General features: G+C 37.9%; 5 protein-coding genes and 2 pseudogenes across 6 annotated transcripts; 4 read left to right on the plus strand and 3 right to left on the minus strand.

Annotated features, from left to right (window-relative positions):
* Positions 1-946: 946 nt before the first annotated feature.
* LOC106398111 lies at positions 947-8,925 on the minus strand (annotated as a pseudogene).
* Positions 8,926-13,663: 4,738 nt separating this feature from the next.
* LOC106401651 (sugar transporter ERD6-like 7) lies at positions 13,664-16,932 on the minus strand. Of its 2 annotated transcripts, none has more exons than XM_048762478.1 (17): positions 16,420-16,932; positions 16,216-16,278; positions 16,048-16,137; positions 15,899-15,958; positions 15,728-15,793; positions 15,578-15,643; positions 15,430-15,505; positions 15,279-15,343; positions 15,105-15,197; positions 14,997-15,035; positions 14,781-14,865; positions 14,655-14,698; positions 14,506-14,568; positions 14,310-14,423; positions 14,167-14,226; positions 13,972-14,086; positions 13,664-13,900 (listed from the first exon to the last, which is right to left on the minus strand). In XM_048762478.1, exons 1-17 carry the CDS (start codon positions 16,567-16,569, stop codon positions 13,785-13,787), a joined length of 1,365 nt encoding a protein of 454 aa, XP_048618435.1. In that variant the 5' UTR covers positions 16,570-16,932; the 3' UTR covers positions 13,664-13,784. The 2 variants fall into 2 exon arrangements, with proteins under 2 accessions (XP_048618435.1, XP_013697651.2); XM_013842197.3 differs by having other exon boundaries at positions 14,955-15,035; positions 16,420-16,929.
* Positions 16,933-19,375: 2,443 nt separating this feature from the next.
* On the plus strand, positions 19,376-24,596 carry LOC106401248 (protein TRANSPARENT TESTA 9). The gene is made up of 21 exons (XM_048762479.1): positions 19,376-19,797; positions 19,987-20,038; positions 20,117-20,193; positions 20,273-20,406; positions 20,520-20,616; positions 20,685-20,742; positions 20,814-20,922; positions 21,022-21,145; positions 21,229-21,415; positions 21,574-21,887; positions 22,013-22,101; positions 22,184-22,254; positions 22,405-22,515; positions 22,606-22,671; positions 22,782-22,919; positions 23,001-23,106; positions 23,191-23,262; positions 23,370-23,428; positions 23,536-23,695; positions 23,772-23,944; positions 24,038-24,596. Exons 1-21 carry the CDS (start codon positions 19,745-19,747, stop codon positions 24,350-24,352), a joined length of 2,565 nt encoding a protein of 854 aa, XP_048618436.1. The 5' UTR covers positions 19,376-19,744; the 3' UTR covers positions 24,353-24,596.
* A 142-nt stretch (positions 24,597-24,738) lies between these two features.
* Positions 24,739-26,961, minus strand: LOC106400456 (microfibrillar-associated protein 1A). Its single transcript, XM_013840815.3, has one exon. The coding sequence runs from the start codon at positions 26,755-26,757 to the stop codon at positions 25,459-25,461; it is 1,299 nt and encodes a 432-aa protein (XP_013696269.2). The 5' UTR covers positions 26,758-26,961; the 3' UTR covers positions 24,739-25,458.
* Positions 26,962-27,483: 522 nt separating this feature from the next.
* LOC106398112 (helicase-like transcription factor CHR28) lies at positions 27,484-31,547 on the plus strand. The gene has a single exon (XM_022701134.2). It carries the CDS (start codon positions 27,764-27,766, stop codon positions 29,465-29,467), a length of 1,704 nt encoding a protein of 567 aa, XP_022556855.2. The 5' UTR covers positions 27,484-27,763; the 3' UTR covers positions 29,468-31,547.
* A 6,533-nt stretch (positions 31,548-38,080) lies between these two features.
* On the plus strand, positions 38,081-46,535 carry LOC106398113 (putative leucine-rich repeat receptor-like protein kinase At2g19210). The gene is made up of 13 exons (XM_048764130.1): positions 38,081-38,134; positions 38,201-38,784; positions 40,044-40,522; positions 40,613-40,751; positions 40,832-40,903; positions 40,985-41,056; positions 44,217-44,297; positions 44,439-44,605; positions 44,692-44,903; positions 44,987-45,113; positions 45,211-45,273; positions 45,369-45,558; positions 45,637-46,535. The coding sequence occupies exons 1-13, from the start codon at positions 38,081-38,083 to the stop codon at positions 46,043-46,045; spliced, it is 2,649 nt and encodes an 882-aa protein (XP_048620087.1). The 3' UTR covers positions 46,046-46,535.
* Positions 46,536-68,102: 21,567 nt separating this feature from the next.
* Positions 68,103-71,529, plus strand: part of LOC111207978 — a 4,612-nt pseudogene continuing 1,185 nt past the window's right edge.

Below are 71,529 nucleotides of genomic sequence, written 5' to 3' on the forward strand. Positions count from 1 at the left end.
TTTTAAAAATTCAAAATATAATATATAAGTAAAAAATCTAATTTTTTTTATTTTATTTTATGCTTAATGTAATTGTTTAATTTCTTTTAATAATATATAATAAATAAATAAATAAAGAGAGAGGGTACGGAAATTGTTATCAAATATGTATTATTCATAATCATTAATTGTCATATATATGTTAATCATATTAGGTAATTTCGTAGCTTTTATATAAGGAAATAAAAAATATTCTTTTGTACACTACTAATTAATGTGATAGATAGTTTAATAAAAATCATAGTACACTAGAACCTCTATAAATTAATAATGTGGGAACTTTGAAACTTTATTAATTTAAAGTGATATTAATTTACAAAATTTTCCTTATTTAGATTTTTTTATTTAAATATATATTTATTCTAAGATAAGAAAAATATTTTATTTAAGTGTATAGAAATTAATTGCTATTTTATTTTTGAAATTTGACATTTATAATAATTTTATTATGTTATTTGGTGTATATAATATATTGCATAGAATTTAAATGTGGTTTTAGATATAATATTACTAAATTTCATCAAAGATATATTAAATGTTAAGAAAATATAAAGATAATTTCATTATGAATATGAAACAAATAATATAATAATATAGGTTCTTACTTATATAAAATATATATACATATAAATTATTAATTTATAGTTTTAATGGGACCATATATCTACATAGAATATTTTAAATTGTTATTATCTTATTATCTTATTATTTTATCGATTTGTTTGTGTTAAAATTTAACCGGTCCAAGCTGGGGCCAGTAAAATTTATTAATTAATAGAGATTATTAATTTATCGAATATTAATTTATAGAGGTTCTACTGTATATGTGTATATGGACCAACTTATTTTTCTAAAAATTTTAAAAATCATTTTTATGATGACACGTAGCTACGAAAACATGTAGTAATGCTCCAGGATTAATATATATATATATATGAAATCATTTACACATAGCATTTTGACCGGGACCACCATAATAAAAGGAAGCCCCCAATTGAGGATGGAAAGGATTTCGGATTACATTGTAACAATTCTGATTCGTCACAAAGGGAGTAAGACTTTCAGGAGGTTTCGTAAAGCCGTCTTCTTCTATCTCAAGATTCATGAAATAACTAGCCTTTTTATACCCCTCATATGCGAAACGACCACTCCCCATATTCGTTGATGTGTGTTGTGAATCCTCCTTGTAGTTTGTTATTTCACCTCCCCAGTGAATTTCTGAAGCACCATTCTTTAAATTACTGAATAATGAGGAAGGCCAGTACCCGAGAATCTGATAGTAACCCAATCTCAACCACCAGTTCCCTGTGCGGGGATCCTATAGTAATATAACACAACCATAATCAATTTGTAAATATCATAAGAATGTATGTTTTTATAAAGCTATATGTTGAATATTAGCGTGGTGGTTATATTATCCTTCCATATAGTTGTGAGAAATGATGCTTGTCGACCACCCATGACGGAAACTGTTGAGGCATAGGTGCACCTATAGCAAAATCTCTGTTGACATGCACAAAACCTGGACATCTAAGATCGTAGCAGCCTGTCTTTTTGTATTCATCAGCCTGATTCACAAGAACCAAATTATATGTACTTACAAATCTCAACCAAAAATAAAAAGTTGAATCCAAAAGCAAGAACAGAAAAGAAAAAGCATAACAACTTTATAGAAATTAACTCACAGTCCAATAAATAAAAAATCGAGGCTTGTCATCACCATAAAATCGCGGGAACACCTAATTAATAATAATAGAAGAGCGAAAAATAAATATATATATGGGTTTTGATATTGTATTTTTGGCGCGTCCACCTAACGCGCCCCCAAATTCTCTCCCAAGCTCTAACTTCTTTCGTTCTCACCTCAGCCTCCGCCTTGCCTCTCCGGCGCCTCTAGGCGTTGCGAGAGGGCTCACGATGCTCCCGTCAAGTCCACCTTCCTCTCCGTCGTGGTCCGTTGGTGATGTGTCTCAATCTCTGGTGCTGTCGTACACGTTTTGTGGCTCTGTCCACAGTGATGTTACGAGTCCGGGGGTTCGTGCCTAGGCTCTCTGCGACTGGGTCAAGAACACGAATCTTCTTTCCACTGGTGAAGGTGACTCCTCTCCCAACATCAAAATCACCTCGACGGCGAGGTTCCTAAACGTCGCCTCTTGCCATCATCGATTCAAAGGTAAATTGGGGTTTGCTGCGTCTGAGATGAGGTCTCGGGACCTCAGATCTCGATTGATGAGATGATTCTCCTTTCGGGTTGATCTAGACGTTCTGGCTATTGAGTCGATGCTCTTGTTAGCTCCTCTCTCCCCCCCCCCTTTGCAGTTGATTGGCGTTTCTTGGGAGAATGGGTTTGATCTGCAGGTCTAAACGAGCATGGGAGTGGTGTTTTTGAGCTCTTCGAGATCAGGGTAAGCACCTTGCGGCTGGAGGAGGGAGTAAGACCCAGGAAGTGGTGATGTTGCCCCTTCCATTAACCGGTTAGAGGACGAGCGGTTAGGTTAGTTGAGTGCTATTAAGCTCCTGTGGTTTTGAGTTGTCCTGTCTGTACCAGATTTTGGGTTCAGTGTTTGCCCAGCCCGGACTTAGAGGGCGGTGTAGAAACCCGTTAAAAAAAAAAAAAAAAAAAAAAAAAAAAAAAAAAAGAGAATGGTCGAGTATGTTTGTGGTGGTCGAGTCGCGGGTGATAAGGATCGATCGAGAAGCTTTAAAGTACGAGGTGGGAGAAGAAGTGATCGTGGGTGAACTATGAGTCGAATAAGTTGCTCGACCATAGTTAGAAGATGTCTTAGATTGATCAGACGGACGTTTTGGAAGCATAACAATTTTGGAAGCACGACGGTTTAGAAGCTCGACGTTTTTGAAGATTGACGTTTCTTCATCGCGAAGTTTTCTCGGAATATCTTCGTATCAGTAAAATATTATTCTGAAGACATTATAAGTCGGAAGCAGGACGGGAATTAAGCAGGACGGGAAGCAAGCACGACGGGATTGAAGCACGACGGGAAAACCCGAAGTTGGGCAAAAACCCTAATTTCGGTATTATGTAATTCTTCGAGGAAGCCGGAGGCTCGGGAAATATTTTTACAGGATATCAGAATTCATCTGGAGTCTATTAAAAATATTTAGAGCATCAGAATGGGAGTGGAAAAATATTTGGGGTTAATCGCGGATCAGAAATTTACCGGAAGGACCGAAATCAGATGAATGGACCGAGAAGCTCGAGGTGGGTCGTTGCATGGGTTCAGAATGTGGTGTCAAGCATCTAACCAGCTGAGTGTCTCCAGAAGCTCGAGGTGTCGCCGTGCATGGAAGCTGTACATGCAGCCTGACATGTAGAAGCACGAGGTGGATCGACCAAGCACGAGGTGTCTCCGCGCATGCAACCGAAGCATGCTGATCGACATGTGTGTACTGGTGTGGCTTCTTGCATGCACTCCAGGCATGCATCCTGACATGTGGGAGGAGTGGTGGCGTCCTGCATGTGTCCTGAACATGCAGCCTGACATGTGGAGCACGAGGTGCCGCCGCGCATGCGTCCGGAGCCATGCGAAGCGACACACGGGCTGCCACCAACCTGAAGCTGATTGGCTGGTGTCTACTATAAATACCCCACGACCCCAGCTCATTTCTTCACATCCAGACCTGTCCAAACCAAGTTAAAAACGTGAGAGAGAAGTAGAAAAAGAAAGGAAGTGATTCCGAGCTATTTCGAGAATTTTAGAGAGTTTTCGAGGTCAGTTCTCTACTGATTTCGAGTCAGCGCCTAGGGACGGTTCTGTCCAACTGAATTCGTCCAGTGCACTCAGTTCCTTTTATGATCAAGTGGAGATGCTGTCCGGAGTTAGTTCAGTTCTACGGGTTCATATCAGTCGAAGTTCTGCTCGATACTCCGCCGGGAAGTCCGAAGAACTGTCCAGAAGCTAAAGGAGGTTCTGTCCGAGTCAAGATCAGTTTGTCGAGGCCTGTCAGTTTCTTCATGGTGAAGCCGAGGTTCTTTCCAAGTCAAGATCAGTCCAAGTCGAGATCAGTCCAGTCCACTCCATTCAAGTCGTCCCTTGGGTTTTGGCCAAGTCCTCTCCGATCAACCAGCTACTTCTCGCCTAGAACACTGTGAGTTGGTTTTGTGTGAATTCCATTTGGAATTTAGGGTAGATCGAGTAGCATATAGATTGGAATGATCACTCTATTGAATGGTAGAGTCCTTAGGGTTATTTATTTATGGAACTAGACTCAGTTTAGCAAGGGCTAAGCTGAGATGAATGGAATTAAGACTGAGTTGATAACCTGACTAGGACTAGGGCTAGGATGCATCATGTTTTCTATTCTTGCGTGTTGATATGATTGAGTGCAGGTTCCCGTTATCTTTAAAGATAGTGTCGTAGCAGGAGGCCGAACTATCTGGGTAACGGTTTGATTGAGTATATTTAATTAAATGCTTGCTCGTTTAATTAATCTTGTTGATTGAGGTTAGTCATCTCTTGGTAAGGGAGTGACTAACTGGTTGAGTTGTTTAGTTTTGGGTTGGAGTCTTGTCCCTTAGGTCTTTCCTAGGGATAATTGTGTCGAGTGTGTGTTATGCCGACAGCAGGTGCGAAACTCGCCCATGCTAGGCCTGTTTTGGGGTGGACTAGTGTTTCCTCGCCCTCGTATTCAGCGGGTTCAAGGAAACCCCTTATTCGCTGGATCGGGAAGACTCAGATAGACGGGTCATGGCCTATGGCTGAGTGATTACACGACGGTGTAATGTGGCAGTGACCCGAAGGACTGTGGGCTGTCGCGCGGTGACCCGAAGGACTGTGGGCCGCGGTCGGTTGAAAGTTCCTTCTTTTGGCCTTTGTGGTAGGGAGATAGGATATTGCCGATAGAGAGGAGGAACACGAAGTCACCAGGGCCCAGGTTAGAGTATTGTGTGTTGTAGAGGGTTATGGAACCCTCGAGTTAATGTAGCACCGATATACGGTGTTACGAGTAAGATCGAGTCATTGGTAGTTACTATCTTATTATTGTTGTGGTTGTGGTTGTTGATTGCTTTGTTTGCAGGTTCTGACATTAAGTCCTAAGTCTGGTTTAGGTACCGGATTAGGCTTGATGTGTATTTTGTTAGTGTAGGCCTGACGTTGGCCTGTATGTGTTTGAGGGATTGCTTGTGAAGGGTGGTGGATATTGAAGCTATGCGGTATCATTGGTTGGCCGATCATGTTCTTGTTTGATTGTTGGTCGACCGGCTCATGATACTTGTATAGTCTAAGTGTCTAACACTACATGAGTACTGAACTCATGCGTATATATGGTTAACTAAGGATTTGTTGTTGACTTGTTTTAAATGCAGGTTCCCGTTACTTGAAGCTAGATCATGGCAGGAGGCCAAGTCTAACTTAGTAACGGTTTGCTTAGCCTTAGCTTATATTGCATGCTAGGGCTAGATTGATTGTTATTTTGGGTTGTTTGGGTTAGAGTCTAGTTTGCGGGTAGAGGCCGCCAGCTCACTGAGTAATACTAGATTACTCATCCAACTCCGTTGTCCTTTTTGCAGGTCGCTTTAGGTAAGGATGATTGGATAGCATGGAGCTGGATGTTAGGACCGCCGGAGTAGATTTCATGCCTTTTGTAAACGGTATTGTGAATTGTGTTATGTTGACTCGATCTGGCATTAGGCCGGGCCCAGTCTTGAATTATTCAATGTATGAATATTTCTTAAATCAATAAAAGTAATTGTTTTATATGCGCTTCATGAGTACTCTGATATTTGACTAGTCCGGTCTAACACAACGTTAGGTCGTGGTACGGGTTGAAAAGTCTTAGGCCTCGATCTAACGGAAAATGCTAACTCCAGGTACGGGTTGCCAAGCCTTGTGCCTTGACGCAGCGGGACGTGTTAGTGGACGAACTGGTCGAGGTCGTGGAGTAAATTTTGTGACTCTGGCCGGATCGTCCCTAACCCGTCACGTAGCGCTTCCGGACCATGGTGTTGGGTTGGACGGTCAGTCATGTTCTTGTTTGATTGTTGGCTGGCCGGTTGGCCTTTCATCTCCAACCCTTGGTGTGGGTCGTCCGTCGGTCATGTTCTTTGGTTGATTGTTGGCCGGTGGGTTGACCTATGCCTAGGACGGTTCGGGGGTGTTACAGGCGGTCCTTGAGCGGGCTTGTCTCTGTGTCTCAGAGGAAGGTATTGGTTCAGGCAATCAGATGAAACAATTTCCAGCCAGCAGTGTGTCCCTTGATCTCTGGTTTTCGGTCTCCCCATCTGCCTACATTGTTTATGTCCTTTTCACCCGACTCTTAAGTTTCTATCGATCCTTGTTATCCTGTTCGCTCCAAGGCAGAACGGTTCAGGCTCGATTGTCTTCTTGATTACATGTTTTTAATTTTTTTGCCGTGTAATCAAGCATAGAGGTCTACAGTTTGTTTTAACATCTTGTAAACTTCAAAGTTCATTTTGTAATGATATTTACCTTTTAGCAAAAAAAAAAAGAAAAATAAATATATATGTGCGTGAATGTATAAATATGTAATTGTAGAAACAAACAAAAACCTGCCAACCAGCTTCAATGGTGTCGCGGCTAGGATAAGTGCCACCCATAACCCATATTTGTGCTAGGCTAAATTCTCTTCTCGTTTGTACATGGGGCTTCCACACATTTATATCCGCTTGGGCTCCATGAAATTTGCCTTGTGGAGAATTTACGGTCACTATGGCATACTATATGTACATAAACATATATATATATATATAATTACAAAAGCATATATAATATGTATAAGAAAAAAGGATGAATTTTTTTGTGACAAAAAAAAGAGAAAATTATGGATTTTTAAGAGTATATATCTATATGTATATATCCATTGCACACACACCTCATTTGTAGTATTACTTGGTGGATTGGTTGGCTTCGGTTGAGGGAGGCTATTGGAATCTTTTCTCCCGTATCTTTCTACTGATTCAGCTTGTAAAATGTTTTCTCTTCTCGTTCTTATGATCGGAATACTATTTTTTGGACACTTTCCGTTGATTGTCCAGAGGTGCATCACCATACTGTGGTTTTGGTTCTTTGAAGCTTCTTTGTTCCATCCTTTTGGGTAAGAACTTGGTCTCATCTACAAACATAAAGAGATGACAAACACAAAATGTGATTTAAGTTACAACTATTTTGGACAGGTTTATTTAGCGTTACTGATCCAAGTTTGAGTCTAGTTTTATTTATAAAAATATTGCATGAATGTGTAGTTTTATACACATACCTGTTGGAGAACTACTGGCAATCAGGAACATTGATGTTGACACTCGTTGCAAGCGCTGTCTCTCCTGAATCTATAAATCATCTCTTCATTCACTGTCCATACGCAAAAAAGGTGTGGGAAGCCTTACCTGTGTCACCGGAAGTGGATTTGAGCGGAACTCTAGATTTGTCGGAGGTTTGGCTGACTTTATGTGGAAAGAAGTGTCTCCCCCCTACAAGACTTGCAGCGGGACCGCTGGCTCCATGGGTCATGTGGCAACTTTGGATCTCAAGAAACAGTCTCTGTTTTTCGGACAAGCACATAACAGAGGAGGAAACCATTATCAGAGCTCTGAAAATGGCGAAGGAATGGACAGATGCCCAAGAAAAGAAAGCTACGCCGCAACAAAAGAAGTACCTTAGAGAACCATTCCCACAGAACTGTTCTGTGTTGAGAGCAGACGCTGCTTGGAGAGCTTCATCTCAACAAGCGGGATTTGGATGGACCATCAAAAGACAAGATGTTGATGTTGCTAGTTTTTCTACAGGTAGCTCGGTGGGATCAGCTCTTACAGCAGAAGCTATGGCAATGAGACAAGCAATTCAAGAGGCTCGAATCTTGGGACACAAGCGACTGGTATGTGAGGCGGATTCGCTGCAACTCGTCAAAGCCCTCAGTGGAGGGGAGGTCCCCCTATAAATTTATGGCATTGTGGCCGATATCTTCGATTCCTTTGTTTACTTTGATGTAATCGCCTTTGGTTGGATTCCTAGAGACCTAAATGCTGATGCAGATGCTCTAGCAAAGCAAGGCCTTGTAGAGGGTGAAGCCTTAATGGCCATCACCTAACTCTACTTATAATATTAATTAAGCTATGTTTCAAAAAAAAAAAAGAATGTGTAGTTTTATATTAAATATGATAAAGTATATAAATGAATCTAAAAATGTATATTGAAATAAAAATAAATAGTATTAAATAAAACTTTTAAACCTGAATGGTGTGTTTTTTGAATAAAGGATTATCATAAATTGGATGATTCTTCATATGAACACAATCTATGATATCTCCGTCTGGGCTCTATACAAAAATTACAAGTCATATATAATTATTATAAAATGTAAGAAAAAGTAGTTGCCTATAAGTTGTGTAAATTCACAAATTGTATTTACCTTGATAGATTTAAGAGCAGGTTTATTTAGTTTTTTCAAAAGTTCGTCTATTTCAGCATCGCGAGTATCATCATACTCTCTTCCGGTGACCATTACAGCTATGATTAAAATGCTGAACACAGTTAAACCTGCCATCATTCGACTGATCATGATTAGAATTTCCAAAATGTTTTGATATTTTTGAAGTGTTCTCAATGGCTCATTGGGGTTATGCACAAGGAAAACGAACAAGTCTTTGAAACTATATTTATTCTATTTACGAAAGAAAAGCTATTAATTTAAAGCATAATAATAATAATAATAATCAGATCGATTTTGTTATGATTTATTTCACTGCAGACATACAAATGCAATTAATATAGCAGTATAAATTTTCCCAGATTTTTTTTTTAAACACAAGTTTTTTTTCCCAGATATTGAAGAAGAAAAATGTTAGCTTATTTATGAAATTTAGTAAAGATGGAAAAGATATCCTATAATAATATTTTCTTTTAAGAAGTAAATAATTTTCGAATACAAATGAATTTAATTGTCGTTTTAGCTTTTAAAATATGTTTTATTATAAGTATCATTTTACATCTTTAAGACAAATATTACATATTTTCCAGTTTTTATCTTTACTTTTAGCTCACTAATTAACAAAATACAATGTATTAAATAGAGGTAAAAAGGAAAATTTAATTATATTATTAATTCGTGTAAAAAATCTTAAATGCCACTTATAATAAAACAGAGGAAGTATGTTAGAATGACACATACAAATGAAATTAATGCATCAATATATACTTTTCCGTAGTCTCCTTAGGAAAATCCAAATAAAAATCAAAATTTTGGGATCTACACTATTAAAATAGAAGTCATGACTTCTTTCATGTCTGATTTTTTTATTTGGACCATCCCTATAAAGTTTATTAAATTTTACGTAACTTCATTATAATATCTTTTAATATCGTTTTTTTCTTTGAAATACTAATAAATATCTTAAAGAAATGTCTAACAAAATCTTTCAAATATCTTTTAGAATCTTTTTAAAATGTATTGTCAAAATTAGTTTGTTAAAATTTTAATTATCACAAAGTATAATTAGAAACTAAATTTTAGTTTAGTTTTGATTGTAAGCAAAAATTAATAATTATGTAAAATGCTTCAATAATATTTTAATAATAATAATAATAATAATAATAAAATTAAATTGATTTTATTTTCAAAATTAAATTTAAGACATATTTTAAAAGATGCTTTTTCAAAATTAAATTTAAGACATATTTTAAAAGATGCTTTAAAAAAATATTCATTTCTATTTCTAATTTAAAAATAAAAATATCTTATCTATTTTGCACCGAAATTATTACTTATTTCATATGTGATTTTGTTTTTAATTTAGACCACTTAGAAGTCATACCTTTAAATATTTTTACCATTTAATACAATTAATTTACACTTTCTTTCATAGATAAAACTTTTGATCTTTATACATATTGTATATATAAGACTGTAGTCTACTCTAATTAACGTCTGTATATTCCTCTCAGTTAAAAACTAATTCGGTTTATTATTTAAACAACTATGCTAAATTGGTTTAATTAATCACCATATACCAAATTATCTATTATGTAGGTTCAATTTAATTTAATTTCCACATATATTTCGAATTTAAAAATAGAACAAAAATATGTAAATCAGTATTGTTACATAATAATGTTTTCAAAGTAAATTTTGTTACAAAAATACAAAATTTATAAACTCTAGAGTAATAATATTATAAGCCACACAAATATTATTATTAAATTAGATAGTATATAGCACCAAATTTTATTAATTTATTGATATCTTTTATTGCATAATCTAAAATATTTTAGTATTAAAGAAAACGTGTACGGTCGTGCGGGTTAAGATATAGTAGTTTTTTTTTTCTAATTGCTTTCATATATTAAATTAAGGAAGAAATACAAATACGTGAAAGCAAATAAGTTACAGGAAAACCAAGAAAACAAAATACAATATAAGGAATGTAAAGGGGAGGGGGGACAGATAATTAAAAGAAACAAACCATAGATACTAAATGGAGGACCAGAACAAAAGAAGTTACCCATTTAAAAAAGTTACCCATTTTTTTACCACATTTATTTAGCCCTATAGTCTTGTGTCTAACCATTTTGAGCACCTTTCTGATGATGGTGTCATGTTGAGTGAATAACTCCAAAATGGAAGCAATTATTCCGTTTTTTTCTACACTTTATCAATGGTATCTTACCAAAGCTGCGGAATAGCAACAGTGCCTGCCCTTGGAGTGGGCCCAAGGTGCACATGCACAGGATCATTTTTTTTTGAAAAAAAATTCTTTTATATGTTGTTGGCTTGCAAGTCACATGGTCTAAACCCCGAGAATTTATGTTTCTCCTCACAACTTCTTAATCATGCTAAGCCTTTCTCCAGAAAAAAAAAACTTCTTAATTATGCTACCAAATTTTTGTTACTGCAAATCTATATTATTATGATTGAGTTTTTGCTCTCTCCTCAGCGCATTACGTCAGCGTTTTGTGGGTTCCACTTTTAAAAAGAGTAAAAAAAGTGTCAAACACATGGTTCGAATCCGGGTTATTGAGATATAAACACCATCATTTATACCATCAAACTAAATGATACTTTGTACATTGATGGCCGAAACTAATATATATTTATCAAGGTCGGAAATCCTTGCTTCTTTGGTTTTTTCTGTGGGCCGGGCTACAAGTGTATTATGAGTTTCATTTTTAAATGAGATTCATCACGTTATATGAAAAAAAACAATTATAGTTTTCCCATATTGTAAACTGTCTTTGTTTAACATGAGTTAGAGTTCTTTTCATCATTGTCTTAGACAAGTCTGAGTTACAAAGTTGCGGCGTGTGTCTGTTCGTAATCTATTTTTTCACCGGTGAACTCTTCATCTCCCCATCTTAAATCGCTTGATCATAAATGTTCCTGATTTATAGTCCTTCTCGAAACCCTATATATATGATTCTCATCTTTGATGAACCCAATTTTCATCCCCACAAAACTCTTTGATTCCTATTAGCTTTAACCAGCTTCTAGAAAATGTCTATTTCTGCCTCTCCAGTTCCTCAAATCGGCATCCCCGGCGTCCGTCACTCAACCTTCGAGTCTCTCCGTCTTGGTCGTAGTAGTCAGAGCATAGCCTCTAACCTCCTCGCTTCTGGGATTCCCTGAATTTCAAGAAAGACAGTGAGTTTATGGGAATCACGGTTCTCTTCCTTGATGAAAAGGTAAGTTAATATTCGATTTATCACACTTATTTAATATAATTGTTTTTAATTGATTTCCTGATTCTTTATTGAATAATATTATTTGCAGATTCCGTGATTCATGGGTTTATTCCCGCCGGACGTGCTAATCATTACATGTCATCTTTGAAAGCCGATTGTGAAAATCGATTGTTTTGAGGTTGTTAGGTGCTCAAGCATGTACAAGATAACTGATCATCCATTCCTCATTCGTTTCATCTCACCAACTATTAATGATGAAGTCATCACGGGTGCTCCTGAGATCAATTTCCAGTCATCACTAGATTGTTCGACAATTTCCAAGTGATTGCGAACACAAACCTAGAACTCCTAGGTATATTATCATATTGCATCTGAGTTTATATTATGTTTCGATATCATAACTGATATTTAAACTCGCAGATGTGGTTGGGCAAATCCGTTATGTCCAGGGCTCTCACCTTACCAAAGAAACAACTCGAGTCCTTATCCGTCTCCTCGTTGATCCGTAAGAAACAATCAACACACAATTATCTTTATATTATTATTTATATTGTGCTAACATTAATAATCAAAAATATTTCATATTCTGTGGTCGTCTATTTATCTCCCTTACTTATCAAACTAATTTGACGCAAACCTTTATTTTACACCTTAAAAGAAACCACAACAACCCAAACAATAAAAATACCAAAAATTAGAATTCCAAAAAAGACGAATCGTTAATGATTACCTCTCTTTTTTTGTCTAATCTTAGAAGTAAACTTCAAAACAAATATACCAATCCAATCATTTCAACTAAAACTCAACGACACATACATCGAGTCAGCTAAACAAATACAAACTACACGGCCAGCTATTTAACAATTTACAAACTTACTTTCGCAACGAAGAAGACGAAGACGACAACCAAAATCAGTAAAATTACCTAAACAAAAAAACAAAGTAAATTACGAACTCTGATAAATACTGCTAACAATGATTTTTGTTTACATATTACCCATCAAATAAAAAATAAACAAGCGCATCTACACGAGGAGATACAAGAGAATCCTGACAGACACAAAGGCAACAACAACATCTCCACCTGCTCCCTACTCTTGTCTTATAAAAATAGCTTACATGCCCAATATCAACATGCCAATGCTATTGTCTTCTTATGAGAAATGCATAAATTCGTTTAAAACCCATTAAGGCCCAAATACTCAGAACTGTCACTCATTTTATAGTTATTTCTACAAGTCTTCGTGTATTTGTTTTAAAGGTCCGGTAAGAGCAACAAGTTTAAAAATAAAATAAAAACATATAACAAACATAATAAGGATAATAAAAATTATTACTTACACACAACTAAACTGGAGAAAAAATATCTAGAAACAAAAAGTACTCTCAACAACTTTAATATAATTTATGTACTCTCAATAGTACAAGAAACAAATTAAAAAGACAAACAAACAATAAATCCCAGTGACATAGCAAACAACACCACGAACTATATCAATTACATTATTAACACAATTTGGTCCTTCATAAATAGAATACAATGCATACATAATTCATCATCACAACTATAACCCTATAACAATTAAAAAACTTGAAAAACAACTCAAAACGCAAAATTCACAACTACAATAACCTTAGCAAGTATTGAGATGAAACAAGAACTCTATCCACAACTCCGCGCTAACGCTGAGGCAATGCCCTAGTTTTTAAAATTTTCAAGTTTATGAATAAAGTATGTACTTTCAAATTACAAATAAGTATTTGGATAAGTGAAATCCGACCGAATCCAAAATCAATAACGAGTTCAACCGGATTGCAATGTGTTATTATATCCCAACTGAACCCGAGAAACCTCAATCAAATAATTACCGAACTTTAAGAATTATAGGGCTAAATTTAAAATTCAACTCGATTGGACACGCAAACAACCTGAACGCCCATGTCTAAGTTTGCTGGTGAAACTTGAGCTCCCGTTTGAAGTCCAAAGTGTTCATTGAGAAGAAATTAATGATAACCATAGTTTAGATAAGAGTCTTAAAAGCATTCAAAATTGATACTTGATGTCCCATATGAATTTAATATCAAGGAGTTGAGCTATGGATTGACCACAGCTTGTATCTGCTCCAATGTCTTCCCTTTGGTTTCAGGCACCACGGCGATGACAAAGACAATGGCCAGCGCATTGATCACCGCATATATGACGAAAGTTCCTGCACCATTTTTTTTCTTTCCGTTTTCAAGGATTGCCTGTGGGAAAAGTGAATGATATAATATAGATTACCATAAGAGCTCCATGACATGAGGAAGTTAAAAGTGTAAGACACAGCCCATGCTCCAAACCAGTTCACCAGCGTCGCCATGCCTCCTGCTACTCCTTTTATATTTATTGGAAATATCTGCAAGTTCTTGTTTAATAAGTAAGAAGATAAGATCCTTCTCAAGTAGCTTTCTTGCTACGAATGTGATTTGTATTTACCTCAGACATGACGACCCACGGCATTGCTCCCATTCCAGCTGAAAACGATGCTATGTACACCTGCTCTCCTCAGTCCTCACCAATATATAATCTTAACAATCTATTTTGGGTTGGTGAAATCACTTGAAAGTAAAATTACTTACCATTATACCAACAACAGCCAGGATCGGGACTGCTTTGTGCGCCATGTCATGAACCTTGAGATAGAATGAGACCGCTGTGATCAAACAGCCTATCACTAACCCTGTTGCAGAAACCTGCCACAAACTCCTTACATGTTAGTTACAGTATTAGTCCTGCCTAACTCTTTTTTCAAGACTTTTTGTTTTTGTTTTTTACCAGTAGCAATGGCTTTCTTCCAGCTTTGTCAACTATTGGTGCATTAAGCGCAGTGATTACAACCTGGTTGTTAACAAACCAATAGAGAGACTAAGACCATAATCATTCTATAGCATTGTTTTGTTCTCGTTAGATAAATAAGATGGAACCTGAAGAACAGCATATATTATCATCCCAAGTCTTGTGGGGAAACCTGACATAAAAATGGCAGATTAAGATACAAGACTGAAGGTGTATATATAGTATAATTCAAGAAAATCTTAAGTTAAAAGAACCTGCTTGCTCAAAGATAGAGCTTGTGTAGAAACATATCCCGTTGATTCCTCCAAACTGCTGAAACACCATCAACCCAAATGCTATCTGCTCCAACAAAGCATGCAAACTGGTCACGTATGCAACGTGACAGGAAAAAAAATTGAAAATTTGATTTGGGTTGGTTATGGTGTTACAAAAACAGAGCGTATGTATCTCCTCTGAAACAAATCCAGCGCCTTGGCTTTCGGAAGCCTCTCCAGAGTTTCGATATAATCCTGTCAAGGAATGGTAAGAGAGATATGTTTTCTTGATTCACAAGAAAACTAATGCAAGTTTCAAAATACCTGAATCTCAGCTGCCTCTTCCGATATATTAGCTTTCTTCCCACGGAGCTTCCTCAGTGCAGCTTCAAACTCTGTATCACGCCCCATCTTTGCCTACAAGCACATGTAGCATCCATTAAATTACCAAGAAAGTGATACATGAGCTTCCATGGTTGTGCTGTTCTCTGATCTTACCAGCCATCTTGGGGACTCAGGGATACAAAAGAGGCCAAGAATGGAGACAGCACATGGGATGAGTCCTGAAGCCAAGGTATAATTTTCAGATAAATAAATTTATTTCGACTTAAAATGGACTACTCTTTAGAGTGTACATAGATTCCTAAACCTATTAGTGCTAAGACTCTCCATGTAACCATTGTGCCTATGATGAAGGAAACTGACACTCCAGTGCAGATCAGAATCTGTGGCACAAGAGGTAAGCATCCATTTCAGAATACGCTAACACAAAATTAGGGAGACAATGAGATACTTACCTGATTTAGTGTGGTTAGAGCTCCTCGGAATGTTTTAGGTGCAATTTCTGCTATAAAGATTGGTACCTACCATCAACATAAATCATTCACAGAGAGTGCTACTTTGTATACATTAGATTATGAGATATTGAATTAAATCTATGAGCTCACCACATAGGAGAATGCTCCCATTCCATAACCCGTTGCCAGTCTTCCAAGATCCAGAGCCACTACTCCCTTTTATAAGGACACCATTTAACGCAAAGAGAGAGAGAGATACATTATGCAAAGATTTATTTAATACCAACGTATTCATTTTGGTTTAGGATCTTGACTTAGAACCTTGGCAAAGAAGATTGCTAGCCAGCCGACGACACAAAACGCAGAAGAAACTCTCATCGCCTGAATACAAAAGAAAATCCACAAGTAGTAAGTAGTAGTCTCACTAAGCCAACTCAGATGGAAACTTTCAAAAAAAGTTTTTGCCTGACCCCTTTTCTTCCAACTAAATCAGCTATAGGCCCACTTGTGATAGCACCAATCATTGCACCAAAAGTCAGTAAAGAACCAAAGAGTGAAAACTGCAAAATTTGAGGTAATGGTTAAGCAAAACTTCAACAATGGCAATGGATTATTCAGTTAAGAAGATTATGTATAACCTCAGCTATAGTCAGAGAAAGATCATTCCTAATTGCAGCCTGAGCAGGTGAGGAGTATCCAGCCTGCATCAAACATTTTTCAGTATCACAGAGTCACTCTTTGTTAGAAACAAAATCAATTGCCTAATTTTCGATTTAAAAAAAAAAAATCAATGGCCTAACAAAGCTGGTGATGACTTTCCATGGATATGTAAATTCACTTACACAAGAACCAAACGCAAAAGAACCACAAACTGCAACAAAGGTGCTAAGATAAACCATCCACGTCTGCTCCGGTTTTGATTCAGCCATATCCTTGTCCACCAATGGTTCCCTGACTTCTCTGCTGCCATCACTTGCGCTTGACATCTTCATGATTATATATATGTCTTCCTTCTGGGATCTTTCGTCTCCACAACTACCTCAAAACTACAAAGAGACGAAGCCTGAAGCAAGAGTTGAGTAAGAAGGCAGAAGAAATGTACAAAGGAGCAAACTGGAAAAGCAGAGGACGAGAATAATGAAGGCGGAAACTTTTTTTTTATAGTTGATAGTGACGTTTTAGGCAAGAAAGCTTTGTAGGGGTTTATTAGCATAGAGAAGAAAGCTCTGTTTTATGTCTTTTTCGGCATTATATTTAGGGGGCAGATTAGTTTCCTATATAGCTAAGGACTACGTTGAGCCGGTTGAGAGAGGATGAAGTCTTGAAACCAAATTGAGGTAATATAAAACGAATATTCTGTATAAGAAAATACATCATTCTTGTGCTTTTTGGTAAACTCACTTCCAAAAGGATGTTTAAATAAAATTGGATACGTCACAAACATGCTAGTGGCAGTCTTGAGGCGGATGTGATAGAGACAGACACGTGATGTCTTTGGCCTCTTGTGAAGAGCATGATCTCAGTTTCTTGGCTTCCTATGAATCCATCCAATAAGCCAATAAAAATCTATCTTTCCTCTGGTGCGGTCTCGTTTAACATCAGAGTTTCGTCTGCGAGTAGATTGTCTACATTTGCAGAAAAATCAACAGCATAGAAGAATTCAAGATAACCAACATAATGAGATTGCGACTGTTGACTATGGCACAAGCGGAGAGGATCAATGAAACTGCTGATATGTATATTATTTTAGTTTTCGGCAAGGAAATAATTTCATTTGATGTCGAAACAAATTTATAAAGTCACTACTAAACCTAATTATTACAAAAACAAATTTGTGCCATATACTAAAAACTAGCTAAGAAGTTAAGTTGACGATGGTTTTTTAAAACCTTTACTCGCTAACAGATTAGTAGTCCATTATTTTTTCACATGTAATGCAAATGTTACGCATCACTATCATATTTTATATATAAAACTATTCTAATTTACATCGCTTTATAAAAACCCAGAACTTTTCTTGACAGCTCTGAATCCATTGCCATCACATCTGGATATTATTTAAAAATTCTAAAAAATGATTAAATACAGTTTTGACCACATTTATTCATGAACAAAATTTGGTGTGCACAGAAACAGGGACCAGGTGCAAGCGTATGTAATGAAAAACAAGAATTCTAGAATCTGATGAACATATTGAGATACTCTTTATACATTTAATGATACTACAATTAGAATGATATAGACAAAATTAGGTTGCATAGCTTTTAGCAGTTTGGAACATGTGCGTTGCGTTGTTGTCAGTTTTATCTGCTGAAATAGGTTCTTGGAGAAAAGAGACGGCGAGGGGAAAACATTCCTGAATACCCTTGGTAAAGCAAGACTGTGGATGGAGCGGTACTCAGGCATGATGAATCCTTCTCTCTCCTCCCTATTCCAGGTTTTTGATCCGCCATTGAACGTCCCATACTACACCAATTTACCAAATCCCCACAGACTTCTTCTTGCTGGGACTTCTGGGTGAGCAATGGAGACCGGGAGGCTAATGAGCATGTTTGAGTTGATAGAGAGCTTACTTAGATTGTTAAGCTCAAATCCAATTGAGTCTGGTAATCTGATGAGTTTGTTAAAGTTTTGCATTAAGTTCTTCCAAAGACCTGATAAAATCATAGAAAGTGAAGCATGTAAAAACATGTTTTCTTTGTTTTTGTTTGGGGTGTTGTGGGAGTTTTGTGAAAGTTATTGGGTCAAACCTGCAATGTTTGATAGATTTTCGGAGAGAAACAAGAAAGTATTAATAAGAGTATATAATACCAAAGGTTTTTTATTCAAAACTATTTAAAAGAATTTGGTCACTGATAAATCTCAAAGGCAAATCTCCAAAATAGCATATTTCTAAGTTTATATCACAAAAATAGCACTCAAAAACTAAAATGACCAAAATAACACCTTTCTAAGTTTATCCTTTGAAAATTTTAATTTTTTTATTTTTCAAAATTTGAAATCTTATCCCAAAACCTCATTTCTCAACTCTAAACCCTAAACCCTAAACTCTAAACCCTAAACCCTAAACTCTAAACCCTAAACCCTAAACCCTAAACTCTAAACCCTAAACCCTAAACCCTAAATCCTAAACCCCACCCTTTAACTCTAAACCCTAAGTTTGTGACTTTTGATAAAACATTAAGTGCTATTTTTGTGACTTTTGACCTTGAGTGCTAGTTTGGGAACAAAAACTTGATTTAGTGCTATTTTTGTCATTTTCTCAAATCTCAATACTCTTAGTTTTTTTTGGTCAAATCTCAATACTTTTCTAAAATTGTATAATACCAAAACTTTTGATTCAAATACTACAGCCGACAATTCTACCTACGTTATAAAGATTTGCGTCTGACTGCATTATCCTAAACCGTCCTATGAAATCATTCATGTCTGATTCTGAGCCGCCTTATAAAATCTATTTTCTGACGGTAATTAAAAACATTTTTTCTAATATTCTGCATAATTCGCGTTTTCTGTGGATTAAAATCTATACCTATCGGTGTAGAAGCATTAATGAATGAATGTTTGGTTAAACTACTTGATCAAAAGGGTTTACAAAAACTAATTAAAGTTAAGAGTTGATTTTCTTTAAGATTTATTATTACTATTATTCAAAATTATAACTATAAAATATAATGTATAATTTCCATACCTAGTCATCTTTGAATACGAAGGAAGCTGTGTGACGTGGCGGGGTCTAAAGCTCTCTATCATTGCTTCCATCGGTCGCGAAAAAATAAATGATTTTCCCCGAAGTAAATGCGAAAACCGGATCTTCAACTAAAAGATTCCCTCTTTGTATTCGAGATTGAACCCGACCCGGATCCGAATTTCAGTATTTGACCCAACCCAACTTCGGTGCTTGCTTCTCTTCTATTCGGCAAACTCCGTCAACAATTTAACCGGAACATCTCAAAGCGTTCGTGAAATAGTTTTAAATACTGATTGGCTGGGTTGTCGATTTTGTATGAGTTGGCTGTCGGTGAAACGATCCGACCCGGGAGTGGAATCGGATATCATCATCAGGACCTCTAATCGAGAAGCAATTTATGGAATTAGGGCTTTTTGCGGGAGTGAAGGATTGATCCATAGAAGAAGAAGAAGAGGGGATTGATCTGAACAACAATCATGTGGTTCTCCTTCTTAAGACCCAGAGATCGTTTCTCCTTGCTCGAACTCAGGTTTTTAATTTCTGATCCTCTGTTTCCTTTACTTCCAATCAAACTCTTATGTGTTAAAACATTGTTTCTTAGAATTGGCAGTTAACATCTATTTAGTTAGGGTTGAATCTCTGATTGACTATTCTTGATCTTAGTGCACAACATTATATGCCTCAATAAGCATAAGTGTGTTTCATTTTTTTTGTGTAGGCATCTCACTGACCAGTTGACGAAAATTCAGATAGTGAACGACACCAATAAGGTCTGGCATAAGCTCTTTCATTTTATTTTTCTTTTAAGTTTTTGATCTTTTTTTTTCTGTTACATTATGATTATGAAGGACTTGGTTGTGGAGGCACTGAGATCAATCGCGGAGATATTAACTTATGGCGATCAGCATGACCCCTCATTCTTTGAGTCAGTCTTCTCTCTGTCCAACACCCTTAATTTCCTATTAGCAGATTGCTTTTATTATTATAGCCGTTTTGTTGCGCAGATTTTTTATGGAGAAGCAAGTCATGGGAGAGTTTGTACGTATACTGAGGGTTAGCAAAACAGTTACAGTTTCTGTCCAGTTGTTGCAAACCATGAGTATTATGATCCAGAACCTCACTAGTGAACAAGCCATCTGTGAGCTCCATCATTTTCTCTTTTTTCAAAATCTCATGACTATATATATATATATATATATATACTCTATTTATGATTTTTTTTTTTTTTTTTTGGAAACTCACTCACTGCAGACTACTTGTTCAGTAACGAATATGTAAACTATTTGATAACATATACATTTGACTTCCAACATGAAGAGCTTCTATCTTACTACATATCCTTCCTAAGGTACATTTTTCTGATGATTGTTATCTCGACCTATCGAACTGTATCTGATAACTCTTTCTTTATTGTAGAGCTGTTAGTGGGAAACTCAACAAGCATACAATATCGTTGCTTCTCAAGACTGAGAACGTGAGTATTCTTTATGTCCTTCATGGATAGTTTATTCTGCCATATTTTTAATTCTGCGTTTCTGCTTCTAGGATGTTGTAGTTTCTTTTCCCCTTTATGTCCAAGGCATACAATTTGCATTTCATGAGGAGAACATGATACGCACTGCAGTTCGTGCCCTGACTCTTAATGTATATCACGGTAAAAGTCATTTATTATACTTCTTTTGTTACTTGTATGATTAAAAATACCGAGAGCTTTTAGCATCTTTCTCTGATGCCCTTTAGTTTGTTTTTGCAGTTGGCGACGAATCTGTGAATGATTATGTAGTTAGTCAACCACACACCGAGTACTTTTCAAAATTAGTTTCGTTTTTCCAAAGGCAGTGCATGGATCTAAGCGCAATGGTGTTGAACACGCTAAAGTAAGGTTCAGTGAATTTTAAGAGCTTGTAGAATTTTTTTCATTTCTTCTCACAACCACCTTCCTGTTTTATCTTCGGTAAAGGAGCCCATCCCCAGAATCGGGGGGAAAACTGTTTTCTGCCGTTGATGGGATTGAGGACACATTGTACTACTTTAGTGATGTTATCTCTGCTGGCATACCTGATATCGAGAGGCTTGTAACTGATCACATTCTCCAGCATCTAACTCTCCCACTTCTTCTCCCCTCTCTCTGCTCTGAGGCTGTAAATGTACAAACTATCACCTTTTCATCTTAATTTCCTTTTCAGCGTTGAATTATATTTTTCCTGATTTGCTACTTTTGTTAGCCTTGTTAGTTTTGAGTATCTCCGAAAGTACCATCTCTTATTTCAGTAAAACATTGTTTTGTTTTTTGTTGTTGATTCAGGATTTATCAGTGGATCCTGTCACTTCTCTCTATCTGATTTGCTGCATCCTCCGGATAGTTAAAATAAAAGATTTGGCAAATATAACTGCTGCTACTCTTTTCTGCCCTGTTAAGGCTTTCATTTCAAGTTCGCTAGTAAAACCTAATAGTAGCCTGGCTCCTGAACGCCCTAGATTTGGGAATGGTCATCCAGACAATGGTGTTGCTGAGGAAGCAGATCAACAGTGTTCAAGCACTGAAGTCTTGAATGAGGATGGAGATTGCAATGAAAATACTACGAAAACTACCTTCAACAATTCGCATATTACATTTAGGTAACATGTTAGCTTAATAAAACCTGCATGAAGTTGATATAGTTACTTTTTACTTTCCTTAAGCTGTGTATGTATGATGATGTCTTAATATTTTTTCTATCTCTTATTCTTTTTGTTACTACTAGGGAGACTTTACTTCAATATATTTCTGAGGGAGATGATGTGCAAGCTCAGGGTTCCTTGTTTGTGCTAGCCACTTTGTTGCAGACAAAAGGTATTTGCAGTGGTGTTGTTGGTGCAGATTCTTCAGTCTTGCCTTTTTCTGGTTTTGATGTTTTTACATTCTCTTTCGATAGAACTTGAAGAGTCTGTGCTAGATGCTTTCGGCATTCTTCCTCAGCGTAAGCAGCACAAAAAACTTCTACTGGTGAGTTTCTGTCAAGGCAAATTGTATCTGCATGGAGCCTGTTACTAATACTTTTTTTTTTTTGCATGGATCAAAAAATATCCTGTACTTATTGGGTAGCCCCATCTTTATCTTATTGAAAACTTAATTTGGTAGTGTTACCTCTGACAGCAATCTTTGGTTGGGGAGGACTCTGGTGAAGAACAACTGTTTTCACCGCAAAATGGATCTATGAGAGATGGCTTAACTAGCGAACTTGATTGGTGTCTACGGAAGCTGGAGGTACGTCTCTGCATCTCTTAAAATGTCTTCCCTTCCGTCTCTTTGGTCTTGTGTTATACGGTCATTGACTTATTCAAGTAACTTTAACAGGAGCAGTTTGGAGTTTGCTGTTCATTGCATGGGGCGGCAATGTGCCCCCGTGTACATAGACATCAGGTAATATTATGAATTGTTGTAGTTGTTTCTGAAATTTCATCTGCTAAAGCCTAGGTCCTTTTTCATCACATTGCAAAAGTTATTGTCTTGAATTAAAAAATGTGGTGTAGGTGGTGGATGCATTGGTGAGTCTTCTCTGCCGTGAAAACATATCTGCAGAAACATTATGGGATGGAGGATGGCTTTTACGCCAATTGCTTCCTTATAGCGAGGCAGAATTTAATCGCAAACATCTCAAGATGCTGAATGTATGTTTCTTTCTTCTGTTTGATATTGTTTCTGTCTTTCTCCCTCCTGACCACTTACCAAGTTCCTGCTGATATCATCAGGATTCATACGAGAAATGCAAAGATGCACTAACCCAGGAGATCAAAGGTACATGGCCTGATCTACTCATCAGGGTACTGCTTGATGAATGGAAAAAATGCAAAAAAGGCAAGTAAATAAAGCAAAATGCGTTTGTATATGTTAGATTATAGTAAAGAGTGTATTCAATACCTTGTATCTTCTGTCTAACAGTGATCGAAGCTCCATCCCCTCAAAAAGAGCCTAAATCTGTTATTCTCCAGCTGGATAGATCCGCTTGTAATGGTAGAGTCTTTGTTTTACATATTGCGCTGGCTAGCTGATAATAAATGTTGAATGATATCATTGTGTTTGCATACCAGCATACCAGTAACAACTGATTGTTTTTACAGAAAACACTGTTAGCGAATCATCATTCACAGCAGGTGAAAAATTGTGCGAGGTGGTAAAGGTTCGTCCATTATGTTCCCTTTAGGTTTATATGGAAAGTTCTTATCAGCGCTTGTCTTTAATGAATATGCTACAAACATCTGATAATGGAGCCCTTTACTCCTTAAGGTTTTTGTGCTTCTTCATCAACTCAAGATCTTCTCGCTTGGTAGGCCCTTGCCAGAGCAGCCTCCTATCCATCCTCCTGCCGACAGATCTGAAACGTCTCGTGCCACAACTGCTGGTTTGGACCTTACGGTCCCCAAACCTGGCACCGAAGTGAAGCTAGGTTAGTACGCGATGCTCTTATGCTTGCTTGCTTTGGTACTACATCAATAATTAGTTGAAAATTTCTATCGGTGCAGTTGATGCTGTACCCTGTAGGATAGCTTTTGAAAGAGGAAAGGAGCGCAATTTCTCGTTTCTAGCATTATCATCATCATCCGGTGTGTCTGGGTGGATTGTCCTTGCTGAAGAATCACTTTTGAAGCCAGATCATGGAACCGTCCGTGTTACCGCACCTTTAGCCGGCTGCAATGTACATACTCTCCTCTTTTAACGAAACTGCTTTGTAAAAAAATCACACACAAGGACATGTATAATTGATGTTTTTTTTTTTGTTGGTTTTCAGCCGCGAATAGATGAAAAGCACCCAAAATGGCTACACTTGAGAATCCGACCATCGACGTTACCTTTCTTGGATCCAACAAAGCGAGGAGTCTATGAGAAGCTCAAGTCAAAAGGCCTAGTAGACGGGAGATGGACATTAGCATTCAGAGACGATGACTCTTGTAGCTCTGCTTGCTCAATGGTTTTACACGAGATCGATCTACAATGCAGAGAGGTTGAAAGAAGGTTAAAGTCATTGTTTGACCTTGACAGAAACCAGCAAGATCAATCAAACGTTACTTCACATGCATTCTCTTCATCAACTTCTTCCAGCTGATGTCATTTTGCATTGAATTCTAAATGAATTTATGAATGCACTCTTAGAGCAGTTTCCATGATTCTTTCATATCTCTGCAATTTTTTGTTTGTTTTGTTTTGTTTATTTTCTTCTTCCTCTTTGGAATGGCTTTAAATGTAATATCACTTGTATATTTGAATCAAATTTGTTACAGTTGACCATCTGGAGGGAATAGATGACAAGAGGGAGAGGATGAAAGAATTGCTCACCTATTCACTATTAAGTTTCACTTGCCACCTATGAACTGTGTATTTGAATCAAATTTGTTACACCCATTCACCATATGTCTGAGGAATCTAAGTGTTTGTTTTCACTTATGTTCATCTTTTATCGGTATTTTTTGTTTGTTTTACATGCAATTACTATGTCTGACATTGCAAGTGTCATCTTGACCTGTTGAAACGTTTGCATATGTGAAGAACAGGTGGGAGAAGAGTTCATGGGGTCGGAAGCTAATAGTGCAGAAGAGAAGAGCTGCCCTCAATGAGATTGATAGGTTCAAGATCATGTTGGCCAAAATCCAGGTCAGTGTCCATCTCTGTTTTACTGCAACGAGTGATCCCTCATCTGCCATACTCGGAAGATAGATAGATGTTAGATCAATTAACTTGTTATATCTTAGGAGAAATGTCAAACCTCAAAACTAGTTACATGTTTCTAATGCTAATGCTAATAAACTCAGTTATTTACCTGTCTTACTTAAATCACTCAATTCAATAGATTTTCATGTGTTGTAATTGTGTTGTGAGGCAGGAGCTTGCAAAGCTCAAGAAAGAGATCACCGCTTTGATGTTTTTCTAGAAGATCATACAACATCAGTTTTATCTTTGGTACAAGTTTGAACAGTTTTGCAAATGATAGCTCAGAACTTGAAACCTTTTTAATGGTTTTAAGAAATTTATTGCCCTCTTTTGAATTTGTTATCTGAATAAAAAAAAAACAAAAACAAAGTGAATATTAGGTTGAAACTATAAACTGATAGCAGAGACTGTAGAGCATTCTTAGTTCACAAAACTCAACAATAAGTAAAATTCTAAAGATGTTCTTTACTTGAAACTCAATCAGATGTTGGTGTGGTTTAGGTCTCACCAAGCTTTCATCCTCTTGCTACCCTTTGGTCTTGCAATAGGAGCATCCATGGCTGTCATTCTCTTATTGTACTTTTGTCGTAGAAAAACATTAGAAACCCAAGGGTCACTCCAATCTTTTGTTTCATCTTTTTTGTTTTTGCCACCATATGTTGTATCCTCTTTGACAAGGTGAGTCCACTTAGTTCCTCCACTCCGACCAAATTTCTTCACCTGCATGACTTCTCGCAGAACTGACTTGTCCAGCTTATCTACTCCTGTTGGAGCAGAGTAATCGCGCTGATATATATCATCTGTTTCATCAGATCCTTGCTCTTGGAAGTAGGCACCCTTGTGGTAGTATCTTTGCATAAACTTCCACTTGTTTTTCGGTTTTTCTGATGATGATGGCTTGGGATTGTTATCCCTCCCACATTCTTTCCTCTCCTCTTCTGTCATGTTCCTCAACTTGTCTACCTCTTCCTTCTCTCTCAACATAGCTCCCCTTGCTTCTTTCTCTCTCTTGATCTTACCAAGTTCCCTTGTCTTCCAAGCTTCGTACTCTTCAGCTTCATTGGTCTCATCATCAGTCTCAACATCTCCAAGATCTGCTTCTTCTTCCAGTTGCACGTTCTTGCGTCTCTCTTCCTCTTTTCTGACTTCCGCAACCACTATTGCCTTGGTCTCAATCTTCCTCATCTCAAGTTTCTTCTTTGCTAGTTCCTCAAGAGCTTCTTCTTCAGCCTCCATCCTCTCACGTTCTGCTATTGTCTCCCTAACAGCTTTAGGCACAAAGACAGGTTTCATCATGTATATACCGAACATCTCGTATTCTGAATCAGTCTCGTACTCTGACTCCTCTTCCTCTTGCACCTCTTCTTCATCTTCATCTTCTAGAGGAGGCATTAGATCAGCCTCCTCTCGAGTTCTTTTAAGATTCTTTTCTCTAATTCTGCTTCTTCTTTCTTCCAGTGCATCTACATCTTCTTCCTCCTTTTCTTGATTCCTCAACTCTTCTTCTTCTGTAGACACAACCTCAGCCGCCTCTCTAACTCGCCGATGATCAGCTCTAACTTGACCTAAACGGCGTAGCCTTGGATCATCATTCTTATTCCTCTCCAACTCATCATCCAAGACATCAACCTTCTTCTTCTTGTGCTTCCCAACATGATCATCATCATCATCATCATGATCTTCCTTGGCCCACTCGGGAGCTTTTCCAGGCCAATATCTCCCCACTCTAGTCTGACCAATCCCACCTTGTAGTTTTGCCCTAGTCGCTAGTGCAACATCTCTAACTCCTGCTGTGACCGACATCTTTTGCACAATCAAACTCAGTTTAATGTCTTTACTCAGATAGAAACACAATGACAAGAAACTCAGTTTATATTGCCAACGAAAGCCCTAATCTCGAAACTGGGTGAAACGTTAACTCAGTTTAGAAAATCTGAAAGGTCGTATGATTTGTTCTCATATGTGCATTACGTATATTTATAGCTAAAAATTTTATCCTGATTAAAAAGCAATTGTTAGAAAGGAAATTTAACTAGGACAAATCTCCAAAATAGCACATTTCTAAGTTTATATCACAAAAATAGCACTCCAAAACTAAAATGACCAAAATAGCAACTTTCTAAGTTTAGCCTTTAAAAATTTTAATTTTTTTATTTTTCAAAATTTGAAATCTTATCCCCAAAACCTCATTTCTCAACTCTAAACCCTAAACCTTAAACTCTAAACCCTAAACCCTAAACCCTAAACTCTAAACCCTAAACTCTAAACTCTAAACCCTAAACCCTAAACTCTAAACCCTAAACCCTAAACCCTAAACCCTAAATCCTAAACCCCACCTTTTAACTCTAAACCCTAAGTTTGTGACTTTTGATAAAACATTAAGTGTTATTTTTGTGACTTTTGACCTTGAGTGCTAGTTTGGGAATAAAAATTTGATTTAGTGCTATTTTTGTCTTTTTCTCATTTAACTAATCAATTCCTATTTTCTTATTGGATACTGAACGTGATTTCCTTTTTCTAAGGGTTACGTTTTTTCTTTTTATTTTATTTTTATACTTAAAAGATAAATACGTAGTTGATTTCTTGTCGGTCAAGGAACCTTTCCTTTTCCCTAACTTATGGGGTTTAGGAATTATCTGTGAGCGTGTTTAAAAAAAAAAAGGAATTATCTGCGAGTTTCACAAGAAAAAAAAAGGGAATTTTCTGTGTTATTTGTCAATATATAAAGTCAAAAAGTAAGATCTTATGTAAGCTATAAAATTCTTTGCTTTGGTCCAAAAACGCAACCCTAAAACATCATCAAGAGGCGATGAATTATCCAATCTACATTAGTTCAAGTAGCGATGATGAAGAAGACGACGTTCAAGAGCCCACTAATAGTCAACAACCTGTGACGACCATCGTTAATGATGAGAGACGTATCTATCAAGCTGCGTTACAAGATCTGAATCAACCCAAAACCGAAAAAGACTTGCCTCACGGTGTTCTTTCGGTTCCTCTCATGAGGCATCAGAAGATTGCATTGGAATGGATGCGTCAGAAAGAAAGGAGTTACAATAACTGTCTGGGAGCGATATTAGCTGATGATCAAGGACTCGGTAAAACAATCTCGATCATTGCTTTGATCTTATTCCAAAAGTTGAAGTCACAATCACGGCGTGTGAAGAAAAGAAGTAGAAGATCTGGTGGTACATTAGTTGTTTGTCCAGCGAGTGTTGTAAAACAATGGGCTAAAGAGCTTGATGACAAGGTCTCTCCTCAACACAAGCTCTCTGTTTTGGTCTACCATGGTTCTAGAAGAACCAACGATCCTGTTGAGTTGGCAAAGTACGATGTTGTCGTGACGACTTACGCGCTTGTTACAAACGAAGTCCTTCAAACTCAAAGAAGATTCTCTGGAGCACTAGGGAGAGTTAGGTGGTCGAGGGTGGTTTTAGATGAAGCTCAGACAATAAAGAACCACAAAACACAAGTTGCAAGAGCATGTTCTAGTCTCAACGCCAAAAGGAGATGGTGTTTGTCCGGAACACCGATACAGAACGAGGTCATGGATCTTTTCAGCTACTTCAAGTTTCTCAGGTACCATCCATACGCTGAAATCTGTTCGTTTAGCAAAAGAATCATGGTCCCAATCAAAAACAACCGTCTCAGTGGTTACAAGAAGCTTCAAGCTGTTCTAAGAGCTATCTTGCTTCGCCGTACCAAAGGAACATTACTTGACGGGGAACCTATACTTCACCTCCCTCCAAAGACTATTAATCTGACTAAGGTTGATTTTTCTCCAGAGGAGTTTGCTTTCTACAAGAGGCTTGAAGCAAGTTCGCAATCAGAGTTCGAGGCCTATGCTGCTGCGGGAGCGGTCTACTCAAACTACGCTTACATTCTCGTGATGCTTTTAAGACTACGCCAAGCTTGTGACCATCCATGGCTTGTTAAAACATCGAGCGTCGAACGTGTGAACCAAAGCGTTTTTACATCCACGAAAATCAATGCCGTGATGAAGACTCTAGAGTCGCTTGGGAAGCAAGTCAAGACCCTGGTGTTCTCTCAGTGGACTGGTATGCTTGATTTGGTTGAGCATAGCTTTGTTAAAAGCGGTGTAACGTTCAGAAGACTAGACGGTACAATGTCTCTAGTAGCAAGAGACAAAGCTGTGAAAGAGTTCAACAATGATCCAAGTGTGCAAGTGATGCTGATGTCTCTTAAAGCTGGAAACCTAGGATTGAATATGGTGTCTGCAAGTCATGTGATAATATTGGATCTTTGGTGGAATCCAACAACGGAAGATCAAGCTATTGATAGAGCTCATAGGATTGGACAGACTCGGGCTGTTACTGTGACTCGTATAGCTATCAATAATACTGTTGAGGATAGGATTTTGGCTCTTCAGGAGACGAAAAGGATAGTGGTTGCTTCTGCGTTGGGTGAAGATTCTGGTGAACTATCTGCGACTAGACTAACAGAGCAAGATCTTGGATTTTTGTTTTTTGGTGTCAAGCAGGAACATATATGAAATTTAGCTATATAGGAAGATCTTGGGTTTTTGTTTTTTTTTTTGGTGTAAAACAAGATTTTGATTTGGATGTTTTACATTAATATTTATGGTGATTTTCTATTCAATAATTAGTTTTTAAATTTCCCTTTTTATATGAGTTTAAGAGCTTTCTTTTTTTCTTATACATACCTATTTATGAGTTTTAAAATAACAAATGAATCTTCCAAAAATAACTTAATCTTTAAGAGAGATTAGCCTAAAAAAGTAAGCTTTTTAGTTCATATCAATTTCATACAGCCTGAGTCATTTTCATCTAAGGGGAAATGCGTCAAAGCATCACAAGAGGAAGCATCAGATCACCGCGTTATCCATGGACATGAAGTACTCGGAAACCCGATTATCTTTTTTTAGATTAGCCCTGTTCTTTTGATAGACGCTGAATCTAGCGTCAGCGGTTCCGAATACTTCATCCTCAAGAATCTAGCGTCAACTGCAATAGACGCTGAATCAAACCGTAACCGTAAAAATAGTCGCCGCCGTGAGTTGTAACTGCCGCTAGATTTTTTAGCGATCAATTAACATCCGAAATCTAACTGATATAACCAAAATATGGATCACTCTTTCGGTATGGTTGATATGAACTCAGATCCGAGGGGATTGAGAACTGATGGATCGAGGGGTGACACTAAGGGTTGCGGAATAGCTCAAAGATACTACCAGAGATTCGAAGGTTGCCGGATGTGACGCACCGGTCCAATACAACGAAGTGGTTCGCTTGGAGATGACCTCACCAAGAGAAGTATGAATGTTCTAAGCAAAGAACAATGAGAGAAGACTCAAAAATAAGCAAAAGAAAATCGATGTTCCCTTTTTATTAAGGGGATCATCACATACTTATAAGGTTTGTGAGTCAAAGAAACATAAAGACATTTGTGGGAAAAGACAACATAGAAAATAGAAATGAATGAAAACAAGACATAGAATTTCGAAATTTGACTAAGACTGGTCAAGGTGCGGATTCTTATGTTGACTGGTCGAGATTCATAAAGATGTCCAGGTTCATTCTGTGGTGATCAGGTCGTCCGCGGTAAGGAGCAGGACGGACGTAAGGCTGCCCGCATGGTTGATCGTCGATGATCCATGAACGGATGAAGAGATAGCTCGACCCAAATCTTCAGAGAGCTTAAGTATCCTTCCTTTGGAGTAGTTGGAAGCATCGATCATCATGAAATCATCAAAGTGGTTGGAAATGTCGTGATCAGCCTGATCCGGGCGTGCGGTACGTCCCAAACGGGCCAGGAAAGACAGGCTAAGTCCGGAATCTGATTCTTCTCAATGATCATGGGTTCTGGCTTGACTGTTGGCTCTAGAATGGCGAATGGGCCGGGGAAGAACGCCTGTGGTTAGGCTGATTCGGTCATCAGGTCGTGGATCCATCCTTAGGTCACGTCTGGGTACACGCGGGTCGATCCGGTACACGGCTCTGTCCGTTGATCTGGTACGGCTGAATGGCTGAACCTCAGCTGGACTGATCTGATCGTCCTGGTCACCATGCTGAGTCTGCTCCACTTCCTGGTCCAGGTCCTGGGTTCTATCATTCCCTCCCTCTTCAAAAGGATTTGACCACAAATCCGGATCATCTGCGCAAAAAGGAGATAAATCAGAAACATTAAAACTTGAAGAGATATCATACTTACCCTGAAGATCAAGCAGGTAAGCATTGTCATGGAGTTTCCTGAGAATCTGGAATGGACCATCGACCCGAGGCATGAGTTTGGACTTCCTTTGTTCCGGGAATCATTCCTTCCTCAAGTGGACCCAAACAAGATAACCTTCCTGGAAGATCACTTCTTTCCTTTTCTTGTCTGCAAGTCGTTTGTAGCCCTCGGTCTTGGCTTCAATGTTGGCCCGGACCTGTTCATGCAGCTTCTTGATCGTGTCCACCTTCCTCTTGCCATCTGTACTAACTCGTTCACTCAAAGGCAAAGGTAAAAGATCAAGTGGAGACAAGGGATTAAATCCATAAACAACCTCAAAAGGAGAAAACTTAGTAGCTGAATGCAAAGCATGGTTATAAGCAAATTCAACATGAGGCAAACATTCTTCCCAAGTCCTAAGATTCTTTTTAACCAAAGATCTAAGAAAAGCAGACAAGGTTCGGTTAACTACTTCAGTTTGCCCATCAGTTTGCGGATGACAAGTTGTAGAGAACATCAATCAAGTACCTAGCTTAGACCACAAGGTCTTCCAAAAATAGCTAAGGAACTTAGAATCACGCTCAGAGACAATGGTCTTAGGCATTCCATGCTATCTAACAACTTCCTTAAAGAATAAATCTGCAACTTGCACAACATCATCAGTTTTGTGACAAGGAATGAAATGAGCCATTTTCGAGAACCTATCAACAACCACAAAGATAGAATCTCGTCCAGCTTTAGACCTAGGCAATCCAAGCACAAAATCCATAGAAATGTCTACCCAAGGATGAGAGGGAATGGGTAGAGCTGAGTACAAACCGTGGTGTGATGCTTTAGGCTTAGACTTCTTGCACACCACACATCGGCTACAGATACTCTCAACATATTTCATCAGGCTCGGCCAGTAGAAATGGTCATGAACCGCCTTGTAAGTCTTCTTGACACCAAAGTGTCCCATAAGCCCACCTCCATGAGCTTCCCTGAGAAACAACTCCCTCAAAGAACATTGGGGCACACACAAACGGTTATCAAAGAATAAGAAACCAGAATTTTGAAAGTATTTTACATAAGCAACCTTTGAGCATTTTCGAAAAATCTCTTTAATATCCCGATTAGAAGCATAAAGATCCTTGATAAATTCAAAGCCAAGCAATTTAGTTTCAAGGGCTGAGAGAAGAGTATACCTTCGAGACAATGCATCGGCCACAACATTCTCCTTACCTTGTTTGTACTTGATCACATATGGGAATGTCTCAATGAACTCCATCCAACGAGCATGCCTCTTGTTGAGCTTCTGCTGACCCTTAAGGTGTCTTAGAGACTGATGATTAGTGTGGATGATGAACTCCTTAGGCCAAAGATAGTGCTGCCACGTTTGAAGGGCCCTCACCATCGTATGCGGGGTAGTTGAGCATGGCTCCTCCAAGCTTCTCACTGAAATAAGCCACTGGTTTTCCATCCTGCATCAACACAGCACCAATACCAACACCAGAAGCATCACATTCGATTTCAAAAGCTTTAGAAAAATCTGGAAATACAAGTAAAGGGGCGTGAGTCAACTTCCCTTTAAGGATTTCGAATGCTTCTTCCTGAGCTGGTCCCCATTTGAACCCCACGTTCTTCTTGATTACTTCAGTAAGAGGAGCTGCCAAGGTACTGAAGTTTTGAAAAAATCGCCTATAGAAGCCGGCAAGGCCATGGAAGCTTCTTACTTCACCAATGGTGGTCGGAATCGGCCAGTCCTGGATTGCTTGGACCTTCTGCTCGTACACTCTCAAGCCATCTGCACCTACAACAAAACCTAGAAAGACCACATGATCTGTGCCAAAAGAACACTTTCCAAGGTTAGCAAACAAACGTTCCTTTCTAAGGACTTCAAGAACAGATTTCAAGTGCTGTTTGTGCTCATCAAGGCTTTTGCTGTAAATAAGAATGTCATCAAAGTAAACCACAACAAAATGACCAATAAAAAACCTAAAGACATGATTCATTAGGCGCATGAAAGTACTAGGTGCATTAGTGAGACCAAAGGGCATGACAAGCCACTCATACAAACCTAGTTTTGTTTTAAAGGCCGTTTTCCATTCATCACCTTCTTTCATCCTAATCTGATGATAGCCACTTCTCAAATCTATCTTAGAAAAGTACTTAGAACCATGGATTTCATCAAGCATATCATCAAGACGAGGGATAGGATGTCGATACTTTACCGTGATGTTATTTATGGCCCGGCAGTCCTCACACATCCTCCAGGAGCCATCCTTCTTTGGTACAAGTAGAACAGGCACGGCACATGGACTGAGACTCTCTCTGATGTATCCCTTCTCAAGCAAGTCGTTGATCTGTTTCTGCAGCTCCTTGGTCTCGACCGGATTGGTGCGGTACGCTGGTCGGTTCGGTAGAGAGGCGCATGGGACAAGATCGATCTGATGCTCAATGCCTCTCACCGGTGGCAATCCTTTGGGATTTCCTTCTGGAAACACATCAGAATAATCCTGCAAGATACCTAAAAACTCACTCGGAATATCCGGTGCAAGGTCAGAAGAAGATGAGGCCAAGAGAGACTCTTTATAAATCAGTAAAAGAAATGGCTTTTGAGAGCAAAGAGACTTCCTTACCTGACTTTCTTTGACAAAGAAGTTGGAGTTTCTGGTACTGGTCTCAGGTTTATCAGCTTTAGAGTCTTGGTCTCTGTTCTTCTTAAGTTGGACCTGGTCTTGATGGACTTCCGAAGGCGACAAAGGCACCAAGGTGATCTTCTTTCCCTTATGATCAAATGAGTGCCGGTTTGTGAAACCATCATGCACTGCCTTCTTGTCAAATTGCCAAGGTCGGCCCAAGAGAACATGGAAAGCATCCATGGGAAGCACATTGCACACAACCTCATCCTCATATCGGCCAATGGAGAGTGGAACCGTGACTTGCTCCTTCACATACTGTTCTCCGGCCTCATTGAGCCACTACAACCTGAAAGGACGAGAAAGATGCCGAGTAACAAGCCCAAGTTTCTTTACAAGGGTGTCACTAGCCACATTAGTGCAACTACCTCCATCAATAATTAAAGAACAAACTTTATCAGAAATGAGACATCTAGAGTGAAAGAGATTCTCCCTTTGTTCTTTGTCATTGGATTTTGGTTGAACACTCAAGGCACGCCTAGTAACCAGTAGTGAACCATGGCTCGGCTCATCAAGAACATCCTCATCATAGATAGGATCAGAACTCTCCACAAAGGTCGAGCAAAACTCATTGATCACTCCATCGACCTCCTCATCAAAGATGGGATCAGTGGTGTCGTCCAAGACCTTCCTAGTAACAAGAAGGGATGAACCGGGAAGTCAAGTGCTTCTTCCTCATCATCATCATCATACACTGGTACGAGATCCTCCTTGTCTTCTCCAGATTCGACTTCTCCATTCTCCAAGAGCACCATCACCTTTTGGTTTGGACATCGGTTGGCATAGTGGCCAAGGCCATGACACCTAAAGCATTGGATGTCTCTGGTTCGTTTGGTAGCCTCTTCTTTCTTTTCTCTATCAACACGAGCAGGGACATTAGTCTTACAAGCTGTATTTGTTGTGGAAGAAGACTTACCCTTGTCTTGATAGTTTGGCTTGGAAGCAAAGGTCGGTTTAGTGAGACCCTTTCTCTTGACTTGTTGCTCGATCAGCACGGCCTTGTGTAGCATCTACTCCATGCTGTCATAGTCTTCCAGCTCCATGCGGTCTTGTATGTCCCGGTTGAGCCCGGTAAGAAATCTGGCCATGGTGGCGTCTAAGGGCTCTTCTACATCAGCTTTGATCATCAAGGTCTCCATCTCCTGGTGATAGTCCTCAACTGACTTAGAACCTTGAAGCAAACGCCTGAGTTTATGGTGTAGATCTCGGTGGTAGTGGTCGGGAACAAAGCGTCTCCGCATCAGCATGGAAAGCTCATCCCATGTATCAACTGGCGCCTCACCTGCTCTCCTCCTGCTAGTCACAACTCGATCATACCAGTTAATAGCATAGCCAGTAAACTCAGCAGCAACAAGTCTAATCTTTTTAATATCAGAAAAATTTTGACACTCAAACACAAGTTCAATTTTTCTTTCCCATTCAAGAAAAGCATCCGGATCATTTTTGCCATCAAAATTTGGAATTTTCAATTTCAAACCACCCAAGCCATCATTGGTTCTTTCATTTCTACCAAAAGGATTGACATCACCTCGATTTTGATGCCTAGGAACTCTCCTTGGACGGTTGATGGATCGATCATCATCATAAGACTCTTCTCGGATTTCTAGGTCGGACCGGCTGTTCCTCCTTGGATGGTCACGTCTGGTTCTGGTTTGTGACTGAGTTGGACGGCCCTGAAGTTCATCTAGCCTCTGATGGATCGCCTCCAAACCTGTATTCAACAAGTTAGACATAGAATCATTGAGAGCACGCATTTGCAAGTTAGATAATCCGGCATGTGAATTTCCGGGTCGGTTTCTTTCTTCTTCACTATCCATGGTTACCTGAAAAATTAAACAAGGTAGAGTTATATTAAAACCCTCACACACTCATGTGTTTATCCTCACCCACACACGTGTTTCACTCAATTTTAATCACACAAGAGAGTTCCTCCCAAAGTTCTAAGAGAGCAAACTAGATCACCCAATGAGCAAATTCAAGTGAACCACAAAAGATCAAGAGAGAAAGATAAGAGATTTAGAGGGGAACCCGCTTTAACCACCTCAAAGGCCGGATTTCTCTTCGGCCAGCAGGCTTTCTCTTCCACCACCACACCACAAACAAATCAAACTTTGGAATATCTTCTTTTTTTTTTTAATACTTTTCCTTTTTTTTATAGATCTTTTTTTTTTATATGGGGGTAATGAGGGGCCCGGGTTCAAGATAGATAAATAAGAAATTTAGATGAAGAATATGGAAGATGAGATGAAATGGATTGAAAAAAAAAGAGTTACCGAGAGAGTGGCTCTGATACCACTTGATAGAACCAAAATATGGATCACTCTTTCGGTATGGTTGATATGAACTCAGATCCGAGAGGATTGAGAACTGATGGATCAAGGGGTGACACTAAGGGTTGCGGAATAGCCCAAAGATACTACCAGAGATTCGAAGGTTGCCGGATGTGACGCACCGGTCCAACACAACGAAGTGGTTCGCTTGGAGATGACCTCACCAAGAGAAGTATGAATGTTCTAAGCAAAGAACAATGAGAGAAGACTCAAAAATAAGCAAGAAAATCGATGTTCCCTTTTTATTAAGGGGATCATCACATACTTATAAGGTTTGTGAGTCAAAGAAACATAAAGACATTTGTGGGAAAAGACAACATAGAAAATAGAAATGAATGAAAACAAGACATAGAATTTCGAAATTTGACTAAGACTGGTCAAGGTGCGGATTCTTATGTTGACTGGTCGAGATTCATAAAGATGTTCAAGTTCATTCTGTGGTGATCAGGTCGTCCGCGGTAAGGAGCAGGACGGACGTAAGGCTGCCCGCATGGTTGATCGTCGATGATCCATGAACGGATGAAGAGATAGCTCGACCCAAATCTTCAGAGAGCTTAAGTATCCTTCCTTTGGAGTAGTTGGAAGCATCGATCATCATGAAATCATCAAAGTGGTTGGAAATGTCGTGATCAGCCTGATCCGGGCGTGCGGTACGTCCCAAACGGACCAGGAAAGACAGGCTAAGTCCGGAATCGGATTCTTCTCGATGATCATGGGTTATGGCTTGACTGTTGGCTCTAGAATGGCGAATGGGTCGGGGAAGAACGCCTGCGGTTCGGCTGATTCGGTCCTCAGGTCGTGGATCCATCCTTAGGTCACGTCCGGGTGCACGCGGGTCGATCCGGTACATGGCTCTGTCCGTTGATCTGGACTGATCTGATCGTCCTGGTAACCATGCTGAGTCTGCTCCACGTCCTGGTCTAGGTCATGGGTTCTATCACTAATGGTGCGTCTCTTATAATTAATATCGGTTCAATGGTTTCTATGCAATCTTGCTTTTAAAGCAACGAAAATACAGAGCTGAAAAGAGACGCGAACGCTGGATGCGGGGTTTGATAAAACGAACAGGGGAAATGTTAAATTTTATACCAATTTAAAAAATTTCATAGAAGTTACATAAATAACTAAAAGCTAAATTTGACGCTGAGAAGCACTAGAGGCTAGAGACCTAACGCCCAGTAATCATAATTAAATTGTTCGGAAGTTGGTGTCAGGCTCTGAGCAGCTACAATAAGTGGTGGACGTCATCCCGAAGAATGATCTTTGTCCTTTTTAATGTATCCACTTCTTATTGTTGCTTGTCTTGCAAGTTTTATCGTCTACGAGATGCTTAAACCAGATGACCGTTTTCAGCTAAAGGCTACACAACATTTGACTATTCTCTTGCTAGAGGAGATCAATTCATTTGTTTATATAAATAGTACTGTTGTCAACCAGCACGCTCTCTCGTTTTTGTGTACGGTGCCGATCAGGTCAATGCTATTGTTTCTTCAATCGTCTGATCCATGTTAAACTCTGGAAGGAAGATATAATATTATCTTCGTTTTTTTTAATGTCACTTGCAGTTTCTTATGCTATCCACAGACTCGGTTTGAAACTTTCATTGTCAACTAATCGTAAGAACTATCTTTAATCAGGGTTTTAAACAATTAGCCCACTTGAAAATTTGTCAACTGACAGAAAAAAAGACCACGAGAAGTTGTCGTTCTGATTATTAGCAGAAAGAAACTCTTCGAATATCCAAACTTGCCGCTTTAGAAAATTTGTTATTTTATAGAAATTGATTTCTAGAGATAGTGCTTCACCATCAGCCAACATGGCTTTACAATAATCTTTACAATAAGTTATAGAATAATGAAAGAAAGATTTTGTATAAGTATTGCGGAAAGAGGCTGGTTTTGAAGTTCAAGAGCATTTTGTCACTAAATGGGGCTTCCATTGATTTCATTCACAAGCATCTTTGCTGTTCTTGTTCTTCTTGTTCGTGCTCAAGACCAGTCAGGTATACAAAATCTTGCAGATTAAAAAATATGGTTGCGTTTCAAGGCTTTAAAATCTCTCTCTGTGTGTGTTTATATTACAGGTTTTGTCAGCATAGACTGTGGTATACCGGATGATTCAAGTTACAACGATGAAAGCACAGACATTAAATACGTTTCAGATGCTGCATACGTCGAGTCCGGAACAATTCATAGCATCGATACTCAGTATCAGACAAGTTCTCTTGAGAAGCAGTTCCAAAACCTTAGGAGCTTCCCTGACGGCAAGAGAAACTGTTACGATGTTCAGCCTCCGCGGGGAAAAGGCTTCAAGTATTTGATCAGAACACGGTTCATGTACGGTAACTACGATACTCTAGGAAAAGCACCCGAGTTTGATCTTTATCTAGGGGTCAATATCTGGGATTCTGTTAAAATAGATAATGCAACAATGATAATTACCAAAGAGATCATCCATACTCTTCGTTCAGACCATGTTCATGTGTGTCTTGTTGATAAAAACAAAGGAACACCATTCTTGTCTGTGTTAGAACTCAGGCTCCTAAAGAGTGATACATACGAGACTCCTTATGATTCACTGATGCTGTTTAAAAGATGGGATCTTGGGGGGCTCGGTAATGCTCCTGTCAGGTGAAAAAAAGAACACTCTTTTTATGCATCTTTGTGATGTGTTCTGTTTTTTCTCTATCTTGTTAATTTTTGATAGTAATATATAGTAACAACCTATAAATTAATTAATAATGTAAAAGTGTTCCAAAAAGAATAATTAATAATGTAAAAGATATGATAATTTATTAATTTATATAGTTATTGATTTATAGAGAATTTTTTAATTACATATTAAAATACTTTTAGTTATTTTTTGAAATAATATTATATATTGATTAAAAACTTATGGATTTGAATTTCATCCACTTTTATTACATTATTTGGTATAGATTTATATATCTTGAATATGCATCACAGAATACAAGTGTGTTTTTATATAATTCGATAAAATAATACTAAAATAATTTTTAAAAATCAAAATAAACTTATTATGAAGAATAAATAAACAAGAAAATAATTTCTTTATATTTATATAAATTTATATATACTAATTAATGATTTTTTATTTAATGGTACCATATCTTTATGTAATCTTATCGAATTATGTATTTTTAAAACTGAGTATTAATCTCCGAGACATTATTTGCAAAGTAATTTTGACACATGTCCTTTCTACAATCACTTTCACTAAATAAATATGATATGACATACTAGAATTGATGAAATGGTTTATGGATAAATGTGACATGGACAATTACATTTATTGCTTATTTATATATTTGGTAAACTTTTTAGAATATGGTAGTAAATTATGCATCATGATCAAATATGACATTAAATAACATAATAATAAAATAGAATAATATTTTACAATTCTGAAATATAATTTATTTACGTTTTTATTGCTCTACAATTTTATAACGAAAAATATTTTCAATGTTTTGACATTTTTTTTGAAAAAAATAAATTGTTAATCGTAATATTATTAGTTTCTTTAATGCATCTACAAATTTATAAATGTTGTTTAGTTGTACTTTTTGATAATTATATAAATTCTATATCAATTTTTATAATTAATTTTATACAAGTTAATTTGATATATTTTATTCCAAAGAAATAGATAAAAATCTATCTAAGATTATAATTTTAAATATATACATATCTATTTTTTAAAAATAATTTGAAATAAATAAAATTGCTTATTTTAACTTAATTTTATGTTCAATTAAATCAAATTTATATTAAAAATTGAAAAGAAAATAAAAAAAATTTAATTTTTTAAAAAATTATTATTGCACGCAGTAGAGGAAAACACCTTGTTTATAGTATCTATACTGCAGGTACAAAGATGATGTTTTTGACCGGATATGGATACCTCTGAGGTTTCCAAAGTATACAATCTTCAACGCATCGCTCACAATAGATTCAAATAACGACAATGGATTCAAACCCGCTCGCTCCGTCATGAACACTGCAACTTCACCTGAGGATTCAATCCAAGACATAATTCTTTATTGGGAACCAGAGGATCCTACTTGGAAGTACTACGTGTATATGCATTTTGCAGAAGTTGTGGAACTTCCAAGTAACGAGACCAGAGAGTTCTCGGTGCTTCTGAATAAGAAGTCAATCAACATGACCGATTTTAGCCCTCGCTACTTGTATACGGACACGCTTTTCGTTCAGAACCCTGTGAGCGGTCCAAGACTCGAGTTTCTTCTCAGACGTACAGATAAATCTACGCTTCCACCCATGATTAACGCCATTGAAACATATCGAGTTAATGAGTTTCTTCAGTCACCTACTGACCAACAAGATGGTATGGTTTCCTTTTCTGAAACATAGGTTAGCAGTTTTCATTATTTACTTTGTAATTATAACTTATCCAATATTTTGGTTTGAATTCTAGCTCAAGCAATTATGATGATAAAGTCCAAGTATGGAATGAAGAAGAACTGGCTTGGAGATCCATGTGGCCCAGTTAACTACCCTTGGAAGGATATCAATTGCAGCTACGTTAATAACGAGCCTCCAAGAATCGTTTCTTTGTATGCATTTCAACATATCCTTATATATGTTTTTTCTCTCTCTCTCTATGTTCTCACCACAAGAGTTGTGTTATCTGCAGGAACCTATCCTTCAGTGGCTTGACTGGCGAAATTGATCCAGCCTTCTCCAACCTTACCTCATTACAGAAGCTGTATGTATTTTTGATCGATCTATAAATTTGTTTACATATATTTTTGGAATATTTAACTGATACAACCGACTTTCATTTCAGGGACTTATCAAACAACAGTCTAACAGGAAAAGTACCTGATTTCCTTGGAAATCTACATAACTTGACAGAGTTGTAAGTCATGCTATCTGGAATTCTAGATGTTGATATATGCCCTCAATCTTGAATTTGATATGACTAGAATCAGTAGTTGGCCGAGGATTTAGCTGCAGTTTTCAGTTTAGTCATCCTTATGGTTGAAGATTAAAAAAATATACATTATTAGTAGATCTCTCTTTACTCGTGCACGTAGCCAATTCATGAACTACATTAAATCTCCATGTGGTTTTACTTTCCCATTTATTCATTCCCAAAGTACCTTCTCTCATCTGTTATAACACTAGACTAGGTAATAACCAGCAGAGTGTACAAAGTGAAATAGTTTATTAGATTATTTACTGTATGTTATATTAAAGGATTTGTTGTATAGTTTTTGATGGAGATGGACATTCATATATCTGTTCGGATTCAGTTGATTTATTCGAATTTTGGATTTTTATAGTTAGAAATTTAAATTGTATTCGGATATTTACAAAATTTGATTTTGGATTTGGTTCGAATTATTGCGGGTTCGGATTCGAGTTTGAGTACCTATTTTAATTATGTATTTTTTTAACAAAAATCCAAATATACTTAAAACTTAAAAATACAAAATAATATAATATAAAACATTAAATTTTGAAGAATTGATCAAATATTATGGCCTTATTAATATACATAATTATTGGACCATACTTTAAGAATACCAATAAAATTATTGGGCGTCGTGTCAATATTGTTGGGCATGTTGCAAAATTGATGTAGTCCATAACCAATAACGTGTATTTTCTTATAAATATTTTTGGTAAATATAATAAAAATACGATACAGGCGAGTGAAAAGTGTTAGAATTATGTGGTAAATAATGTGATCTCTTCACTCGATACCTGAATTCTATTTTTCAATCGATTTCACGAATTTTCTTTTATAAAAACTTTTCTGATTTCTGTTTTTTTAGCAATCTGATTATGTTTCTAATTCTTGGTATGATATAAAAACTTTGTAAAGAAAAACAATATTTGGCTAAACTAAAGATCCGATTTTGTGTGTGGTGTTTTTTTACCTTATTTTCTTTACTTCATAATCAATCACAATTATTTCTTGTCTTCGTGTACAAAAGCCTCAACTATGGCTAAATTCGGTAAGATACAAAACTTTCAATTTCTAAAAACATTTTCAATCCAGCATTTTAGCTGATGCGAATCTTATGATTTATAATTTATTTCTTTCAAAATGATATTATCCAGTAGTTATACGGATATAATTTCAATTCACTAATACAAAAGTTAAAAATACAGAAACTGAGTTGATTAAAAAACTTAGTCTAAACACATTAAATTGTCTGCGGTGGAATTTAAAAAAAAATAGTATGTGAACACATTAATTGTTAAATGATTGTGAGGATGACACGCCAACATATTTTAATTGAAATTGATTTGAAGTTGTCACGTGGAGAATATAGTATGAACACATTAATGACAAATCTTCTCTTTTAATATATAAGAGATTACATAATGGTTATAATAGCTGGATATTTATATAGATTTCACATATATGTTTGATATTTTCTTGAGGACATAGTCGATTTGTGAACCACATTAAATATCTGCTTCATTTCACTTTCTCTTTTATTTCATATGTTTCCAACACTAGTTTACATAATGCGTATAATAACGTGGATAATCTACTATATTAAAAGAGAAGTCATGACTTATTTCATGTGTGTATTTTTTTATTTGGACCATCTTTTAGAATATTAGTTAAATTGATTTTTGAATACATATTTGAATTATTAATTATTCTAAAAAATCAAATCGATATTCTTATATTTTCTCTGAATTACATCAGAAAAAAATATTATATATATATATATATATATATTTCATTTTTCATTAAAGCAAACATTTAAAATATGCAATTTCGTATTTATTTATAATATAAATGTATATTTCGTTTTTCACTTAAACAAAACTTTTAACTATTTAATTAATTTCCTAACTATTTAAAATATAAATGTATATTCATTTTTACTAAAATAAACCTTTTAAGTATCTAATTAATTATGTAATTATATTAAACTCATGTACAGTTTTGTATTAAATTTGTGATATTAATTTAACTGATATTTTCAATTAAATTTTTGATCCCTAAAATTTAAGATTTGTTAATTCAGAATTTTGTACCATAATGTTGAAAATATGCTATCAATATGAATGATCGGTCTATTTTGAACGTGCATTTAATTTTTGTTATTAAATATACTAGTCGGTTTAATTTTATATTGCAATAATAGAAGTATATGATTGCTTTGTTTACAAAAAAGATAATCTAGCTCATTTTTATATAGACCATATTCATATATTATTCATTAATGTAATTGTTTTTGTTTCTTTTATCTTGTGCAATAGGTATTGTACCAATTTATGTTATTAACATAAATGAGAGATGAATTATTGAAAAAATATATTTCATGTGAATAATTTTATTTTCAGTGTGTTTATTATCAGATATACTTGTAGGTTTAAGTATTAATTATATAATGTGATGTATGATAGATGAAAAATTGTAAATAAAAGTTTTAACATTGAAAAATTAATTGTAAATAATCCAAGAGTTTCAGGGTAGAAAAGTCTAAATCACCAGTAGACAACATAAAAAACCTCAAAAAACATAGATAATAAAGAGAAAATTTAGGTTTAAAAGAAAAATAAACAAACACAATGCATTACAATTTCCGGTTTAATAATTTAAATGAAGTAGGTGTTTTATAAATTGCACTTAGTATAGGTTATTCAGTTAAAAATTTAATTCATACAAATAAGTCGATTAACATATATGTATGACCAAAACCAAAAATACGAGTACAATCTTAAGGAAATTGATATCTAAGTTAATATTAAATTGAACATAATTTGTCATAAATATCATGTAAGGTTTTAGTTAGTGTTCATGTTTTAATAAGAGATATCACTAATAATTTGAAACAATAAATTAAATTACTGCATGCAAACTATAAAATTGTTGTGTTTGAAAATATTATACTATTAAAAATTATTAGCAGTATGGTAAATATTAAAATTATATACCACTAATCATGCAAATCAAATATTTATATGTATAAAAATGAAAATAATTACTTGCAAGGTTGTGCGGATCAAGATCTTAGTTTATATTGATTTCACGTATATGTCTGCAGAAACTTGGAAGGAAACAAGTTAGTGGGTGCTCTTCCGGCGAAACTACAGGAAAGATCAAATAATAAGTCGCTTGTGCTAAGGTTGTTTCATGATTATATGCAGATGCTTGGCTTTTGGCTTTTAAAAACAATGCAGATGTCTGGCAGCTGTTTAACCGATTCTGTGTTATGTTTTGGCATTGGGTTCACGTTTTCATAATATCTATTAATTTTAATCGTTAGAGTTGGCGGGAATCCGGACCTCTGCGTGTCTGCTTCATGTCAAAATACGAGTGAGCAGACAAAAAAGAATGTATACATCATTGCACTAGTAGCATCTGTAGCGGGAATTCTTGGTCTTGTAATAGCAATAGCTTTGTTCTTGATGTACAAGAAGAGAAATCGAAGTGGTAAAAACAATAAAGAAACTATTTAAACTAATCTTTCTCAACTTTTTAGGAATCCTTTTAATAAACTTGTCATGATATATTTACAGGCGGCTCTAATGGTGTTAGGACTGGGCCATTGGACACAACAAAACGTTACTACAAATACTCAGAAGTTGTGAAAATTACAAACAACTTTGAGAGAGTACTTGGACAAGGAGGTTTTGGAAAAGTGTACCATGGTTTCCTAAACGAAGAGCAAGTCGCTGTCAAGATTCTGTCTGAGTCATCAACTCAAGGGTACAGAGAGTTTAGAGCAGAGGTCAGTCTCTTATATACTCTGAAAGGTTCAGTCATTATAATATGAGTGAGTTACTGAGTATGCATCCACTTGTTTATCATCAGGTTGAACTTCTGCTGAGAGTTCATCACAAGAACCTAACCGCACTTATTGGATACTGCAACGAAGCCGAAAAGATGGCGCTTATATACGAATTTATGGCTAATGGAACCTTAGGAGATTATTTGTCAGGTCAGTGTCTCTTCTACCAACTTTTTTGTCACTGGTCTTTTGCTATTATAGGCAGAAGAAACTAAATCTCACCCTTTTGGTTACTTTCTTAATCAAGGGAAAAAATCTTATGTCTTGAGCTGGGAGGAGAGGATACAAATATCATTAGATGCTGCACAAGGTTTAAATAATCTCAAGAACTCATACAGAATAACAAAAGTGAAAATAAAATGAAAGGAACTTAGTCTTGTGTTTTATATTTTTCTGAACACTCAGGGCTTGAGTATCTTCACAGTGGCTGCAAGCCTCCCATTGTACAAAGAGATGTAAAGCCGGCTAATATACTTATTAACGAGAAGCTGCAGGCCAAGATTGCTGACTTTGGGTTATCTAGAAGCGTTGCATTGGACGGCACTAACCAGAGTACAACCGCAGTTGCTGGAACTATTGGTTATCTTGATCCTGAGTAAGTAAACATATCTTCTTCTGCTATGTTTTGATATTATCTGTTATGGTTTCTGAGACACTGTTTTACGAAATGAAGGTACCAATCGATGCAACAGTTAAGTGAGATGAGTGATGTTTACAGCTTCGGGGTTGTTCTTTTGGAGGTTGTGACGGGCCAACCGGTGATTTTACGTTCAAGAGCAACAGCAGAGAACGTACACATAACCGACCGGGTCGAGTTGCTTCTGTCCACCGGAGATATCAAAGGCATTGTGGATCCAAAGCTAGGAGAGAGGTTTGATGCTGGTTCGGCTTGGAAGATCACTGAAGTAGCAATGGCCTGTGCATCTCGTAGCTCTAAAAATAGACCTACCATGAGTCAGGTGGTTGCTGAACTCAAGGAGAGTGTAAGCAGAGCAAGAGACGGTGGAGGTTCCGGGGCCAGTAGTGTTACAGAGCCGGTGATGACGGCTGGTGAATCGGGAATGTTTCCTCAGGCGAGGTAGATGAATGCTGAACCCATCTGAGTTTTTAACTTCCATAAATTGGACAGTTCTGTGTGGTGTGGAGTGGGATTATGAAGAATTAGAATAATGTTGAGTTTCGTTACCCTTGTCTTTTTGTAAAATACTTGCACAAGAAGTTTCGTATTTAAAGGCTTTTGTCATTATCTCAGTTTGATCAATCAGAGATTCAGAGATCTCTGACCTGAAGAAAATTGGATTTCTGGACACAGCACAGACTGAGTCTGAGCCAATTTTTGTATATGCTTTTGAGAAAGATTTTATCATATATTTAGTTTGCTTATGTGGATTCTTGCCTTCTCCCTAACAGTATCTACTGTTGTATTGACAAGCTTGTCCGGAAATCCGGGTATTTTTCTACCTTCTTCATGTCAACAGAGAGAAAAGAATAAACGATACATCATTCTGTTGGTAGCATTCGTTACATGTTGGGTAAGCTCGAAGATAGCTTAAGTTATAAGTTTCCTATTTGTGTTAGGTTTATCTATAAGAGTTTAGCAAACTTATAATTAATAAGTCCTAATGAGTTTAGGAAATATATAGATATATATATATATATCACTACAAGAAAACAGGGGGATTCTGATGGCCGAAATCGTCGGAAATTCGTCGGAATCGGTCTATTCCGACGAATTTCTGACGAACCCGTCCGTCGGTATCGTTTCGTCGGAAAAAAAAAATTCGTCGGAATTTCGTCAGAAATTCCGACGACTTTCTGACGAATACCGAGAAACATCATTCTGACGAACTTCCGACGATATTACGATGCGGCTACACGAGACCAGAGTTCATCGGAAAACTACAATTCCAACGAACGTGGTTCCTCGGTTTATTCCGACGAACTTTGGGCGTCGGAATTTACCGACGGACATCGGTCGTCGGAATATACCGACGAACCACGTTCGTCGGTATATTCCGACGGAAATGAGTTTGTCGGTAAATTCCGACGGATATATGTCCGTCGGTATATTCCGACGACCGTTGTCCGTCGGTATATACCCTTTTTTTTTTACAAATTAATTTTGCATTTTTATATATTTTTTGATATTAATAAATTTAAAAAATTGGAAATTTAAAACTAATAATATTATAAAATTTAAATTCATAAAAACCGAAATAGGAAAAAAACATTCATAAAGTTTAAAATTCATACAAACCGAAATAGAAAAAAAAAACATTCCGAAAGTTTTATAAAGCCGAAATAAACTAAGATGAACTCGAAGACATCAAACGATCTAGCTTCTGCATAATCTCGGTGTTGAACTTCTTCTGGGATGCCAACTCAGCAAGGATAGTGGCATTCTCCGAACGGATAGTGGCATTCTCCGAAAGGATAGTGGTGTTCTGCTCCTCCAATGCCCCAATCCGTTCATCTTTGTCATGTAGCTCCTCGAGAATCATGGGATCGGCATACGGAGCTTGCGAAGAAGATGCCGGATACGAAGAAGCACGACGGGCCAACCCAACTAAACGGCCTCCTTTCCTTTTAGGAACCGCCTACAAAAATATTTAAAGTAAGTAAATATGGACAAGTAAGTAATCGACATTATAAAAAAAATATATTAATAAAAAAAATTACCTTTTCAACCATCTCATTTATTTGCAATAGAGACAGGTTGGTTGAAGCTCCCGTGGAGTCGCCGTCATCAGAGAGAGGCTGAGATTGAGAAACTATCTCAGCTTCCACCAAATCAACTACACCTCTGATCACGGGGTCCTGAATTTGACCCGTCGTCTTGTTAGTGTGAGCCACCTTAATGAGTTGGAGACGATCAACGGGATTACCGTCATTTGCTTCGATCTAAAAAAACCGCCATTATTAGCCAAAAAATATATAAAATATTTATTTAAAAAATATAAAGATAAATAATAATAAAAAACTTACAAGTTCATCCTCCTTAGTAGACATGGAGCAAGCGCCGAGGTTGTGCACATACATACCTTTCCCGCCACGATCGCTCTTCCGGTTCCTGGAGTTCCTAGAAGACGTCTCTGCAGTGTCTTCCCTCTCCCAATGAGCTATCAACTGCTCCCACACCCCCCGTTGATGAACCGTGGCTTCTTGTTCTTCTGCCAAACTGTCTTCCACGCGTTTATCTGCTTTGTGTAAGAGTCCATGGCCTTTTCGTTGAATTTCTTACGGACTGTTTCCGTAAGATCGGAGTGCCAGTTGAACTCTTGCTACAAAACAAACACAATTTAATAAGTAAATATATGTAAAAAAATGTAAAAACTTAAAAAAAATGAAGGGTTACTATACCGCAAACTGACGAAACCACAACTCTCGTTCGTCGGAAGGGATCACACTCCACTTTGGATATCCAAAACGGAGCATGGAGTACATCATCTGGTTGATGCTCCGGCTAATGCCATTTTTCGACTTGGTGAACCTTTAAAAAAAATACAAGTTAGCAAGTTAATTAAAGCAAAAAATATAACGGTACAAATAAAAAAAATACTAACCAAGTGCTATGGCCTCGTCGTGGGTTGAGTTGGAGAAACGGGAGATGCTCTCGACCTGGTTGTTGAACCAATAGATGAACCGGCATGACCCCCGGATCCTGTTGAGCAGCAGCGTGAGGGGCAGCGTGAGGGGCAGAGGGAGCTGGAGCGGGAATATATGCGGGAACCGAGTCATGAGACGATACCGATGCACGGGAACCGCTCACCGAACTACGTCGAAGACGGGCTGCGGGGCGGGCTTCATCCTCGGCCCTAAAAAAAAAAAATTAACCCATCAAACATATTTTCATTTATATATTTACAAAAGGTTTTATAAACGTTTTAAAAAAAACTATTAAACCTTTTATATATATATATATATATATATATATGTATACAAAATTATAAAAAATTTATAAATATAGAAAAATGTTGTTAAAAATTTATAAATGAAGAAAAATGTTGTTAAATATTTATATTTTAAAAAAAAATGTTGTTAAATATTTATTAGTGGAAACTTAAAAAAAATATAAAAAATTTTAAAATTTTAAAATTTTTACTATACATGATTTACATATATATATATATGTATACAAAATTATAAAAAATTTATAAATATAGAAAAATGTTGTTAAAATTTATAAATGAAGAAAAATGGTGTTAAATATTTATATTTTTTTCAAAAAATCGTTTTTAAAAATCAAAAAACGTTTTTAAAAATCAAAAAACGTTTTTAAAAAACGTTTTTAAAAATCAAAAAACGTTTTTAAAAATCAAAAAACGTTTTTAAAAATAAAAAAAAACGTTTTAAAAAATCAAAAAACGTTTTTAAAAATCAAAAAATGTTCCAAAAAAAACTAAAACAACAATCCTAACTTATATATCCTAAACTATCCATTCAATCCTAAAATGTTCAATCAAACAACCTAAAATCCGAGATCAACTTCCAAAACCCTAAACAATTGAAAAAAAAAAAGGTTTGGGATGATTCTTACATGATTTGGGGTTTGGGGAAGAGATAGGAGGGTGAGGAGAGGATTCGCCGGTGAAGAGAGGCCGGAATCGCCGGAGAGTCGCCGAAATCGCCGGAGAGTTTTGAGAGAGAGAGAGGCCGCGGAGATAACGAAGAAGAAAGGAGAAGGGTTTTTATTTCCGTGGATTCCGACGGACACGGGTTCGTCGGTATTCCGTCGGTATATTTAAAATATACCAAATGCCGATTCGCGAAAATTTTCAAGCGGTTTGGTTCTCCCGGGCTAATTGAAATTCCGACGGAACGTGTCCGTCAGTATTTTCCGACGGACACATTCCGTCGGTATATTCCGACGGAATTCCGACGACTTAGTGTTTAGGGTGTTCTTTTCAAGTTTCTAAATGCAAAATCCAAACCTTTGATAATATATATAGTATTTGCATAAAGATTTAACAATAAAAATGTTTTATAACACGATTTTACACAACAATATTTTTTGTAGTGTAAGCTTATATAAATATGATTGTATAAGTACATAATGTTAAGATGAGATGTTATGAAAACAATGATATGCATACATAAATATTTTAATGAGTTGTTATATTTGAACGGTTGCGATCTAATACTATACTAAACACTTATTATGTGTTATTTTCATAGTTTTGGCATCTAAATTTATAGATTTTTATGATTGAAACTTTATAGAAAAACATGTCGTCGGTATTTCGTCGGAAAATACCGACGACATTCCGACGAACTCGACAAGTTCGTCGGAATGTCGTCGGTATTTTCCGACGAAATACCGACGACCTTTCCAATTTTCAATGAAACCCGTTGTCGTCGCTATGTCGTCGGTATATTGCGAGGGATTTCCGACGGACCATTAAAAAAAAAAAAAAAAAAAAAACTAATCAGAATCTTCTGAATCTTCATCAAACTCCCCAACCTCGGCTTCCGGCTCTGAATGTACGACAGCATCATGTCCAAACACAGTCAAATTCTCAACGAGTTGAACATTTTCCAAATCTTCAACTGCCTGGGCGTTGCTGGTAGACTCTGGTTGCAATGGTTCATCATCATCAGAAGTTCCATCCACTCGTCCTCTTGGGTTGATTTGCGTTACAGTAACCCATGGATCGTCTCTGTACGTCACCCGAGGGTAACTGATGTAGCACACCTATACATATCAATTATACAAAGTATTAGTTCAATATATAACATTAATTAATTATATTGGTAAAAAATTATGAATATATTGACATACCTGATCAGCTTGCGAACCAAGAATGAAGGGATCATAATATTGAAGTTTCCGCCGCGAATGAACTGATGTAACACCAAACGCATCAATCTTCACTCCTCTATCTGGGGTGGTGTCATACCAATCACAATAGAATACTACACAACGCAATCCAACCATTCCAGGAAATTGGATTTCCAATATTTCTTTTATGTTGCCGTAGTAGACATCGTCACCAGAAGAAGATGAAACACCAGCATCATATGTTGTCTTAGAATGACCTTTCCTTGTGAATGCATATCCTCGCGTACAAAATTTAGGATATGATTTGACCACATAGTTTGGTCCCTGCACAAATTCGCGTATCCAATCATCGAACACAAGACCTCTGGCCAAACCATCATTCACCTATAAAAAAAAACATATATGATTGCAAAATTAATTAGTTTATATATATTAAATTTAAACTAATCATTTGCATAGGGTAATAGGATATATGACTCACATAACTACGAAGCCACGCAGCAAATCCGTTATCTCTAAGTTGTCGAAGCTCATCTTCTGTTGCATGCCTGTGAGTCATACGCAACTCCGCCATATATACACTATATACAAAAATATTATCAATATGAAATAAATTTATTGAATATTAATCTAACAATAAATGAATAAATATTTTTACCTCTCATATTGTAGAACATCTTCACAGTTGGTGAGCAAATATGTTTGCAAATGAGCGTTCTCAGTGTCCGTAAGTCTCCGCTTCGTGAATTTTCCACTAAGTCGTCCTATTTCCTTGAACATGCTTGGGACAGTAACATGATATGTTGCTCTCTCCCCTCTATCATCATGCCGAGCAGGTCTTCGGTGTTTTGTTTGCACTTCTGGTGGAAAATAATTTTCAGCAAAGATTGCAGTTTCTTCATTGATCACCTGTGCCACTATAGATCCTTCCACCCTGCTTTGATTTTTGACCATCTTCTTCAGATGATGCATATAACGCTCAAAAATATACATCCATCTGTACTGCACAGGACCACCAAGTTCCAATTCTCTTGCGAGATGAATAGCAAGATGTTCCATTACATCAAAGAATGATGGAGGAAATATCTTCTCAAGGTTGCACATGCTGACTGGTGCGTTTGTCTTCAAATTATTAATACCCTCTTCAGTCAATACTCTGCTGCATAAGTCACGGAAAAAAACACTAATCCCTGCAATTGCTTCATGAACATTACGTGGCAATAATGCTGAAAAGGCAAACGGAAGGAGGCGCTGCATAATTACATGACAATCATGACTCTTCAAGCCAGTAAACTTTCCTTCGCTTCTATCAACGCAGTTCCCCAAATTTGATGCATATCCGTCAGGAAATTTCACTTTCTCTGTAATCCAATCAAAGAACTCTTCTTTTCTAGCACCATCTAGCCGATAAATGGGAAAAGGGGCCGTACCGTTCTCATCAACGTGAAGTTCAGAACGATCACAAATATCGACTAAATCCAACCTTGACTTCAAATTATCCTTCGTTTTACCTTGGATGTTAAGGACTGTGTTCATCAGATTATCGAAGAAGTTCTTCTCAATATGCATGACATCTAAATTATGCCGCAATAGATGACTCTCCCAATATGGTAGATCCCAGAAAATACTCTTTTTGTGCCAGTTATGTAGCTCTCCAACCGCATTGACTCGAATGTTTTCATGTCCACCTACATCTGGCGTCCTTTCTGCATCAAAATACCTAAACTGCTTCAACAAATCTTTCCCACTAACTTCCTCAGGTGGACCATCAAACACCTGCTTGTTCTTCGTAAACGAAGTCTTACTCCTGCGGTATGGATGATCAGGTGGTAGAAATCGTCTGTGACAGTCAAACCAACACGTTTTCCTTCCGTTCTTTAGTTGGAAAGCATCTGTGTCATCTTGACAATATGGACATGATAGCTTCCCATGTGTTGTCCATCCAGATAACATACCATATGCTGGAAAGTCACTTATTGTCCACATAAGTACTGCCCGCATCTGAAAGTTTTCTTTGCGCGAAACATCGTATGTCTCAAAACCATGCGCCCATAGTTGTTGCAACTCATATATTAGTGGTTGAAGAAACACATCTAGTGATCTTTTAGGATGATCTGGCCCGGGGACTAGAATTGAGAGAAACAAAAACTCTCGTCGCATGCACAAGCTCGGCCGTAAGTTGTACGGTGTCACAATAACTGGCCATAGAGAATACTGCCTTCCATGCTTTCCAAATGGGCTGAAACCATCAGTAGATAATCCAAGATAAACATTTCTTCTCTCTTCCGCAAATTCTGGATATGTTGACTGGAAATGTTTCCAAGCCTTTGCATCTGAAGGATGTCTAATCTCACCATTTGTGGAATGCTCTGCATGCCATCTCATTGCTTTTGCTGTGCGCTCACACTGATACAACCTCTTCAATCTTTCCGTCAAAGGCAAATACCACATTCTTTTGAATGGGATCGGAACTCTTCCCCTCGTCTCCTGATAACGAGGTTTCCCACAAAATTTGCATACATTCCGTGTCTCATCCGCTCTCCAGTAGATCATGCAGTTGTCAATACATACATCTATCACTTCATACGGTAGTTGAAGACCTGCAACAAGTTTCTGAACCTCGTAGTATGAACCCGGTGCAAGGTTATCCTCAGGTAGAATACCTTTGACAAAATCAGTAATCGCATCCATACATTCTTCAGCCAAATTATAGTCTGTCTTAATACCCATTAATCTAGTTGCAGATGATAAGACTGAATGACCATCTCTACAATTTTGATACAAAGGTTGTTTTCCTGCATCCAACATGTCAAAAAATCTCCTAGACTCGGGGTTTGGTTCTTCCCCTCTATAATGATCATGTACCATCTGCTCAGTACCTACACCATAATCTATATCCGTTCTAGATTCTTCTAACCTAATATCAGGCTGAGGTTCACTAACAGGCTGAGGTTCGCTAGTACTACCATATTCATAACCAGTTTCCCCATGAAGGTACCAAACTTTATAATTACGTGAAAACCCTTTCATATACAAATGAGTCCAAACATCAAATTCTTTTATAACCTTATTATTATTGCAAGAAGAGCAGGGACATCTTAACATACCACTTTTTGCATCCGGTTGCTGTTGAACAAGCCTCATGAATTCTCCAATCCCTTGAACGTATTCTTCCGTAAGCAAATTGGTGTTCGGATCCAAATGAGGTTTATCCATCCACGAACGATAATAAACTTCTGAAGACATGATTTTCACGGAATTGTTATGACTAAAGAGAATGAAGAGAGAATGAAGTGTGAATGAGTTGAATGAGGAGGGGTTGTATTTATAGGAAATTGCTTACGGACCTCCGACGACTTTCCGACGAAATTCCGACGGATATAAAGAAGTCCGTCGGAATTCCGTCGGAATTGTCCAATCCCAAACGGCTATACAACGGTCATATGTATTTGTCGGCAACGGTCACATGGTTCGTCGGAATTCCGTCGGAAAATACCGATGGAATTCCGACGACTTTGCTGTTAATCGGAATGTCGTCGGAATTCCGTCGGAATATACCGACGAACTTCCGACGACTACAACGGTTACATTTTTTATCGGAATGTCGTCGAAAAGTCGTCGGAAAATTCCGACGAACCGTATGTCGTCGGAATTCCGTCGGAAATGGCCGACGGAATTCCGACGACTTCATTTTTTTGGATTTGGTCGGAAATTTGTCAGTATTCCGTCGCAAATGTCCGACGACCTTGGTGTCCGTCGGAACCTCCGTCGGAATTCGGTGTGTTTTCTTGTAGTGTATATATGAGAGATCATGAGATGGTCTTGTTGTGAGAGTTGAGAGCTTGAGGTTTTGAGAGAGTTTCCTCAAGAGATTAATAAGAAAAGTTCTTATATATTGTGTTACATACATTGGTGATCGTGTGACTTGGATACTAGATTTGGTATCAGAGCAATTCGATTCAATCATGGGAGATATAGTTGCGGCAGTAGAAAAACCTAAGGGAGGAGGAACGTCTTCAATACAATGTCCGATGTTTACTACGACGAATTATACGGTATGGGCCATAAGGATGAAGATACTTCTTAAGGTGCATAAAGCTTGGGAAGCAGTGGAGACAGAAGCTCCTAACACCGAGAAGAACAACTTAGCGCTGGCTCTGCTGTTCCAATCAATACCGGAAAGCCTTATCATGCAAGTCGGAGAGTTCGACATGGCAAAACAAGCATGGGATGCTATTAAGACAAGGCACGTAGGAGCGGAGCGTGTGAAGGAAGCTAGGCTTCAAACACTAATGTCTGATTTTGATCGTTTAAGGATGAAAGAAACAGAGAGTATTGATGATTTCGGTGGAAATTTGTCTGAGTTAGCATCAAAATCCGCTGCTCTAGGATTAACAATCGAAGAAGCAAAGATTGTTAAGAAATTTCTTTCAAGTCTTCCGCGAAAGAAGTTTATACAGATTGTTGCCTCACTAGAACAAGTGCTTGATCTTAACACAACGAGTTTTGAAGATATTCTTGGACGCCTAAAGGCATATGAAGAACGGATCAGCGAAGAAAACCAAGAAGAAGATGATAAAGGAAAGCTATTATACGCAAGTAATGAAGGACAAACTAGCCATTCTGCTAGACCCCAAGGCGACCACTCTTCTCGACCATATTCCAATGGAGGAAATCGTGAGTACAATGATCCATATAGGGGCAGAGGTCGTGGAGGACGCTTCTTTGGTCGAGGAAGAGGTCGTGGTCGTTATAACGGAGGAAGAAACTATAATGGAGGCGGAGGAAGAGGAGAAAACAGAGACGCATCTCACATTACTTGCTATCGATGTGATAAGCTTGGTCACTTTGTGGCCCAATGCCCGGAGCTCTTATTGAAGTTGCAGGAAGCTCAAGAAGTTGATAATGCAGAGACACAGGAAGCCGACGAGCTCATGATGCATGAGATAGTGTTCCTAAATGAGAAGAAGGTGCTGCCAGAAAAGTACGAAAGCAATAGTCGAGGAGAAAACATTTGGTATCTTGACAACGGAGCATCGAATCACATGACTGGAGATCTAAGGTATTTTTCAAAGCTCGATGATACGATCTCTGGAAAGGTACGTTTTGGAGATGACTCTCGTATAGATATCAAAGGCAAAGGCACAATCTCATTCACTGATATGAATGGAGATTCGAGAAGGATGACCGATGTTTACTTCATTCCGGAGCTAAAAAGTAACATCATCAGTTTGGGACAAGCAACAGAAGCTGGTTGTGACATAAGACTTCGTGGAGAGTTATTAACAATGCATGATCAAACCGGGAAGCTATTAGTTACAGCTAAAAGGTCGACAAATAGACTATACAAGGTGCGTATGGGTATAAAAGGAGGAACCTGTCTTTACTCAAAGGCAGAAGACGAGTCAAGTAGATGGCATGAGAGATTGGGGCATATAAATACGGAGACTATCCGGAACATGATGCAGAAGGAACTCGTTGAAGGTATATCTAAGGGTTTTATAGAGAAGAAAGTGTGTGGTTCTTGTTTACTTGGGAAACAAGCAAGACAAGCCTTTCCAAAATCTACCTCATACCGAGCTACAAAGGCGCTAGAGTTACTTCATGGGGATCTTTGCGGTCCCATATCACCGATGACACAAGCTGGTAACCGATACATCTTTGTTGTTATTGATGATCACACAAGGTATATGTGGTCGATGTTGCTAAAGGAGAAAAGTGAGGCTTTCAGCAAATTCAAGAAGTTAAGAATCATAGTTGAAAAGGAGATAGGAGAGAAAATACAAACCTTCAGAACAGACAGAGGGGGAGAGTTTGTAAGCCACGAGTTTGATGGTTATTGCGAAGGAGCAGGGATAAGGAGACATCTTACTGCGCCTTACACACCACAGCAGAATGGCGTGGTCGAGAGAAGGAATCGAACCTTAATGGAGATGGCAAGAAGTCTTCTCAAACACATGTCAATGCCAAATTATCTTTTGGGAGAAGCCATAAGACACGCTACTTACCTCATTAACCGAGTAGCAACAAGAGCCTTGAGTGATAAGACTCCTTATGAGATGTTGCGTGGAAAACGACCGAACATAAGCCACATACGAGTTTTTGGATGCGTAGGGTACGCAAAGATAGAGGGAGTACACTTGAAGAAACTTGATGATCGGTCACGAATGTTGGTGCATCTTGGTACGGAACCTGGATCAAAAGCATATCGTCTGTTTGATCCAAACACACGAAGAATCATTGTGAGTCGAGATGTCGTTTTCGATGAAGAGAAAAGTTGGAACTGGAATAAAGAAGAGACAGAAAAAGAAAACGCCTGGAGCTTTGTTGTTACAGACAGCGTGTTTGGAGAAAATGGTGAAGCAAGCTTGGCTCCTAAGGCGATCACAAGCGGAGAAGAAACAAAGGAAGCTTCTGAAACGATAAGCTCTGGTTTAAAACAGAGCACAAGTGAAGCTGTTTGTAACGAAGATCAGTCGCAGTGTCTTAGAAAATCAGAGAGACAAACTCGTACACCAGCTTACCTCGAAGACTACATCCTATTGGCTGAGGAACTCGGAGAAGAAGTTCTGCTCTATCTAAACAACGAGCCGAGGAACTTTGAAGAAGCAAAGGGCTCGAAAGAATGGACAAGAGCTTGTGAAGACGAGATAGAGTCTATTGAGAAAAACAGAACATGGGATCTCGTTGATCTCCCGTTTGGTGCAAAACCAATAGGATTAAAATGGGTCTTCAAGCTAAAGCTCAACGCCGACGGAAGCATCAACAAGTTCAAAGCTAGATTGGTCACAAAAGGTTATGTGCAGCAATATGGAGTTGATTTTGAAGAAGTTTTTGCGCCAGTAGCACGTCTCGAAATGATAAGGTTGCTTATTAGCTTGGCTGCAACAAATGGATGGGAAATACATCACCTCGACGTTAAGACCGCTTTCTTACACGGAGAACTGAAGGAGACAGTATATGTTAGTCAACCAGAGGGTTTCGAGAAGAAAGGATATGAGAAGAAGGTCTACAAACTCAATAAAGCGTTGTACGGTCTGAGACAAGCACCAAGAGCGTGGAATAATAAGCTTAACCAGATTCTTATGGAGCTTGAGTTCAACAAATGTACGAAAGAACCTTCTGTCTATCGAAAGAACATAAAAGGCGAGCTTCTTGTTGTAGCAGTCTATGTCGATGACTTGTTTGTGACGGGAACTATTAAGAAACTTATTGACGAGTTCAAGAAGAGCATGGCTCGAAATTTTGACATGAGTGATCTCGGGAGACGGACCTATTATCTTGGAATGGAAGTAGTTCAATATGATCAAGGGATTACACTTAATCAGAGCCGATATGCTAAGAAGATACTTGAGAATGCGGGAATGGCAAAGTGTAATCCGGTTCAAGCTCCTATGGAGCTCGGCCTCGTTCTGTCGAAAGCAGAGGAAGAGAGGGAGATAGATGCGACATACTACAGAAGGAGTATCGGATGTTTACGATACTTACTACACACAAGGCCCGACCTATCTTTTGCTGTGGGTGTATTGAGCCGTTACATGCATAGTCCAAGGGAGTCTCATGGTGTTGCGTTGAAGCAATGCTTGCGTTATCTACAAGGAAGCGCAAGTTACGGCCTGGCCTTTGAGAGATGTACGAAGATACCAAGATTGCTTGGGTATAGTGACAGCACTACAACGTTGATCCTGACGATGGAAGAAGCACAACCGGACACATCTTTTACTTAGGAGAGAGTCCTATAACCTGGTGTTCGCAGAAGCAAGACACCGTTGCACTATCAAGTTGTGAAGCCGAGTTTATGGCCGGGACAAAAGCTGCAAGACAGGCGATCTGGTTGAGGGATTTGCTAAGCGAGGTCACGGGTCGAGAAAGAGAGAAGATCACCTTCAGGATCGACAATCAGTCCGCCATTGCTTTGACAAGGAATCCAGTCTTCCATGGGAGAAGTAAACACATACACTCTAGGTACCATTTTATAAGAGAATGTGTTGAAAGAGAGCTCATAGAAGTTGAGCATGTACCTGGTACTGAGCAAAAGGCGGATATTCTTACCAAGGCACTAGGAAGGATCAAGTTCAAAGAGATGAGAGACTTCATTGGAATGCAAGAGTTGTCACAAGAAGGTTTCAAGCTTAAGAGGGAGAATGCTGGGTAAGCTTGAAGATAGCTTAAGTTATAAGTTTCCTATTTGTGTTAGGTTTATCTATAAGAGTTTAGGAAACTTATAATTAATAAGTCCTAATGAGTTTAGGAAATATAGAGATATATATATATATATATATATATGAGAGATCATGAGATGGTCTTGTTGTGAGAGTTGAGAGCTTGAGGTTTTGAGAGAGTTTCCTCAAGAGATTAATAAGAAGAGTTCTTATATATTGTGTTACATACATTGGTGATCGTGTGACTTGGATACTAGAGTTTGGTGTGTTGGTTGTTTGAACTGTCTTTGATGTGTTGTTGGTATATGAAGAAAAAGAATACAGAGAGAGACCACATCTGGATAAATTCTCAAGAGTAAGATAAAAAATAGAGGTCTTGATTTTATCTACATGTTGATTGAGATTTTTTGTGGTTTTTAATCTCCATGGTCAAGTGAAATGTTGGCTATATGACAATTCTGAACATAATAGAGTAGGACATAGCAAAACAGAACAAAATAGAACACAATAACTTCGAAAACAGAAAGGACCACATGGATCTCTATGCCAGTTTTCCTTCACTCTATTATTGCCTTTAGTCTTCCAGCATCTCCAAAAGACACTCTATAACTTCAAATATAAAGTGTTTTGCTCTCCAATATAAAGTGTTTTGCTCTCCAATAAAAAAATCTTCAAATCTTCAAAACTCCAATAAAAAAATTGTTGTCCAATGGTTGCCCATGTCCATATACAAACGGACTTAATAGGGACAAACTCATTTTCCCAATGGTTTTTATTGGGCAAAATGTGGAAGACTATTAAGAAAATGGTCTTTGTTGGTTTTGGGCTTTATGGACGTGGACTGTCCAATGGTCACAAAACCTAGGATTTCTAAAATTTAAGTTTTTCCGCTAAAATCGTAAAATCAATTTTTTCGCTTAAATTTTGATATCAAATTTTCCCGCCAGAACCAGAAAATTGAGTTTTTCCGCCAGAACCGAAAAATTGAGTTTTTCTTCAAAAACGTAAAATCGAATTTTCCCACCAAAACCGGAAAATCGAGTTTTCCTGCCAAAACCGCAAAATCGATGTTTCTCGCCAAAACCGAAATTGTTGTACTTATGAACTTATGTATTATTGTACTTATGAATTTATGGATGAATTTTAATTTTATGAACTTGTATATGTAATTGTAGGCTTATAAATTAAAATTTTCTTATATGGTCATTATGGACCCCATGGCAAAACCGAAAAATCGAGTTTCTCTACCAAAATCAGAAAATCTAGTTTTCCGCCAAAACCGCAAAAATGAGTTTTTCCGCCAAAACTGCAAAATCGAGTTTTCCCGTCAAATGTGCAAAATCGATTTTTCCCGCCAAAACCGCAAAATCGATTTTTCCCGTCAAGACCGGAATTGTTGTACTTATGAACTTATGTATTGTTGTACTTTTGAATTTATGGATGAATTTTAATTTTATGAACTTGTAAAATGTAGCAGTTCCCATCCATGAGGAAAGTGAAACTGAGAGTGCTGATGAGCAGGCACCTACGAAGAAAGCCAAGATGTCCAAAGGCAAAGGGGTTGCGGTTGATCGAGATAGGGCGAAAACTCCATCTGTGGAGGAGCTGTATGATCACTTGAAGAATGAGGTCACTTGGACTCCAACCAGGTTCGCCGACCTTGATCTGCTGAAGGAGTTGGGTCTTGACTCTGACATTGAAGAGATGCTAGGACATTTGAAGATGCCAAAACTCCTCACCATGGCATATCCTTTCTACAAGGATGTCACTTGTCAGTTCTTATCTTCTCTTGCGGTCACTTACCACGACACCGCGCATGTGAGGCAAGGATGGGGAAAAATCAGTTTTAAGGTCAAGGACATTGGAAGAGTCATGGGGTTCCAAGACCTAGAAGACCACTCCCTACCCAAGTGTGAGAACCTTCCCACAAAGCTTTGGAAGTTGATCACTGGAAACAAACACACTACCGGGGCTGACAAGAATTCACACATCCGACACCCGTCCGTACGTTACCTCCACAGGATGCTAGTCCATGCATTCTACCCACGGAAGCAAGCTGGTACGGTTACTGAGGAAGACATGCGACTGCTCTGTCCGGCTATCCGTCCCTATGCCCAACCTGGAGTTTTACCCCTTCCCAACACCGACATCTATGCTACCTTTGGGATGGTCAGTTTCTTTGTGGGTCGTCTCCAGCACTACAGAGACTGGGTGTGGTCCACCACTGACTCGCGCCCAAAGAGGGGGATAGGTGGAATGATCACACCACTGCTCCAATTTCTGAATGTTCCCTTGGGAAAGGACGCAGTGGGACCGAAGTTCATTGATGGCACCTACTTGAGGATTGCTACCTATTTTAGTGGGATGTATGGGAAGGACTACGTCTACCACTACTATTTGCAGGGCAAGCCAGTCGAAGTGGTTCTTCCAAACCGGAACCTGACGAGTTTAGAGATACCTGGAGCTATTAGCTTCAACATACCCCAGGAGTACTTTCTTGGAGAACACGGGCCTCTCGATCCAGTTAATGCTGCTCCATCAAGGAGAAGAAGTGTTCCTACGCGACATGACTCGCCTGTTGCAGACCCTTCTGAGCATATCTATGGACCTCCGCGCTACTACTTCAAGCCACATGACGGAGTTCTTCCCCCTGGAGCTCTTCGTGATGCTGATGACCACATTAGTCGCCTTCAGAGGTGGAACAAGGCTCAGGACAGAACGATAGAAAAGCTGAAGGATAAGTGCAAGGCGCTAAGCAAGACGGTAAAGAAGCAGGCAAAGACCTCAGCCAAATTCATGAAGAAAGTAGCTGATGTCTTAACCAGGGGGGGGGATAGCTGGATGTAGCTCAGCAGACTTCGCTTTCGCGAACACCTCGAACCCCCAGCCTCCACCTCCGCCTGATGCTCTTGGCTTCCCCCTCACTGCTGCGCAGCTTCAACGTAAGCGGAGGAACCCACCCACTCAACCTTCCATTTCCGGTAACAAGTCCCCATCCCTCGCTTCTTCTGATAGTGAGGACGAGATTGACGAGGTTGAGAGCCACCCTTGGTATGGAGGCTCCGGTTCAGCATCCGGTGGTTACTATACCACCTTCCCACCTGACGACGACGATGCTGGGGCATCAGCCCCCACCTACTATCCATAGGAGGTACTTCTTTCTCTCCCTTGTATATACCATTCCCTTTTTGCATATTAGTTTTCATTTCGGTATCTCTCTCTTTACTTGACAACACAGAGACTGTGTAACTCAAGTTTGGGGGAGGTACCAAGCATTTGATCATGTTTGCTTTGATGTTGTTTCATGAGTCATGCATTGCATACCTATTTGCATAAAAAAAAAAAAACAAATTCATTCAGTTTGCATCATTTTGCATTTCTAGGAGAGTCTAGGGCATATAAGTTGCATTCACTTGCACTGGGAGCAATGATTTTAAATGCCTTATAAAGAACACTACGTTTCACCTGAAAAGCTATGCACCTCTCGAAAAGACTTGTATGTTTCGTGCCTTGAAAACTCTTCTTGAAACTTGTTGATTTCTGAAACCTACTCTTTGAAGCCAACTACAACCCTATTTGAACTAAACGAACTTAATGCTTCTTGCTTAGGGTCCCTTGTGTACCGAGTCATGGCTATACACACTTGAGTTGTCACATCTTTTATGCCAATCTTTTTGACAAACTCTAGTGGTAGACCACTCCCAAAAACCTTTCCCTCCTTTTAAGCTTTCATTGTTTGATGAGTGAGGCCTTCTTAGGAAAGTCTTACATGTGCATAATGTTGAGAGTATCGGGAAGGACAATGCTTGATCTTCGTTCTTGCTAGATTAGACACATCATTGTCTAGCCATAGATGGGGGTGAGTGTTGTAAAGTTTGATTTGGGAGTTTGAGAAAATGGAAGGAAAAGAGTGAACTCTTGTGCTTAATTGGCTAGTCTTTATGGGATAAGTAGAGAAACTTCTAGCTCAGTTTATGAAAAGTCTTGGCCCCCGAAAAAAAAAAGAAAAAAAAAAAAAAAAAAAGAAAGAAAGAAAGGGGGCTAGCAAAACTGTTTAGAGCTAAGTTTTGTTTTTAAGTTGAGAAAAATCCTTATGAGATTTCAAAGAAAAGAGTTTTGTCGTGCAAGGTGTTCTTGAGATCTTTTGGTGAGAGATGTGAGTTGGGCTTGACATTTGGGAAAAATTGTGTAATTGTATGTTTGGGAAAAGGGTAGAACAATGGAGATTGAGCATTGTATGCATGAGTTGGTCCCTTTCTTAGATATATTATGTGCAATGTCAAGGCTACTTGTTTCGAGAGTAAACCACCGTAAAGATTTTATGTTTCGAACCTTTTGATTCACCTCCTTTTGATTCACCTGAATAAAAGCATTCCCTTACCCAAATGACTTGGACCGACTGACCATTTGCAAGAATTCACTAGATGTTTTGTGCTTAATGAATGTGAGAGTTGGTTGATTTGAATGTGTGGATGCTTGATGACGAGTGTAGGGACAAAAGGAGTTGAGATAGGCCTAGAGAAGTTAGAGTGTAATAAGAGAGTGTGCTAATCGTGTTTGCTAGTTGTGTTTCTTTTGGCTATGAGCTCCCACCTTCAAACCTCTCTCCCTATGAGTTCTAGAAAGTTCACTTGTGGACAAGTAAAGAACAAGTTTGGGGGAGTTGATATCTTGCATATTTCTAATGTTTTATCCATTCACCCATGTGCATTTTGATCATATAGATTAGGATTTAGCCATGTTTAGGTTGCATTTTGCATACATGAGTCCTTATCAGGTATTGGAGTACCATATGGAGTTCTTGGAGACATTTGGGTGCAATTGGAGTCCAAAAGAAGTGTTTAAAGTGATCATTGGGCGAGCACCTTACCGGAGCGACCAGTCCGGAGCGACACCGTCAAGTCGCTCTGATCTCCCTATCAGAGCGACCTTACCAGAGCGACAAGGAAGAGTCGCTCGCGTTTTGGTCACCCGGATATGCGAGAACGAGTCCGGAGCGACCTCTCGCAGCGACACAGCGAGGTCGCTCCCGAAGCATGGAGCGACTACTCGGAGCGACGAACGGAGGTCGCTCGCGTTTTCATGTCCGGAGCGACCTCTCGCAGCGACACAGCGAGGTCGCTCCCGAAGCATGGAGCGACTACTCGGAGCGACGAGCGGAGGTCGCTCGCGTTTTCATCACTCGGGAACGCGAGAACGAGTCCGGAGCGACCTCTCGCAGCGACACAGCGAGGTCGCTCCCGAAGTATGGAGCGACTACTCGGAGCGACGAGCGGAGGTCGCTCCGCGTCTTATTTCTGCTCGAACTTATGATTTCTCAAGGGCCTTTTGGTCATTTCATGATGCACATTTTTATTTTCTAAACCTATGTTTTAATACTCTGTAAGCCGCCAGGAGGCAGATCATCTTTGGTTCTTAAGAAAAACCACCAAAAACTCTTGGAAAGTCATCTCTTGAATCAATTGATCAGTTTTGTTATTGAAATTCTGTGTTCTTATATTTATTTTCTTTGTGTCTCTCTACATGATTAATCTGAAATCCAGCATGGGTTTAAGAGGAATCATGGAGATTAGTGAGTAATCCCCCTTTGAATTCATGGGTTAGGGAGATTAAGGGTGATTAGGTTAGAGCTAGGATGTTTTAGTGTAGATCATTCATATTCTCTTGCTAGCAGAGTGAACCTAATGCATCTTCTGAGTTGGCCACTCAGTTGTTGATTCTTAGGCATTTTTCACCCGAAAGGTGTTCGAGGAAATGCCCGAGACAACTCTTCCTAGCTTTTAGCATACTTTGCCAAAGACATTTGTTGTTAGAGGTGCTAAGATAGCCATTGGACTTGCTAGTTATGATTACTTTCATATCGTTCAACCAAAGACATTTGATGCTTGGATTGTGTTAGTAAATGAACATTCATCTAGACATAGAGTTTGTTTAGGATTGTGTCTAAGCTTAAGGTTGATAGTTTGATTGATCGTTTGCCATCCTTAGTTCGAAACTTGATCACCCGATGTCTAATCCCTATATCCATGAGTTCTCTTTTCCCATAGTTAAGAGAGTATCATTTAGTTATCCCTTTTAGTTAGTTATAGTTTAAAAACCCTTTTAAAAACCATTGGTTGCACTTAGATTAAGTGATTACTTGCATTCTCGGTGCTTTCACATCTGTCAGAACTGGTTCGACAATCATTTATACTACAACATTTGTCTTAGGAGCCTTGAAAACTCCTAACATCAGCGACCTTAAGAGCTCCATGTTGAACTTGATTCCGTACGATGTGATAGTCAAAGGCTATATGTTTCATTCGAGAATGAAACACCGGGTTGGCACAAAGGAACGTAGCGCCAACATTGTCGCAGAAGATGATTGGTGCAGATGGCAGTGAGACTCCAAGTTCCGAAAGAAAGCTACATATCCTGTTGACCTCAGATGTTGCATTGGCCACAGCCCTATACTCAGCCTCCGTCGAGGATCTTGGAACGCCATTCTGTTTGCGTGATGACCAAGAAACAGGATGCTGGCCGAGATATATAATGTAGGAGTTGGTGGAGACATAATCATACGTATCCCCAGCCCAATCCGAGTCAGAGTAGGCTTGAAGAACCAGTTTATTGTTCGCCGAGAAGAAGATGCCATCATCTGGTGTACCAGCAAGATATCTTAGTATCCTTTTGGCTGCTTGCCAGTGATCCTCTGTTGGCATATGCATAAACTGTGAGAGCTTGTTCACAGCAAAAGCAATGTCGAGGCGTGTGAATTGAAGGTATTGAAGGCTACCAATTAGCCTGCGATACTGTGTCTGATCAGTCAAAGGCATGTCCGAGTTGAGATGAAGTTTCGCTCTGATAATCGTTTAGGGTAATCGTTTATGCTCTGATACCATGATAGAATTGTATTTCATATATCTCTTTACAAGTACAAGGGGAGTTTATATATACAATGTATGTAGGGTAGCCATTAACTATACATTCCTAAAACAGAGGGAATGATATCTTAGAAGATCGTATAGAGAGATACGTAATATCTCTTACAAGTACCGCCCTGGGCTCGATTCCCCTTGGCCACCCGGGGTGCATTAAGTGGTAAGAAAACATGGATCCTGCGGACCTCGTAGTGATTAGTCATTGGACCTAGAAAGCCTTTGGGATCATACAACGGTTATCAAAAAAAAAAGTGTAAGGGTCTGTTTGTTTCACCATTTGTCATCTCCATCCAGATGATTCATTTGTATGATCTATTCAGATGATCCATTCAGATTTTTGTGACTGTTTGTTTGTTCATCCAGATAGTTCATCTAAATGAATCATCTAAATGAATCTTATGTGTGTTTCTTTATTTTCATTTCCATCCAAATGAGTTTAGTAAACAAATTACCAAAATACCCTTGTGTTGATTTAATAATATATTTGATATTAATTTTAACTATATTACATTTAATTATTTAGTCTAATATATTTACATTATAATTATTTTAAAATTAACGATTTTTTTTGTGGTTTCGGCAGAAAAATAAGATTTTTTTTTTTTTTTAGCGGGAAAACGTATTTTTCGGTTTTGGCGGAAAAATAACTTTTTTTGGTTTTGGCGGGAAAGCGCGTTTTTGCGGTTTTGGCGGGAAAATATGTTTTGCGGTTTTCGCAAGAAAAAACGTTTTTACGGTTTTCGTGGGAAAATGAGATTTTCGGTTTTGGTGGGAAAATGAGATTTTCGATTTTGGCGGGAAAATGAGATTTTGCGATTTTAGTGGGAACACGCGTTTTTGGTGGGAAAACGCGTTTTGGCGGGAAAAATACTTTTTTTTTTTGGTTTTGGCGGGAAAATGAAAATTTTCGGTTTTGGCGGAAAAACGTGATTTTGCAATTTTGGCGGGAAAACACATTTTTGCGGTTTTTGCGGGAAAACGCGTTTTTGGGGTTTTGGCGTGAAAACGCGTTTTTGCAATTTTGGCGGGAAAATGAGATTTTGCAATTTTGGCGGGAAAACACTTTTTGCGATTTTGGCGGAAATTTGCATTTTGGGGTTTCGGCGTGAAAACATGTTTTTTGTGATTTTGGCATGAAAACACGCTTTTGCGGTTTTTGCGGGAAAACACATTTTTGCAATTTTGGTGGAAAAACACGTTTTTACAATTTTGGCGGGAAAATAGTTTTTGGGGTTTTGGCGTGAAAAATTAGTTTTTAGATTTTTGCGGGAAAACGTATTTTTGTGGTTTTGTCAGTTTTTGTGTGTGATAAAATGATATTTTGTTTAGATTTGTAATTTGTGAATTACATTAAAGTTATAATAGACATTATACTATTTTGAATGAATCATCTCCATTCAAATGATCCAAATTGGTTCAGCTGGATGGACTTTAAAATTAAGCCTAAATTTCTGAAAGTCATCCGGATGATCCATCTGAATGAGTTGCACTTTTAGTGTCTAAACAAACAAAACTCTCATCTTCATCGAAATGGCTCATCCAGATTGAGAAACAAACGGACACTAAGAAATATATTAGGGATGAAAATGCTTTTACAGCACTATATTTAAGATTGGAAACTATTATAATTTTCTTGAATACTCTATATACAAGTGGCAGATTCTCATTTGTGTAGACTTTTTATTGGAGATAGAATACATTTTTCGGACAAGATCCACCGAATAAACAGACTCGGCTTAGATGAATTCAAGTCGGCCTAGTCGACATAAGTTCAAACCGACTTAAAAAGAAAAGGAGAGAAGACTTGCATATAAAGAAGAGTCCGAGGACCAAGAAGGGACATTCACAAACTTACACTTTTCAGCACAGAATTAGGGTTTTCTATGCTTACCTTATTCTTACCGAAATACCATATTTACATAAGTTCTTAGCTAAAATACTTTGTAATCATCTTTTTGATCACCAATAAACGTTTTTCAACAACAAAAGACACTCTTCAATATCAATAAAGTTTCAATTAAAAAAAAAAAGACAATTAGCCCACTTGAAAAAATTTCAACAACAAAAGACACTCTTCAATATCAACTTGCCCTTTTGACTTGGATTTTTTTTTAGAAATTGATCATTTCTTTAGATAGTGCTTCACCATCAGTCAACATGGCTTTAAAATAATCTTTAAGTGTTGGAGAATGAAGCAAGCTTTGCAAAAGTATTGCAAAAAGAGGCTGGTATTGAAGTTGTGTATGAGAAAGTGCGGATCAAGAGCTTTTGTCACTAAATGGGGCTTCCATTGATTTCTATCACAAGCTTCTTTGCTGTTTTTGTTTTTCTTGTTCATGCTCAAGACCAATCAGGTACGTAAAGTCTTGCATTCAAAATATTTTCAAGGCTTTAAATTTGTGTGTGTGTTTATATTACAGGTTTTGTCAGTATAGATTGTGGTATACCGGACAGTTCAAGTTATAACGATGAAATAACATACATCAAGTACATTTCAGATGCTGCATATGTCGAGTCTGGAACAGTTCATAGCATAGATCCTGAATTTGAGACAAGTTCTCTTGAAAAGCAGTTCCAAAACGTTAGGAGCTTCCATGACGGCAAGAGAAATTGTTACGATGTTCAGCCCCCTAGCGGAAAAGGCTTCAAGTATATGATCAGAACACGTTTCATGTACGGTAACTACGATAAGCTGGGAAAAGCACCCGAGTTTGATCTTTATCTTGGTGTCAATCTCTGGGATTCTGTTACAATAGATAATGCAACAACGATAGTTACCAAAGAGATCATCCACACTCTTCGTTCAGATCATGTTCATGTGTGTCTTGTTGATACAGACAAAGGAACACCATTCTTGTCTGTGCTAGAACTCAGGCTTTTGAAGAGCGATACATACGAGACTCCTTATGATTCATTGATGCTGTACAAAAGATGGGATCTTGGGGGACTTGGTAATCTTCCTGTCAGGTGAAAAAAAAATGCTTATTTTTTTTTTGTATCTTTGTGGTGTGTTTTGTTTTTGTCCATCTTAAATTTTGATAGTAATATAGGTACAAAGATGATGTTTTTGACCGGATATGGACACCTCTGAGGTTTCCAAAATACAAAATCTTCAGTGCGTCGCTAACAGTAGATTCAAATAACAACAATGGCTTCCAACCCGCTCGCCTTGTCATGAACACTGCAACTTCACCTGAGGATTCAAGCCAAGACATATCCCTTTTTTGGGAACCAGATGATCCTACTTGGAGGTACTACGTGTATATGCATTTTTCTGAAGTTGTGGAACTTCCAAGTAATGAGACCAGAGAATTTTTAGTGCTTTTGAACGAGAAGTCAATGAACATGTCCGCTTTTAGCCCTCGCTACTTGTATACAGACACACTTTACGTTGCGAAGCTCGTAAGCGGTCCACGACTCGAGTTTACTCTTAGAACGACTGATAAATCTACGCTTCCACCTATCATTAACGCCGTTGAAACATACCGAGTTAATGAATTTTTTCAGTAACATAGCCTAGCACCTTCATTAAGTGTATCTAAGAGAGGTTCTCAAAATATAAGAAGATAATAAACAATATAAACGATAATGTTGGGTATCTCACTGAGATACTTTATATATTTCATTAGTAACTTTATACTTATCTGTATTTAGTTTGAAATTCTAGTTCAAGGAATTATGATAATAAAGTCCAAGTATGGAGTGAAGAAGAACTGGCTTGGAGATCCATGTGCTCCAGTCAACTATCCTTGGAAGGATATCAATTGCAGCTACGTTAATAACGAGCCTCCAAGAATCATTTCTGTGTATTCATTTCAACATATCCTTATATATGTTTTTCCTCTCCCTCTCTCTATGTTCTCACCATAAGAATTTTGTGATCTCCAGGAACTTATCCTTCAGTGGCTTGACTGGCCAGATTGATCCAGCCTTCTCCAACCTTACCTCATTACAGAAGCTGTCTGTGTTTTTGATTTGATCTTGAAAGTTTTGTACACATAGTTTTGGAATATTTAACATAAATAACCAAAATTTAATTTCAGGGACTTATCAAACAACATTTTAACAGGAAAAGTACCTGATTTCCTCGCCAATCTATACTTGAGAGTTGTAAGTCTTGATGTTGTAATACCTTGAATCTCAGTAGTTAGCCGGATATTTCACTGCGGTTTTTTAGTTTAGTCATATTGACCCATGAGCTCGGTAGCTTTAGGTTTTTCGAGTCGGGATACTCTTTATATATTTTTTGTATTATTTTAACCCTAGTTTATCCAAAAATATATATTCAGCCTCCATTAATAAGATTTATCTTTGCTGGTGGACATAGTCAATTCGTGAACCACATTCAATCTCTGCTTCATTTTACTTTCTCTTTCAGACACATGTTTCCGCTTATCTTCTCTCATCAGTTATAACACTAGTTTTACATAATGGTTATATTGATATTACATATATGTCTTCAGAAACTTGGAAGGAAACAAGCTAGTGGGTGCTCTTCCGGCAAAACTACTGGAGAGATCAAATGACAATTCGCTTGTTTTAAGGTTGGTTCATAATTTTTTCTTTTTTTGTCAAGGAGGTTGGTTCATATATTTGCCTTTTATGTTTTGGCCCTTGGGTTCACGTTCTCGTAATATCTTTGCATTTTTATCGTAAGGGTTGGCGGGAACCCAGACCTCTGTGTGTCTGCTTCATGTCAGAATTCGAAGGAAAAGACAAAGAAGAAAGTCTACATCATTCCACTAGTAGGATCTATCGCTGGAGTATTTAGTCTTGTAATAGTGACAGCTTTGTTATTGATGTACAAGAGGGGACATCGAAGCGGTAAGAACATCAAGAAACTATTTAAACTAATCTTTCTAAAAGTTTTAGGATTCCTTCTAATAAAAACTTATCATGATATCTTAACAGGCCGCTCTAATGGTGTTAGGACTGGGCCATTGGACACAAAACGATACTATACGTACTCTGAAGTTGTGAAAGTTACAAGCAATTTTGAGAGAGAGCTTGGACAAGGAGGTTTCGGAAAAGTATACCATGGCATCCTAAATGAAGAGCAAGTCGCTGTCAAGATTCTGTCTGAATCATCGGCTCAAGGGTACAGAGAGTTCAGAGCAGAGGTCAGTCATTATAATATGAACGAGTAATTTACTAATTGGGATATGCATCAGGTTGAACTTCTCCTGAGAGTTCATCACAAGAACCTAACTGCACTTATTGGATACTGCAATGCAGGCAAGAAGATGGCGCTTATATACGAGTTTATGGCTAATGGAACCTTAGGAGATTATTTGTCAGGTCAGTCTCTCAACCATTTACTTTTGGTCACTGGTCTTTAGCTATTGTAAGCAAAAGAAACAAAACTCACCTTTTGGTTACTTTCTTAATCAAGGGAAAAAATCTTATGTCTTGAGCTGGGAGGAGAGGCTACAGATATCATTAGATGCTGCACAAGGTTTAAATAATCTCAAACACTCATACAAGAATAAATAAGAAAAGGCAAAATAAAATGAAATGAACTAATTAGTCTTGTTTTTCTTCTGAAACTCAGGGCTTGAATATCTTCACAATGGCTGCAAGCCTCCCATTGTACAAAGAGATGTAAAGCCGACAAATATACTAATCAACGAGAAGCTGCAGGCCAAGATTGCTGATTTTGGGTTATCTAAAAGTGTTGCGTTGGACGGTACTAACCATGATACAAC

This window comes from Brassica napus, chromosome C7 (genome assembly GCF_020379485.1).
Source record: "Brassica napus cultivar Da-Ae chromosome C7, Da-Ae, whole genome shotgun sequence".
Lineage (NCBI taxonomy): Eukaryota > Viridiplantae > Streptophyta > Magnoliopsida > Brassicales > Brassicaceae > Brassica > Brassica napus.

Bases quoted from the DNA above. Each gene is read 5' to 3' on its own strand.
- LOC106401651 (XM_013842197.3), bottom strand. From the start codon at position 16,569: ATGAAGATGTCAAGCGCAAGTGATGGCAGCAGAGAAGTCAGGGAACCA. The intron at 14,699-14,780 runs GTTCTTTTAACT...TTTTTATGTCAG, and splicing joins CTCTATCTTTGAGCAAGCAG to GTTTCCCCACAAGACTTGGG. The intron at 14,087-14,166 runs GTAAATACAAAT...AAGAACTTGCAG, and splicing joins CGTGGGTCGTCATGTCTGAG to ATATTTCCAATAAATATAAA.
- LOC106401248 (XM_048762479.1), top strand. From the start codon at position 19,745: ATGTGGTTCTCCTTCTTAAGACCCAGAGATCGTTTCTCCTTGCTCGAA. The intron at 21,146-21,228 runs GTAAGGTTCAGT...TCTTCGGTAAAG, and splicing joins ATGGTGTTGAACACGCTAAA to GAGCCCATCCCCAGAATCGG. The intron at 22,672-22,781 runs GTAATATTATGA...AATGTGGTGTAG, and splicing joins CCCGTGTACATAGACATCAG to GTGGTGGATGCATTGGTGAG.
- LOC106400456 (XM_013840815.3), bottom strand. From the start codon at position 26,757: ATGTCGGTCACAGCAGGAGTTAGAGATGTTGCACTAGCGACTAGGGCA.
- LOC106398112 (XM_022701134.2), top strand. From the start codon at position 27,764: ATGAATTATCCAATCTACATTAGTTCAAGTAGCGATGATGAAGAAGAC.
- LOC106398113 (XM_048764130.1), top strand. From the start codon at position 38,081: ATGGGGCTTCCATTGATTTCATTCACAAGCATCTTTGCTGTTCTTGTT. The intron at 38,785-40,043 runs GTGAAAAAAAGA...TCTATACTGCAG, and splicing joins CTCGGTAATGCTCCTGTCAG to GTACAAAGATGATGTTTTTG. The intron at 41,057-44,216 runs GTAAGTCATGCT...ATATGTCTGCAG, and splicing joins CTACATAACTTGACAGAGTT to AAACTTGGAAGGAAACAAGT.